The following is a 72,089-nucleotide window of genomic DNA, read 5'->3' as shown; positions in this document are numbered from 1 at the left end:
GCAGTTAGTCTTGTAACCTCCTACTCAGCCATCTCTAGAACATGACTTACCTTTATGGCTAGAAGAGGAGGAAGAAGATGAAGTCTACCCAGCACAACTTTGTACCTTAGAAATAGCCATAGGAGGAGGACAACCGAATGAAGATTATTTGATTGAACATATACTCTGAAGACCAACTCGCAACACCTTGTCCTCAGAGGAAGTGGTAAAGGAAACCCAGAAAAACCATCAGATTGATCTATGCTTAGTTGATTCAAACCCTACCCGTGTCAAAACCATATAATTCGTCCCTAAGAGACCTTTGAAAATCAACCCATCTCTTTCTGTACACCAAGAAGAAAAGTTGTGCAACATGCTAAAGGAACATTTGGATGCCTTTTCTTAGAATTACAAGGAAATGAAGGGAGTGCACCCCTCGGTGTGTACTCACGAAATTTATATCAAAGAAGCTTTCAAACGTGTTTGACAACCCCAAAGGAGAATGAATCTAACTCTCAAGGATATAGTCAAAGAAGAACTGCAAAAGATGCTAGATGCAGGATTCATTTACCCTATCTCAGATAGTGAATGCGTCTCTCCTTTGGTGTTGGTTCCAAATAAAAATGGGAAGTGGAGGATTTGTGTTTATTATAGAGAGTTAAACAAAGAAGCAAAGAAGGAACGTTTCCCTCTACATTTCATTGACCAAGTGCTAGATGACCTGGCAGGGAATTTTTTTTTCCTTTCCTAGATGGGTTTAGCGGGTACAATCAAATCCAGATTAGCCCAGAAGACTAGGATAAAATCACCTTCACTTGTCCTTGGGGTAACATCACCTATAGGGTCCTTCCTTTTGGCCTATGTAATTCACCTGCCACTTTGCAGAGAGCAGTCCTGAGTATATTTGCTGAGCTAGTCCATGATGCAGAAGAAATCTATATGGATGATTTTACACCCTATGGGTGTGATTTCTAAGAGGCTCTATCCAACTTAGGTAATGTATTGAACAAATGCATTGAAATGAACCTATCCATTTGTCCCAAAAAATGTGAGATTTTGATGACTGCAGGGACTATTCTAGGTCATTCTATACCCTAGAAACGACTGCAGGTGGACCCAAATAAGATAGCCATCATCCAAAGGGTCCCACCTCTGCAAAAACAGAGAGATGTTAGAAGTTTCTAGGTTTAGCTAGATACTATCGGAGATTCATAAAAGACTTCAACAAGTTAGCTTCTCCTTTATTTGGGTTATTGGCCAAAGAATCTGAATTTTTATGGTCAAAAAGCTATCAAGAGGCCCTGGACACCTTGAAGGACAAGTTGACCACTGCACCTATTCTCCGAGGCCCAAATTGGGCCCTTCCTTTCCATATACATGCTGATGCCTCTCACAAAGCCATAGGAGCTCTAGGCCAGATAGATGACAAGTTACCTTATGCCATTTACTTCATCAATAAGAATCTGTCAAAGGCCGAACTGAACTATACAATAACTAAGAAGGAGCTCCTAGTTGTTGTGCATTAATTGAACAAATTTAGGCATTACATTACAGGATACCAAACATCTGTGCATACTGACCATGCTGCAATTAAATACTTGATGAATAAACCTGATGTGAATGCCTGAATTATTAGATGGTTACTTTTATTACAACAATTTGATCTAACTATTATTGATAAGCTTGGCAAGGAGAATGTTGTTGCAGATTTTTTATCCAGATTAAATTTGCCTGCAGGGGAGGAAGGAATGGTTGATGATCAGTTACCAAATGAACACTTATTCACCATTTCAATTCTCTCTCCATTTTTGCTAACATAGCAAACTACTTGGTGTCTGCATAGTTCCCACCAAATTTGTCCTCCAAAGAGAAAAGCAAGATTGTGAGGAAGAGTGCCCCATTCACTTGGATTGGGGGCAACCTCTTCAAACTAGGCCCGGATAAAATTATGAGAAGATGTGTCAGGGAGGAGGAAGTCTTTGAAATCCTTATGACCTGTCATGATGGGCCTTGTGGAGGTCACTTTGTAGCCAAAAGGACAACATTCAAGGTACTAGAAGTTGGGTATTATTGTCCCACTCTTCACCAGGATGTGAGGAGGTATACTAGTAAGTGTGATTGATGCCAAAGGATGGGAAAACCTGCTCCAAGGGATGAAATGCCTCTACAACGCCAAGTGACTTTCAAGCCATTTGACAAGTGGGGCATGGATTTCATTGGACCCATTGACCCTCCATCCAGGAAAAATCAGTACATAATTGTGTGCACTAACTATTTAACCAAGTGGGCTGAAACCAAGGCTATCAAAGAAGCAATAGAGGAGAAAATGGTTGATTTCTTAAGGGAAAATATATTTTATAAGTCTGGGTACCCAAGAGAACTGGTCACTAATCAAGGTAGGCAATTTACATCTGACATGATTGAAAATTTCTTAAGCCAACATAAGATCAAGCATAAAACATCCACTCCTTATCACCCACAAGCTAATGGGCAAGTGGAGGTGACCAAAAGAGTGTTGTAGGGCATTCTGACCAAAGTGATTAGCAACAACAGAAAGGACTGGGCATATAGATTAGTTGAGGCCACTTGGGCCTACAATACCACCTGGAAGACCACCACTGGATTCACTCCTTATGAGTTGGTCTATGGGAAGAAGGCCTTGTTGTCCATTGAATTTGAGTACAACACATTAAGAATGGTAGCACAACTAGATCTAGATCTCACCAGTGCACAACAAGAGAGATTGCTCTAGCTGAATGGGTTAGATGAGTTTAGAATGCAGGCCCTCCTACACATAGAGGTGACTCAAGTTCAAAGGAAGATCTGGCATGACAAGAACATAAAGGAAAAACAATTTCAAGAAGGTTATTGGGCTTTGTTGTATGATTCTAGATACAAGGATTTTAAAGGCAATTTAAGGACTAGATGGTTAGGGCCTTATGTCAAAGATAAATGTCATGATAATGGTTCAGTGCTGATAAGAACCATTAATGTAGAGGCTATTCCCTTACTTGTCAATGGGCACAGATTGAAGGTCTACAAGAAGCCCTTGTCAAAGCAATAATTCATTGATGGCATCAACAAGACAGTGATGGGAGTGGAACATGTCTTAGCTTCCACCCCGTCAAGTCATTGAGAAAAGAAAAAAGAGAAAAAAAAAAGAAAAAAGAAAAAGAGAGAGAAAAAAATATCTAGGTGAAAACCTCTTTTGAGGCACCCAGGGAAAGAAACTAGGATGATTGGAGGTAGACTAGTTGTTTTAAATATATATATATATATATATATATATATATATATATATATATATATATATATATATATATATATATATATATATATATATATATATAAAGGAGAGAAAAGAAAATTTTGAAAATGTTGTTTGCAGGTCAGTAGGAGGAGGATCAGAGAAATAAGAGAGGATCAAAAATACCTATACAGTTCATGTTTTCATTCCTCCATTCCATATCCTTCATCATCCCATCATTCCCTCCATTTATGGACTCATCTAGCTCAATTTGCAAGGGTTCTGTGTTTTCTACAGGATTCCTTGTAAACCTACAGGATTCCCTGAAAACCTACAGGATGATCCTATAGGAATTACAGTGGCTTGGGAATCCCAAGGAAAGTGACCCTAAAGGAAGGGGATGACCTGCTTGTGTCAAATTTTTTTTTTTTACTTCACCACCTCATCACCATGCCTCTCTCCACCATGATTACCCCTGCATTCATCCAATAAGTCAGTTTCAAAAAATTACAGTTTTCAGAGAAAAAAAATAAAAAATAAAAGAGGATAAAGACAGAGAACAAGGGGACAACACCTGAAGGCTATACCTCTCATTCACCAATCCTTAGACCCCTTCTCTACCCATGAAAACCATCCTCATGCTCCAGAAGTGAAGGAATGAATACAAATTTAGGGGAGAGGCAACTATAAGACATCCTATAGGAAATCCTGTAGCAGCCTATCCCACAAAACAAAAAAATCATAGGTTGCAGTTAGCTTTAGCATGGAGATCCAAATTTCAAAGAAGCTCCTCTAGAGCTTAGTAGTAGTAGTAGGATCATCAACATCACCATCCAGTACTTTCACATCAAAGAAAAACATCAAAAGAGGACAATATATAATAAAAAAGAAGAAGAGAAAAACATATGCAACAAATACACAACAAGGACTTCACTCTCCAAAAAGCAGCGTCAAGGCATCTTACCACACATACGTTATCTCGCTTAAGCTCTCTCATTAGCATAATATGATCAAACATGTAGATTTGTGAAAGAGATGGTTTTATAAGAAAATGTGGCCAGTTAAATTGGCCACCTTCGGTTAGTAAATGAGGAGAATACAGTTAGTTCATTACACATGTGGCAATAGTCAAATCAGGAGAAAGAAGAGATGAGGTCGAAAGTGGTGAAGTTACGGATGCTCGAAGTGGGAGTTGATTATGAGGTAAGGAGAATGATGATGTGGTAGTGGGATCAATGATCCAAAAATGGGTACTCGTACCTTGGTTGCCAGCACACCATCCCACTCAAATCACCCATATGAGGAAATAAAACACTGACTCCCATGCATAGGAGGCATTCGCAATATCGAGGTTACATCGAAGCAAGCTTGCTCTTGACCCCTGAATTAGTCTATAGGAAAGACAATGAGCATTTTTTTCAGCATAGGACCACCTACAAGATCCTACAAGATACAAAACAATCATTTACTGGATTGGCAGCGAGCATTTTAGAAGGGAAAAACCAAAGGTTGCCTTCATGAGGTAGTGATAAGGAGGTTAGGAGCTATACCTTCCCACATTTTCCAAGTTAAAAAATATAGAAAAAAACCTTCTCTTGTGTTAAGGAGATTGCATTCTAGGGAAGTTGAATACAAAATTTTCATTTAAAATCTCTCACCCATTGGAATTCGGAATTAGACCCCTACAATCTTCTTCAACCATTAGAGAAAAATGACAGGGGGATTTAAAAAGAGGGAACCCACCAACATAGTGAGAATTCATCAGCACCCTCCTGTAGTAGAGATATTCACAAGGCACAATTGGATGGGTTTCTTTGAAAAAATGAGGGGATATGATGATGAAGTGGCTAGAGACTTTTCTCTCTCCCTCATACCACTAACTAGGACCCATGCCACTACTGTGGTGAAAGGCCTCTCTATAGAACTCACCCCTGAAGTCATAGGCATAATCACCACACTTCCTTTATGGTTACCTTGGAGAAAGGAAGATAAGGGTAACAACCAAATTTCAAAGAAGAAATTATTTTTGGAAGGAGAGGAGGCAATGGAAGACAAGAATGGGGTCAGAAGAGAAAGTCTGCCATATCCTTGGAGTGAAATTAGCTACCACCACATTAAGTATATATCATGTGAAGATAGGTACAGTGTGGTATATTGGTACCATTTTAGGCTTCTCCAAGAGCTAATGTTTGGAGTAGACACACCTCCTCAAAATAGACTAAGAATACCCTACTTTCTGCTTCAATCATCAATAGATATGAGCATCAAGGTGTAAGGAGGAAACCATGAATAGCTAGCCCATCATGGGTTAATTAAATTTATCCTAGAAGATGCCCTCCAAAACCTAAAACTCCCTATTACATGGACACCTTTCAGAGACATGCAAACAGAGGGAGACATAAAAGCCCTTGAATATGACAAAAGCCACACTGCTAGTGAAAGGGATGAAGAAGAAACAAAGAGGGATGAAAAGGAAACAGAGGAGGAATAAGAGGAAGAAAAGGATAAGGAAAGTGATGAAGAGACATAAGAAGATGCAAAGGAAGAAACTGATGAACAGAGTGAGGAACTAGACAAGGATGAGAAGGAAAATGGAAAAGAGAAAACAAAATATAGGGAAGAACAAAGGTCTACGATACAAGGCAAAGAAGAGGAGGAATCACCTAGGATATCTCCAAAACCCACTGAGAAAGAGGCAGAAGCTACCCATATTGCCCTAAGTACCCCTATCAAGCAAAAATGGAAGAGACAGAGACAAACTCCATTGTACTTTAGGACAAGAAAAAGTACAAGGATCAGGCAAGGAAAACCTCAAACACCCACCAAAGTTCCTATTATCATTGAAGACTCCCCAAAGAAGTAGGAAAAGGTAGCTCCTCTTGTGAAAAATCAAGGAGGAGAATCATCAAGACAAGCCTCTCCCAAATCTCCCATCACTTATGTTAGGAGGCCTATCACCAGGTCTGCCTCTTCCAAAGGAAAGGGTCCCCTACAAACAACATAGAAGGACCTATAGGAAGCAGAGGCCATCCTACAAGAAACTTTGCTAAACCTACAGGAAACTCAGAAATTGGACAAAGAAGGGATCATGCTGTAAGAAACAAAGAAGGAGGAACCATAACTAAGGGAACCTAGTCCTCAACCCAATCTTGACTCCTATTATAGGTTCATTGAAGGGGGTAGGGTCATTCCACATAAATTTTCCATCCCCTTATTCTTTGAGCTAGAGAAAGAAAAGGCAAGAACACATATGTGGATGCAAATTGCCAAATCTAAAGGACTGGAGGATATAGGCCACATGGAGGAGAAAGTAAAGGAGATGGGAAGAGAACGAGCAACCTATGGGATAGAGAGGCAATGATGAAAGCTTAGTTGGAAGCAGAGAATGCATAGTTAAGGTGAAAACTACAAGAAAGAGAAATTCAATTGGCATCCATGGCTAGACTATCCTTAGAGGAAATCTAGTGCAGGATGCCAACAAAGTCTTATGCATTGTATCTTAAGGAACAGTGGCTACAGTTCCAAATCAAAACTTTGTCACAGAGAGGAACTATGACCTTCCAAGATTATAGACAATCCATTGATCTCTCTGATCAAAGCACCTTGGAGGATAAAGCTAAAATGTCTGAGTTTTACCTACATAACTTAGCCTTGGCAGATATGAATGTGTGGGATCCTAATTCAAAACTAGGGGACTTACAACTAATGGCTTTGGCATCATGGATGAATCACGAGGAGGCATGAGTTGCAGAAATGAAGAAAGTAATGGCAAGAGAAGAGATAGAACCCCTCATGATAAGAGCTGAGCAATCAAATCCAATGGTTGTCATCAGCACCCACAACCTAATTGCAAATGACCCTAAACTTTCACCTAGGTACCTTGCTACCCAAGAGCAAGAAATCACACACTTTGAGGACATGTTCAAGTTGTTAGGGGATGACAACATGCAATATTTCCAAAGGAGATGGAACACTTTGCCCTACATCTTGAAAATCAGAGAGTACCATTCTCCTCAGAGAATGAGAGAAGAACTAAACAGAACACCCATGTACAAGCAAGCTCTCCAAAGACTCAAAGTCAATTGGATTGGCTTGAGACTCAGTCCACCACTACTCTTAGGAATGTTGGAAGGAAGGAAGGAAGAGGAATAAAGAAAGCAGTGGGAGGAGATAGAGAGGAAGGTATGATTTTATGCACAGGAAGATGAAAATACAGCATAAGCATGGGATGTTAGGGAGGCCACTAGAGCAATGAGAGACATGGATATAGATTGAGTTGCTCAGAGGATGAGCAACACTTTCAATAGTGGGTGATGATGAGCCTCATCATTGGGTAACTATATGGGCCTTAATACACCTCCTAGCTTATTTAAATCAACTCTTCTCATAATTTATTACATACTTTGATTTTATTTTTCTTAATGAGATGAGTAAAAGTGGGATATTATGCCTAGTGGACTAATGTGCATTGATTGCAGTTTTTGAGAGCAAATCATGGAAATTTTGGCTAATTAAAGGAAGAAACTCGAATGAGACAAGGAGGAGAGATTGTAGGAGATGAAACCTCCTCATTTACTTCTCACTCATTCGAATATTCCTCCATCAAATCACACTAGCTCAGAGTTACAAGCAGTCAAGTCATGAAGATCAAAATGCAGCCGAGCCAGTGGTAGTTAAAGAGATAGTTCATCTTGAGTTTGATAGCTGAGCCTCCCTAGACTTAAGGAAGTCATTGGAGACTTGAGTGGTATAAATAAGGAGGCCTAGAGCCTCATTAGGATTCGAATTTTTGATGTAAGAGCACTAAGCATTTCTCGAGTTCAAGACTTGTGGAAGACATTGTTATGTAATTTTCTGATTTGATAATGAGAATGAGCATTTCATTGATCCAGCACTGAGTTTACTTAGAGGGCTGAAGCTCTTGGTTTAGGGCCCAATCCTAGGAACAAAGGCTCCTCTTCTTGTATTTGTATGCTTAGTTGATGTCATAGATTAATGTAGAAATTTCACCTGTAGAACAAACCGATATATGCAATGTCCTAAAGCATAATACTTGTTCTACTTCTACAAAACATTAAGCGGAAGCATAATCGAAATCATGAGCAACATCAAGTAGAAACATGCATAACTGATCAAGAGAATTAATCACACATAACACAAGATATATCCAGGGGAAAGCACCAGCATAAAACCCCAACCATGTATTATCAATCAAGTGGAAATCCTCTTCAGAATACAAAAGAATTAGCTCTTAAGCTGTTTAGTTCTCAATGAACTATGAAGATATGAAGATATGTCTCATGAAACACCCAAGCCCTATTTATATAGGCTTTCCCTATGGTCCTTACGTAGTTTTCTTAGGAAATAATAGCAAAAGCATATGCTATTAATTCCAACATACCAAAAACAACCAATGGTCCAACTACGTATTCCTTGAGAACACTAGTTCCTCAACCATGCAAAAACTACTTACTAGAAATAGTTAAGCATCCAATAGTACACTGTCCCACATTTGATCTCAACTAGGTCTCTGACAGAACTGACAAACAACAGCTATCCATGAGTGAATCCTCAGTTATCTAAAATAATAGTTGTCACATGCATGCAAGCATTAACAAACTATATTTTATTATTTTAACAACTTGTTAAAATAATCTAACTGGACTTGACTAGTTAGAACTAAGTCAACTGATTCTCTCATTATAGAACTCATGCTTATTCCCTCAATCAGTGGAGGAAACTCATGTGCATGCTCACAAAGACTTCAAATTCGAATTTCCTTAATTAATTAACTCAACTGAATTAATTAATTAATATTTCAAACTATTGTTAAGACCAAAATTAATTTTACTTCCTATATATAGACTAGGGACTGCTATAAATAGGAAGGGACCTAGACATGATATTTTTAGAACTTTCTATTTTTAGTAATTTCACCTCTCACCCAATGTGGCCAATGACCTCACTGGCCAAACTACTATTTTTAGACATGTTATTTTTTAGACATCTATTTTTAGCACATTTTAAATTTAGTATTTCTTGTTGCACACTTTTCAACACTCCCTCTCAACAAGAAAGGGATTATCAACAACCCCGATCCTATCTTTATGGAACTCAAACTTACCCTTTGACAATGCCTTTATCAAAATATCTGCATCTTGTTGCTTGGTTGAAATATACTGCAACATCATGATCCTCTTGACCACACAATCCTGTAGATGATGATAGTGTATATCTATATGCTTGGACCTGTCATGAAACACTGGATTCTCAGAGAGTTTAATGCAACTCTGATTATCACAATATATCGTCGTCGGATCCATCATCTGACCAAACAATCCCACTAGGATCTTCTACATCCAGATGGCCTCACATGCAACTTGACTTGCTGCCATGTACTCTACCTCCGCTGAGCTAAGTGCAACTGATCTCTGTTTCTGGCTATACCAAGAAAATACAACTGACCCAAGGTTGAAGATCCCTCTAGAAGTGCTCTTCCTGTCTGATGGACTACCTGCCCAATCTGCATCTGTGAAGCCTTGGAGCTTCCCTCCCTCTGTCCGCTTGTACCATAATCCATATTGTGTAGTGCTCTGAGATATCTCAGCACATGCTTTGTCGCCTTCCAAAATAACTTGGTTGGTTGAACCATAGCTTGACTCAGCTGATTCACTGCAAAGCACAAATCTGGTCATGTGTTCACTAGATACATGAGTGAACCCACAAGTTCCTGATAAACTGTGGTAGCTACTACCTCACCTAAAGTAGCATCCTCCTTCCTCCAGTTACCTGCTAGACGATTCTTCATGGGCTTGCACATATCCATGTGGAAGCGCCTCAGTATCTCATTGGCATACTTGCCTTGAGAAACAAATACTTCCCCATCTCTCTACCATACCTCCATGCCTATAAAGTAGTGCATGAGGCCCATGTCCTTCATCTCAAATTTTCTTGTAAGATCCTTCTTGCAAGACTTGATCAACTCATCATCACCTGTCAAAATCAGATCATCGACATAAAGTACAATAATCAATAGCTTACCATCTACAATGATGTGGTAGAGGTTCGCATCCACTTCACTCTTGGTGAAGCCCAACCCGGTGAAATAGTTGTCGATCTTGGTATACCAAGCACGGGGTGCTTGCTTCAGCCCATACAATGCTCGCTTGAGCCGACACACATGTGACTCACGATCGAAGGTCTCAAATCCTTTGGGTTGCTCAATGTATACCTCTTCCTAAATCTCCCCATTGAGGAAAGATGTCTTCACATCCATCTGATGGATCTTCCAACCATCTGTGCTGATAGTGCTAGAATCGATCTGAACGATGAGTACCTTGCAACAGGAGCAAAGGTCTCATCATAGTCAATCCCCTCAACTTGTGAGAAACCACGGGTAACAAATATTGCCTTATGTTTCTCAATATTTCCATCAGTTGCCTGCTTTACCTTGTAAAGCCATTGAGAAGTAACCACTGACTTGTCCCCTGGTCTAGGAACAACATCCCATACACTATTCCTCATGATAGAATCATACTCCTCTACCATCGCATCCATCTAAATTGGCTGCTGCACTGCTTCCTCAAAAGAAGAAGGCTCGGTCACTACACACTCCCCAACCAGGGCCATGTAGCCAATGTATCTATCGGGAGATCTCCTCTGTCTGCGATGAGAGGATGGCTGCCCCACATTCTCTCTCGCATCCTGCATCAATCTGTCAGCTTCCTGAGAGCGTTTCTGCCCCTCTGGAAGACTCTCTAGTAGTGGTGATCTCCACCATTGGAATCTCTGCATGCGGCTGCTCCGCATCATCAGGAGGCTCCTCCTCCTTAGGAACTAATAGTTCCTCATCATCACCATGCAACTTGAGCTCCCTCTCAAGTGACTCTTGCATGGATCATTGCTCATCAAACTTCAGATCCCTACGCACTACTGTCCTCTGACTGGCAGGTAGAAACACCCGATAGTTGTGAGGTGTATCTATGTACCCACAAGTATTCCCAACTCAGCTGTTGGGTCTAGCTTCTTCTGAGCATCTTTGGTTACATGACAGTAAACTGGTGATCCAAAGATATAGAAGTGACTTACATCTAGCCGCTTCCTTGAAAAAGCCTCTATAGGTGTCTTCATCCCTAAAATATGATGACGAATTTTGTTCTAAAGATACACTTTTGTATTCCATGCCTCAGTCCACAGATGAAGTGGTAGGCTTTGGTCATGCAACATCGCTCGAGCTGCTCCCACAATAGATCTGTTCTTCCTTTCGGCCACCCCATTCTGTTGTGGGTTATGAGGTGCCGTGAGTTCTTGTTTAATTCCTTCTAAAGCACAAAAGTCTTTAAACTGCTGGGAAACATACTCTCCACCATTATCACTCCGTAAGGCCTTTATCTTCCTCCCTGATTCTTTCTCTGCCAAAGCTTTGAAATCACAAAACTTCAAGAAGTTTTGATCCTTCTTTTGCATGAAGTAGATCCAACATCTACGAGAAAAATCATCTATAAAAATAACAAAATACCTTTGCTTCGCGGTGGAGGTTGTAGAGAAGGGCCCACACACATCTGAATGAACTCGATCTAGAACTGCTCTTGCTCTACCATCCCGATCATGAAAGGAAGCCTCTGCATACTTACCTAGAGTGCAACCTTTGCATGTGCTTGTCTTCTCTATTTTGCACTTGGGTAATCCGGTAGAAATTTGCTACATGATCTTCAAGGCCCCATGATGCAAGTGGCCCAATCTTCTATGTCATAACTTTCCAATATCTTGGCCATGCACCTCTTTTGCCTTGGAACTGAGAGCAGCACAATCTTCTACCTGTAACTTGTAGAGATTCTTAGTTCAAATCCCAATCTGTTTGGTCTGTCCAGAGCCGATACGCCTTAGGAAAACCTTTCCCAAACTAAAGACTACATCATAGCCTTTATCCTCAAGCATAGCAATAGACACAAGATTCCTTTTTAGCCCTGATACATACATAACATTAGAAAGAGTGAGGGGAGAACCATGCTCCCTTTGATACATAACCGTACCTCTACCCGAGACACAATACTTTCCGTCATCGCCCATCTCGATCCATATCTGGAGATCCTTCTCCTCCAAAGTGCTAAAAAAGATTCTTGTCACCTGACATGTGGAAAGAAGCTCCACTATCCAAATACCAAACACATCCCATGCTGGATGAAACCATGCATGCAATAAGCGAGAAATCCATCTAAAACTGTGAAGCTAGTGCATCACCATCAAATTCCTTGGAGGAACCTTTCTTCTTGGACTTCCTCTTTGGGAAATTATTATCATAATGACCTAACTCATGACAATGAAAGCATCTCACCTTCGACTTGTCAAAATTCTTCCCTCCTTGAGAAGACTTGGAATGGGATGCCTTCCCTTTCCCTTTCTTAGCTTTAGAAGCTAAAGACAAGTTCTCTTCATCATCATGTTTTGATGAAGAAGCTCCATCCCTGGTGCTCCATCTGATCTCCTCCTGCATCAAATCTGACCATAGTTGTTCCAAATCTAGCAGTTTGTCCCTTCCATTCACTGAGTCCTGGTAGCTATGCCAGCTCTTAAGAATGCCAAGGAGTTCTAGACTCACCATATCATCATCAGCTGTAGTGACTCCTACGCTTTCAAGCTCATCTCTGCAGGTGGTGAGCTTGTTCAAGAATGTAGAAATAGAGTCACCCTTCTCACACTTGATCTTTTGAAGATTGTCCTTTAGTGCCAACTTCCTTTGATCACTGCTATTCTGATATAAATATTTCAATGTTTTCCACATTGCAAACGGAGACTCCTTTCCATGGAGGCTTGAGACTATGTGATCTCGAACAACCTCCAAGAGAATTCTCCTAGCTCTAGCCACACACTTACCCCATTCCACCAGCTCAGTCTTGTCAGTAGGCTTAGGGACTTCTTGATCAAAGAAATTCTTAAGACCATTATCTTCCAAAACTGCCTCCATGTGATCCTTACAAGCTATATAGTTTGGGCTGCCATCAAGGGCATACTCAAGCCTCAAACCATTGAATGCCATTGATGAAATAGATGTGATAATAACTTGAGATCTATATCCCGAATAATAAACTTCGAATTTCTCCTGCTAGTATATTGTTCTTGCTTGATCACCTGTGCTCTGATACCATGTAGAAATTTCACCTGTAGAACAAACCAATATATGCAATGTCCTAAAGCATAATACTTGTTCTACTTATACAAAACATTAAGTGGAAGCATAATCCAAATCATGAGCAACATCAAGTAGAAACATGCATAATTGATCAAGAGAATTAATCACACATAACAAAAGATATATCCACGGGAAAGTACCAGCATAAAACCCCAACCATGTATTATCAATCTAGTGGAAATCCTCTTCACAATACAAAAGAATTAGCTCTCAATCTATTCAGTTCTCAATGAACTATGAAGATATGAAGATATGTCTCATGAACCACCCAAGCCCTGTTTATATAGGCTTTCCCTATGGTCCCTACATAGTTTTCTTAGGAAATAATAGCAAAAGCATATGCTATTAGTTCCAACATACCAAAAACAACCAATGTTCCAACTACGTATTCCCTAAGAACACTAGTTCCTCAACCATGCAAAAACTACTTACTAGAAATAAGTATGCATTTGGTAGTACATTATCCCACATCTGATCTCATCTCGGTCTCTGAAAAAACTAACATGCAACAGTTATCCATGAGTGAATCCTTAGTTATCTAAAATAATAGTTGTCACATGCATGCAAGCATTAACAAACTATATTTTATTATTTTAACAACTTGTTAAAATAATCTAACTGGACTTGACTAGTTAGAACTAAGTCAACTGATTCTCTCATTATAGAACTCATGCTTATTCCCTCAATTAGTGGAGGAAACTCATGTGCATGCTCACAAAGACTTCAAATTCGAATTTCCTTAATTAATTAACTCAACTAAATTAACTAATTAATATTTCAAACTACTGTTAAGACCAAAATTAATTTTACTTCCTATAGATAGACTAGGGACTGCTATAAATAGGAAGGGACCCAGAAATGCTATTTTTAGAACTTTCTATTTTTAGCAGTTTCACCTCTCACCCAATGTGGCCAATGACCTCACTGGCCAAATTGCTATTTTTAGACATGCTATTTTTTAGAAATCTATTTTTAGCACATTCTAAATTTAGCATTTCTTGTTGCACACTTTTCAACAATTAATGGTTGAATTGTCTTTAGCATTATTTCATTGCAAGTAGTTGTGGATTTGATTAGTTTGCTTCCATTTGTGCATTGCTTTAGCAATAGCTTAGGAAGATAAAGGAATATCAAAAAGCTATTGGTAAGTGGATTTGGCCTCACTCCTCCCTTCAGGGATCATAGTTTGAGGAAGGAACTCCTATGCAGCCCCAAAAAGACAGAATTATGATTTCTCATGGAATTTAGAGTTTTTTGTTACTTAGGCCAACATTTTACTACTTTTCAAGAATAGGATTTAATTTCCATTTCTGATATCTTCAGCCTTGCATTAGATCTCATAAAGGTTTCACATTATTCTGCAAGTTTTCCCATGCATAGGTAACTAGATAATAAAATTTTGTTTTTCCTTAGTTAATTGAAAAGCTTTCTTATTTAACATGATTCATGGATAAAATGTTATTGATTGATGTAGTGCAGGAGTTTCAGCAATGTAGAGAGATTTCATGACTAGAAACCCCATCCTAACCTCATCCATCCATGGTTATCACTTTCTTTCACTAAATCCCTCACCAAATCCATCATTCCATAAGAATACTTCTTCAAGCTTGTTGAGCAAATCCAACCATCTCACAACTCTATTTTGAGCTCTGAAGGAGTCCTAGGCACTTCGTTGCCTCATTTCACCCACCATTCACCTTCCCTAAGCCTTACATCACCTTCCAAATCCCTCCTCTTTCTCTTGGTTGTATCTTGTAGGAATACAGGGGATCTTGTAGGAGCATTAGGACATCCTGTAGGATGCATTAGGACATCCTGTAGGTTGACCTGTAGTGGCCTGTTTTGAGGCCGAATTGTGGAAAAATCCCCTAGGAAGATAGGAGAAGACCCCTACTTTCCTCCCAAGCCATCTGACCATTCACCATCATCCCTAATCCACCTACCACACCACGAAGAGAAGTTAGCATTCACATTTTCACAAAAAAAAGACAAAAAAGAAAAAATAGTTATTTTGTTCATTTACATGCACAATAGTAGAATGTTTGGATGTTTCAAATTACATGCCTAGGATAGTAGGATTGCACACATGTTAACTTAGCATTCTTTTGAAGCAAAGCCTCTTAGCAGTTAGTTAGATGAATGGTGTGTTTAAGCATTTGATTTTAGTCTTTTCCTTACTACAGTAGACAAGATTTCCTTTAGTTCAAATTTCCTTTTTTCTCATTGGTAATCAAGCTTCTTCTAAATCAATAAAAGTCTGGTTTGAAAAACCATAGTGGTCTATCGCCAGCTTAGTAGTGACAAAGAGCGGACCCGTCACATCTACTTGTGTATACAGCACTGTCACCTCCAAGTTTGTACGAACCCCAGGTTGATAAAGTAAAGTTGGTAGCCCCAGGAGTTGCAGCATTCTTGTTGTAGTACTGGTGCTAATCACATATAGCCTTGAAAGCTACTCTTGCTAGATGGTGGGGTACACACAAGAAGAATATAGGAGGATCGTAAGAATGTATAAGGTTGATGTGGATAAGTTTTGGTATGATAAACTTAAAGATGGAGTTAAAATATGATGGAAAAACTAACCTCAAGGAGCATATCCAGCTATGTACTAGACCATGGAAGGAAATTCCACAACACGAATGGGTACATGGGTTCATTCATACATTGGAGACAATTCCTCAGAATTGGTATCTAGAAACAAATTTTCGACATGGTACTGTGAGATGGGCATATATGGTTGATTGTTTTATATTGAAATTTAGCTTGAGGATCAGCTATTTTACATATATGGTCGACCTTGATATAATGAAGGAAAGAATGACGCTTTGGAGAAAGACAGATTCATAATAGCATTTCATCAGTAGGTACAAAAAGCAAGAGAAAAGGCTTGGCATGACAGACATATTAAGTAGAATAAGTTCCAAGTAGGAGACCTTGTTCTCCTCTATGACAGTAAGTTTGTGAAATTTCTAGGAAAATTCAAGATGCATTAGTTAGGCCCATATATTATTAAGCATATTATTGATGGAGGCACAGTTCATTTAGCTAAGTTAAATGGAGAATTGATTCAGGGAAGAGTAAATGGCAGCAGATTGAAGTTGTATAGGGACAACCATGTCACTATATTTTCATGCTAAGGAAGAAAGAATAAAGAGTATTAGTGCCATGTGCAGTTGAAAGTGGGCACTGGACTATAAACTATGCTGCAGAGAGCTTCGACGCAGGAAGTTACTTTGCTACAGTCTAGAGTATGTTGAAGTTCGTAGGAGCCACGACATAAGAAGGGATGTTCACTACAATATGGGATGTGTCGAATTTTTCCGAAAAACATAAATATGACCGTTAAAAAGGGAAAGTTAACATTAAAATACACAAAAAATGCATTTATGAGGACAGGTTGGCAAGATCTAAGGATAGATATGCAGTTAATGAGAAAAATCATAGCATAATCTAAACAAAATCTAATCTAATGATGGGGTTAGAAACTTGAATTCATTATAAAAAGTCACCTTCCACCCAAATCGAACACTTTGTTGAATTGAGAATTCGAGTCTTGAGAGTGCAAAGAAATTGCAAAAGTTTTAGCTGTCATATGTCATCTGAGCATTCTTGGGAATAAATTGTGCATAATTTTCGTGAGAAAGGCTTATCTGGAATCATGGAAGCCATTAGTATGCCTGCAACATCAGATGAGATGCCTATAGTATCATCAACCGCACTAGCATCAACGTAAAAATAATGAAGATCCCCGAGAAAGAAACCAACGTAGGAACAAAGAACAAATAATAAACAAGATAAGAAACCTGTGAAACCTCAACAACAACCTGAGCAAGTTAGTGAGAGTGAAGAAGAAATGAAGGAGGTGCAAATGGAAACAAGAAGTGCATCATTTTTGCCTCTACCACTATACATTGCACCGAGGAAACCCAATGCAAAACCTGTAAAGTAATCAAAAGACGCGAAGTATGGCACCTTTACACCCTTATTGCTGGATAAAGTAACATTTTCAGGAGATGTTTTAGGGAAAATTTTGTAGCTCAAGTTCGCAGATTATGACTTTAACGATAGAAATAAGTACCCACAGTTCCAACCAGACATGTACTTGAAGTAGGTGCACTACCCAGATAACAGAGTGACAAGATTGGAACCACAACAATGGGCGAATGGGTTGGCACAATCAAGGCTGCTAAATATGATGAATGTGCCACACTTCGATAGGAGTATGGGGAGCACAACGTGTGTATGACAGTTTCTCATGCCCGCGCATGATGGAGGCTTATGTATGGGAAATAAGATCCCCAGACCCAATGTTGATCTGGAGGATCACGAGACTATAATACCAAAGGCGGAACCCCGCAGAAGAATTTGTTGAAAAGGATCAAGACCGTGCCATAGCAGAAAATATGAAGAAGAAGTTTGGGCTAGCCAAAGGAAAACGAGGCCACGACATAAATTCCATTAGTGACTAGGTAGTTTGCTTCATCGTGCACATATTGGCTAGGAATATTATGAGGAAATGTTGGGTGAATGAAGTTCCCACGTCAGTGGTGTCATTTGCTGCATAATGTGCCAATGAGGTTTAGTATAACTAGGTTGGATACCTTTGTAAAGAATTTATGGATGACTGTCGCGAGGTCCAGGAAAAAGGTACAACATTCCATTATGATTGGTTGATATTAATAATTTCCATGTTGGCATGGAGAGAGTCTGAGGAGTCAGTTCCTTCTGGAAGCTTCGAATGTCTATGAACCTGTGCGATATGCCTCGTTGTGGTATACCACCAAAGCATCATGAGCACATGAAAACAAGATATTTATCGCATTTTATCACATGGATTTGCATATGCTAGTTGTTAACTCCCAGGTTGTTCCCTTTGACTCTAAGAGAATACGGCCGGGGTAACCACTAACCAATCTTTGGATTACAGCTTCTAGCCAAACTGTGATCAGAGAGGGCTCTCTCTTTAATATTTATCTCTATTTTGTACTGATTTTAGGCTAGCTATAAGTTCAGGTTTGTTTAAGGTTTTGGTTGGATGATAATTTCAGTCAAGGTGCTTATGCATTCTCCAAGGTGTTCTAGTCCATTGGGCTATGGAGTCAGTGGTCCTTTAGTTATTTTGAGGTGCTGAGTGATTTGCTGTAGTGATGCTGCAGAGCCAGATTAGTGTCTGAGAACAACGTTTATAATAGTGATTAAGTGGAGTGTATCCAGTTAATGCAAGGCAGTGAAGAATCTTGCAGTGAACTGCTAAAGAAACACAAGGGGAATATTGTCCTAGAAGCAATTAAGAATTTCTAGGTAGTATTCATACTTATAGAATCGATATAGACATGAGCAATTAAGAATTCATGTGCATAGTAATCCTGAAGACAAACATTTACAGTAGTAAAAATTGAGTACAAGGTGTAGCGAAACAAGTCCTGCACTATTCTTTCTTTTTACTGCTAGCTTAGTATAAGATGAGTATGATTTTGACAAACATAAATAAAACAAGAACAGAGTTTGGAGAAAACTTGTTATTTCATCAGACAGCACAGGAATTCTGCATCAGCACATGGAGCATCATCCAGACATCAAATATTTTAGGAAATCACTGAGCTCATCCAGCCCTTTGTATTAGATAATTCTGAAAGTGTACAATACATTTGTCTCATAGAGAAAATTACCAACCCCTTATGAGTTACTCAGGGGAGTATATATACAAAATTTACATCAAAAATATCAGCGAATGAGTTAATATCTCATTTATGATATGCTAATCTCTGGAATGCAGTAGTTGAAGGAGTGAATGCTGCAGTAATTCCTTAATGCCTCAGCTGTCAAAATAGTCAGAAGATATATGGACTTTATGGCTGTTAGAGTCGGCTGGAGATGTGTTGTCTGAAACTTGGATAGCTGTCATTGTCTATGTGATGAGTCACTTTTTAGCTGCTTTAACTGCTGACATTTGTCATGTTATTTGTCTTATAGTGACCTGGAGCTGGCAGTAGCCGAATGACTGAAGCTACCGTGGCAAAATCTGAAGCATAAATTGCCACCAATCCTCCTTAGGCATTTGATGTCTGCGCATCTTTATCAATGTTTCCTCGGCCTCTGTATGTCTATAAAGATTGGGAGGGGTTTCAAACAGGTGATTTACTTCATTCTCAATGAAGAACAGGCCTCCAAGTTTGTCATATAAGCTCTGTCCTGTGGGAGGCCCTGCTTGTTCAGATGAACTGCCAGATGCAATAATCTGATTTTCAATAGTGGTTGCCATTCTGTTGGCCATTTGATCTGGAGAGATCAGTTTTCCTGCACCACTTAGTAAGCTGGGCAAGCCTTTTGCTTGCGGCACTCCCATTTTAACTTTGTATTCCTCCACATTTGCTTGCATCTCATAGTACTTCCTCTCCACTGTTTGTATATAGTTCCTGAGAGTTAGTACCTTCTTGGCAGAGAGGACAGCCTCTGTTCTCTTGGGAATGCCTATAGCTGCCAATTCCTCCCTTTCATGCCTGTTCAGGAAGTCTATCATTCTGTTTGCCTGCTCTGCTCTGTTCCCTAGCACTGTCTTGGCCTTCTGAATTTCTGCTTGAGCTTGGCCCATTAAATCCATCTGCTCATGCATTATTTTTATTGACCTCCATTGCTGTTTGATGGATTGGCCAATTTTGGCCCATAGGATTCTCTTTATGTCGGCCATAGCAGTCTCCAGATTCAGCTCTTTCTCTAAGGCCTTTATCTTTTCCTTTTGGGCCTTTATTTCTCTGCCCTGTTCTGCTACAGTCACTTTGGACTTTTCATACTTGGCATCTAGTTCTGCCAACTTCTCCTTGGCCTTCTTTATTTCATCTGCCTAGAGCTCCATTGCTTTGACGACCTTGGTCAATTCCTCTACACTTGGGCTGGCATCTGGAGCTGCTGCTGTTCCTGCTGCTTCTGTTGTGGGGGCCACTGCTGCCCCTGAAGTTGCTGCTGTTGTTGAAGTAGTTGGAGGAGCTTGGGAAGTGGATTCTGCCTGTTTATCTTGTAATGCTCCTTCCAGCTCTCTCTCCAAATCCCTGATCCTCTGGTCTTGCTGCATTAGGAGGTCTAATTGGTCATCGACCTGTTTTTGCTTTTGAAGCTCTGCGGTTTGAGGGTGCTCTGTGGGCTGCAGCTTCAACCTCTTCTTTAATGCATTCAGGTCATCATCTTTCTTCTTCATAAGGGCCTTCACACCCTTTGGATCACTAGGATCATGTCCAAGATCAATGATGATGTCCTCCAAAGATTTTATTCTGTTATCTTTGGCCAGGGAGGACATTCTCTCAAAATCCAACTGAGTGTTGGTATTTTTGAGTGACTCCTTTAGTTCATGGGCCATGGTTGCCCTCTCCACCAAAGTTGCATACACCATTTCTCCAATTTGTTTGTGGAGTTCTATTTGGTCCATGGGATGGATGTCTTTGGCCATGACCTCCACCCTTGTCTTCACAAAATCTGCAGCTGATGTACGCTGAGGTTTTGTAGGCTTGAAATGACTAAATATCATTTTTTCTTCTTTAATGTCATATACAGACATTAATCTCTCTTGCTGGGCTGGTGTAGCATCTATAAATTGCTTGTAGACCTCAGCCCTCAGCAGCTCATTTTGAGCCTTTATTTGTTTGAAAGAAGCCTTGGTGCTCTTGGGATTCTTGCTTTGTTGGGAAGAAGAGGACACCTCCAAACCGAGCTGTAAAGTTTGCTCCTGCTGAAAGGAGCTTGTACCTGTATGCTGACTACCCTCCCTGTCTTTTCTTGCACTGTCCAAGACATCTTCAGTAATGTCTTCTACCTCTGGGGAGTCTGCTCTTTGCCTTTTGGCTTCTGGCTGGTGGGAGGATCCACTGAGAGGAGTGGACTCTTCTCTATCTCTTTTTGTCCCCCTTTCCTCATGTGCTGGGGTCTGTAAAATTGGAGCAGTTACTGGCTCAGTTTGTGGGGGTGGAATTTGCAGTGCTGGAGCTACTGGTAGCTCAGTTTGTGGAAGGACAGTTTGTCCTTGCTGCTGTTCTTGTTGTTGCTCTTGCTGCTGCTCACCTGAAGGGGCAGACTTTTCTTTCATTGTTTGTTCTTCTGCACCCATTATCCCTTTGCCTTTATCTAACACTGGTCCTACTGTGGAAGATGCCTTTATTACTGGTGCAGTCCTTGAGGCTGAGGTCCCTTCTCCCACTGAATAAGGCGGTCTGAAAGGTACCTGCTGCACATAGTCTAGGTCAATAGTTTTTTCAAGCTCCTTCACATTCTTTAGCATTGTCTCTTCCTCAGTTAGATTTTCAACTAGAGTATCCATTTGCCATTCTTGCAGGTTGGCATATTTTTCAATGTGTGGGTATTGGCAATGCTTAATGCCTATAAGCCTATACTTGTTTCTCCTAGCAGTGATGAAACCTTCAGGGTCATAATGGACCCACCGAAAACTATAGGACAGCGTGTATTTATCCTTAAGGATTAGGTCTGCATCTTCCCACCCTTCTTTCTTGTTCATGATGAAGGGGCCCAACTGGTGTTTGAACTTGAGGTGGACCTTCTTTTTGGCGCTGTGGAAATGGGTGAGGTCGGACTGAATCAACTGCTTGTAATACTCCAAGGCAAATAACCTCATAGGTACATATTTTGGGAGCCTGTATGGACAGAGCTCACAGCCATAGATCCTAATGACAGTATGGTTTTCATATAGGTACCAGTCACCTATTTTATATTTTTTGGAAAGCTGCAGAGCTTTCTTTATCTCATTTGATATTCTGGGAGGAGGGGACCTCATCAACAGGCAAGAGACTGGGTATACAAATTGGTCAACAAATTCACAGTAGGTATAGGGTGAATTTGTGACTTTGTGATAGACAGAGGTCCAGAAGATGACATATCTTCTTTCCCCTCTATGATCCAGCTTTTTGATGTAGCATGGGAAGGCTTCAGAATGATAGTACATGAACAGGTGGTAAATATAGGTCGAGTACTTGAAGACCCCCTGTCTGTCCACTCTGCTCAACTGATCATGAATCTTGTTAGCTATGAACTTAGCAAAGTTATATTTGCGGGCAGGGGGTTGGCGTGGGCTGTAAGCAGATAGCAATACCAGCATTGTTTTATCCACATGCTCACTGTTTTTGTATCCCAACACATAGGCAATCATGTCCAGTAAAAGCCTACCTACATCATTGAAATGGACATCCAGGTAGGGAGGTGGCCCTGTAGGCTGGCACTCAGGTCTCATGAATGTCCTGGTGACCTTTTGAATCTCCTCACTGGTCATCTTGGCACCAGCGTCCAACAAATAGTTCATGGAAAATGGGATTAGCAACTCTGTCTGATCAAAATGTAACATTTTGTTGATGGACTCAGCATTAATGTAGAAAAGGATCCTCCCAGATGGAGTGCTAATAGCTCTGTGCTGCACATCATAGTTTTCAGCACATAGGTGAATGATTTCAGGGAAGACATTTACAACTGGGAGACAATAGTATGGTAGGTTTGACTCCCATATCCCATGTGTACCATGACCATCCTTATAGTCCTCTCTTAATTAACAGAAGGTCTGCAAGAAGTCCCTGTTACCCTCAAAGTCTTCAATAAGATAGTCCTTGTCAGCAAATGCCAAGGCCTCCAGCTCTTTATTTGGTGGATTTAATGGAGCTACACTGAGGGATGAGGATGCAGAAGCAGCCATTGTAAAACTTGATTTTGAGATAAGGTGATGGCAATGGTTTGCAAAGTTCTTTAAGAGCTTAAGTAATAGGCCTAATGTAGACCAAGTCTGAAGTGTTTTTCTCAATGGAAAATGCAAGCTGGTTTCTGTAGTTTGTTGCAAATTCACAGGGATGTGAATTGCTAAGGGTAAGTTGCAGAGGGTATGAGGTTTCCTTTGGTAGAAATTGCAGCTGGCCTGTACTCGGCAAAAGGGAACAATGCCGAGCACCTCGAGGAAAATTTTATGGTTCTGGCCCGTGGAACGACTGTTTTAATGTCAATTTTTAGTTCTGGGGGCAATGCAAGTTACTTTAGCTGACTCTTAGTTAGCAGACAGAGCTAGACTGTGGATTTTGACTAGTCTTGAATGGTGAATTTACAGAGAAATGGAATGCATGGGCAAAATGGGGAAATCTGGTGAAATACCTGGAAAAACGTTTGACAGGCCTGCGGGCCGAACTGTGCAGGCTCAATGTAGCTGAATTCTTGACTTGTAGCGGTCTGAATCTTGAATTTGATGGCTGGAAATGAATTTTCGCGGCAGCTGGTTGACAACGGCTACGTCGTTTGTGCGTGAAAATGACCACAAACGGCTAATTTAGTCGTTTATAACGACAAATTTGGACAAAACATGCCATTGGCGCTTTTCCGCCGATGACGTCAGCATGACGTCAGGGTGGGGCCCGGGTACGGAGGTGACGTGGCTACTGAGGTGTAGGCCAGTGTGGCAGGACACGGTGGCGGGTAGATGCGGTGGCAGGGCTACGTGGAGGGCCACGGGACGCGGGGGCGGGCGGAAGCGACATGACGTCAGGCTGACGTGAGGGTGACGTGCGCCGGATGGGTGGTAATGGGGAGGCGGTAAGCGGGTTCCCCGCACCACCTTTGGGCCAAAGGCGGTATCGGGGAGGGGGCTCCGAACAACCCCACCGCCTGCCACGCGTCCCTGTACGGGGTGGAAAACCATTTTCCCCGGACGCTAAAGGTCGGCAGATCCGGGCCCAAGAATACCCGCCCACCGTTAGATCATGGGTGGCGGAAGATCGACGGCTGGCGGGCCCTCCGACGGATCGTGCAAGTTGGGGGGACCCGCTGGCCTATTAAAATATTCATTTAAATATTTTTGGCGGAAAACCTTAGGGTTAGGGGTTTTTTCATGTATTTTTTTGGGATTTTGGGTTTTTCAAGGGTTTTATAAGGACAAAAGAGGTTTAGGAGTGGGTTTAGCAGGGGGAAGGGGTTTTCTGTGGCGTTTTGAGCAGAGGGCAGGTAAGGGTTTAGGGGAAAGGTTGTTGCTCATAACCAGAGGTTAGAACAGCCCCAAGATAGGGTTGACCACAGCCCCTGGTGGACTGAAGTCTCCCTAAACAACTTATTTAGCTATAGTGCCAAAGGGGGGGAATATTTATACCATGTTTGGGGTTTATACACCATGGTGTTATAATAGTAGGGAAAGGGCCATTTAGGGGATTTAGATAATAGAAGTTAGGGGTTAAGGTGAATGAGGAAAGTGAATGAGGAGTGATTTCATCAAGTGTATCTGAAAGTTACTTAGTTTAGGGAGTAGATCAAAATGAAAATATTTTTAGACAAGAAATGTGGCTTTTAAAGGAACAAGAACCACCATAAAACCTCAGATCTTTTCATCAATCTCCATGGATGAAGGGATGTTAGTAATAAGAGTTAAAGGGGGAATTTGGGAAGTTAGACATGCTTCCTTTCTTTGCTGCACCCTGATGGAGAAGAGGAGCTTCTCAACCATTGATTTTTCTTTGTGGACATTTCAGCACACATTTTTTGCAAGGAATGATATTTCTGCAACCCCAACTGCCTACCCATCTACTTGCCTAGCATTTTTTGTTTCTTCTTGGAGGGTGCACTTGGATTTGCAGACCCTTATTTGCCTTTTCTTTTCTTTGGCTTTTTCCTTTTGATTTTCTATCTACTGCTACCCTTATTTCTTCCAAGGTCCCAGATTAAGCAGTTGGGAGCCTTTCTTCTCTACCTAAACTACTTGTCTGCCAAGATTAAACATTTTGGACAGACTTCTTTCTCTAATCTACAACAAAAATTGAGACATGGCATGACCCAGCTTAGGCTGTTGGATCACCCATTGAGAAGTATAACATCACTAATAAAATGCACATGTGTGCCTTTCATCAGAATATGAGATCTTTGCCTTGCCAAAGTAGATCATATTGGCATTTCCCAAGCCAATCATGAAAAATGAAACCTATTGGTATAGGTAGCTAACAGTGGCTCCACTTGGGGATGGTTTTTCTTCTTGAAAGACCAAGAACAGCAGGTCAGAATGCCCATGTCATTGATCTGTTTTTACCAAAACTTGTAAGTTCTCTTCTTGTAGTTTCAAAATTTGGAGGCCACAACCTCTGTGGAATTTCTGAGACACTAAGCCCCCTTCTGCTTATTTACAGCAGCATTCTCAAAATGAACTATTTACATGCTGAAAAGAAAAGATATATACAGCTGTCTTATGTACAGAAGGGAAAACCCTGTTATGTGGATGAAAAGTGATCAAAATAGTGTTGCAACATCCTGCCATTTACAGGACCTTCACCTAGGTCGGTGCCATCCAAATTGTCCAAAAAATAAGTGTTATTTCCTTGTAATGCTTGAATGACAAAAGGTCCTGTCCAAAGGGAATCAAATTTGCCATGTTTTCCTTTATCTTCTCTTCTTGAATCCCACTTGAGCACCTTGTTCCCTATGAAAAAGTCTTCAGCTTTGGTTCTTCTGTCAAAGGCTTTCTTCAGCTTCTCTTGAAGGATTTGGACTCTGTTATACACTTGATCTCTAGTTTGCTGCAGACATATAATTTGATTCACCCTCCTTTGCATATCATTGGGCTCAGCTTGACTCTCTTGCAGTAGTTTCATGACAGGAACCCCTAGTGAAGAAGGAAATTTGGCTTCTAGTCCATAGACTAACTCATATGGGCTGACCCCAATGGACCTCTTGGTTGTTAGCCTATCTGCCCATAAGGCATTCACTAGTTTCTTATGCCAATTCTTCTTGTTTTCTTCCAACACTTTCTTTATGATGTTCACTAGGCTTTTATTTGATGATTCAGCTAGGCCATTCCCTTGAGGGTAGTAAGCAGTGGAGTGGCCCAAAGTAATCTGAAATTTGTGGCAGAAGTTGACCATCTTCTTGGATCTGAAAGCAGCAGCATTGTCTGTTATTATCTTGTTGGGGCAGCCAAATCTAGACAGTATGTTATTCTCCAAGAACTGAATAATTGTTGAATCATTTGCCTGTCTACATGGAATGGCCTCAACCCATTTGGTAAAGTAGGTTGTGGCTGTGAGGATCCATCTATGTTGGCCTGAAGATGAGGGATGAATTTCTCCAATGAAATCCAAGCCCCATTGCTGAAAAGGTCTTTCTGTTGCAATAGGCCTCAAGGGAAGTGGCAGCAACTTACTTTTTCCCTCAAATATTTGACATTTATGGCATGAGGTAGTAAAATTCTTAACATCAGAGAACAAAGTGGGCCAATAGTAACCAGCCCTGAGTATTTTATCCACAGTGGACTTCCAATACAAGTGTCCACCATAGTCACCTGCATGAAATTCTTCCTTGATCTTGTTAGTCTCATTTTCAATCAAGCAGTTCAATAAGATACCCTCATGGTTTTTCCAAAGCAAATTGCCATTCATAACACAAAATCTTGAGGCTTTCATTTTCACAAACCTACACTTAGTTCTGGACAGTCCTGGGGGAGCACACAGGTTTTGTAACACATAACAGATATCAGAATACCAGGGGGATTGTTCAAAGGCTACATTGATCTTTGGAGTCGCCAGCTCCGGTTCACTGTCCAGTTGATTGATGTCCAAGGCTTGGAAATTTGTTTCAGACATTAATTTGGCCAAGCCCTGCCCTTTTATCAGTTTTGTAGGTTTTATTTCAATATCAAATTCCAAAATGTTGGCAATCCATTTTCCTCTTCTACCTTCCAAGTTCTCTTGAGTAAGTATGTCTTTCACAATTGGGCTTGGTACATAGGCTATAACATGGGAGTACAGGATGTAGATCCTAAAGTCTTTAATAGCTTTGACCAAGGCATATGCTTGCTTTTCCATGATCTAGTATTTCAGGGGTGCATCTCTAAGAGCTTTACTAAAGAAAGCAATGGGTTTCTCATTTCCTTGGTCATCTTTCTGTAATAAAACAGCGGCAATTGTGTGTTGGGAGGCAAAGGAAAATATGATAAATTCCCTATCAAATTGTGGATTTGTTAGAACTGGGGTTTGGGTGAGGGCCACCTTTATTCCTTCAAATGCTTGACTTGCTTCTACTGACCATTTTACCTTTGAATCCTTTTTAAGCATATTATTGAGTAACCTACTTAATTCGGCCAGATTTGGGATAAATCTCCTTAGAAAGTTGATTTTCCCCAAGAAGGCTTGTAATTCCTTCACATTTCTTGGATGAGGCATTTGTAAGATGGCCTGGATTCGGTCTGGATCAATCCTAATTCCATCTTTAGAGATGATGTGACCTAACAGTTTACCTTCCTCCAAACCAAACAGGGATTTTTTAGGATTTAAGGAAATCCCATATTTCCTACAAGTTATGAATATCTGTCTCAAATGTTTCAAGTGTTCTTGGTCAGATTTGGAAAAAGGTGTGAGGTCATCTAGATAAATGACAAGGAAGTCATGAATCTCTTTGGCAAAAGCAATATCCATTGCCCTTTGGAATGTGGCCCCTGCATTTTTCAACCCAAAAGGCATTTTAACATATTTGAAGGTTCCCCATGGGGTTGTAAATGCTGTTTTGTCCTGATCATCAGGATGTACTAAGATCTGGTTGAAACCTGAGAATCCATCAAGTAGAGAAATTCTCGAGGCCCCCACTACTCTCTGCAAGATGTGATCCATCTTGGGTAAGGGGTAATTATCTTTCAAGGATACTTGATTTAAGTTCCTTAGATCAACACAAAGCCTTATTTCACCAGTTTTCTTTCTTGTAGGGACTAAGTTTGAAATCCAATCAGAGAATCTGATTGGTGCTATGATACCTGCCTTAAACATTTTCTGTACTTCTTGTTCCATTGCTGGGAGAAGCATAGGATTAATTCTCCTAAGTTTTTGTTTAAAGGGTTTTTGATCTGGTTTGAGAGGGATGGTGTGTTGAATTACAGAGGTGTCATAGGATTTTAAATCCTCATAACTCCAGGAAAAGACATCCTGGAACTCCTTAAAAAGGTCAATATATTTAGGCTTTTGATCAGGGGGTAAAGCAGCAGACAACTTTATGATTTTGGGTTGTTCAGCAGTCCCAATGTTGCACTCTTCTATGGCAGTGTTGAGGGGCTGCATTTTTGGTTTGCTGGGAACATCATTGGAATCAAAAATGTCTTCTAGAGGGGCTAAGCCAGTGGGAAGAAAATTGTCCTTCAATTGTATAACTTCAGCTTCATCATCAGCTGTCTCTTCACAATCAATTTGTTGAATTTCTAGTATGTTGTCTTTGTTAAAAATTGTAGGATGTAGCATTTGGTTAGCTGTTTTAGGTGATATTGCTTTGTTATTCTGTTCGTCCTGTATTTGTGATTGACTTGCTCTTTCAAGTATTTGTGATTGACTTGCTCTATCATTGTCAATACTTAGTCCTGAAAATTCTTGTTGCAAAGTCAAGAAGTTGTTTATTTGCATGTCATCATCAAACACTTGCCAATCCTTAACATTGTTTGGGACAGATGGTCTGTGTTTTATCTCAGCTGTAAAGCAGTGGTGGGGCTCAAAAGGTAGCTTGCAGGTACTTGCAAATGTGGCCAAGCTATGAGCATGAAGGTTCTGAGTCCTAGGAATTTTGGTAATCTGAAATTCAGTAAACGAATTTAATAATTCAGCAGCAGCAGACCTATAGGACCTCAGTCTTTTGTCATTGGTGACAAAATTACCCTTGACTTGTTGGATAACTAGGTCTGAATCTCCTAGGATTGAAACTTTTATAGCTTGTAGGGACTTTACTAGCTTGAGACCTAGTAAAAGAGCCTCATATTCAGCCATGTTGTTAGTGCATCTGAAGTTCAATCTATAAGCTCTACCCTCTGCATGACTGTTTTGTTTATTATGTATCCAGACTCCAGCTCCTGCCCCTAATTTGTTGACTGAGCCATCAAATTCAAGGAACCATAGAATATCTTGTTGTGAAGGAGATTTAATGATTTGTTCATGGACTGGCAATGTAAGTTGAAGTTCTGGTTTTTCATCTGGCTTGTCCTCTAGGACAGACTCATCATTTGATTGGATATGCTTGACATCTAGAGCAGCAGCAGTGTCTAGCAATTGATTGACTGCTGTTTCATTGGTGGTAGTTCTTTCATTAGTGTCTTCCTCTTGTATGAGTATCTTGGTTTCAACATCATTTGTTAGACCTGAACTGTCATTGAAGAGAATGTATGAATCTATATCAGAATGGACAGCATATATGGGAAAGTTTTGAGGTTTCTCTTCACTGCTGACCATATATTTCATGAGGGATTCTCTATATAGTCTCTTGGGTTGACCAAAGACTGTGATTGTGGCATATGACATGTCTAACTGTAAGGAACCTTGGAGTTTAGCCCCCCATGATCTTGATAACAGCATCCCATACTTGGGTGGGATATCAGCAACTACAACATCCATTAGGATTGTTTTGTTTGGGTATTGGACAAGGGATACACACAAGTCTTTTATCAAGCCTAAACATTTGACTTGGCTGGAGTCAAATGAGAATAGGTCCTTATATGGTCTTGTAATGTCTAGGTTGAGCCTCTCCATCACTGATTTAGGCATAAGGTTATGAGAAGCACCTGAATCAAACATTGCATTGTGTAGTATCTTGTCATGCACGTGTAAGCTAACATAGAAAGGTAATATCCCTGTGACAGCTATTTTTCCATCAACCTCTGGACCGAACAGCAATTCTGGGGTGTCATCCAACACATTGACATTATCTTTACTATGAGTGAGTTGAAGGGATTTCTTGATCTGCTGTTTGTAGATGTCCTGTTTGGCTAATTCTGAGAGAGGAATGGCCACTTTCAGTTTGCCAATTTCAGCCTCCAAGTCAAAAGGTTTTTCAGTTTGAACCTTAGTGTGGTGGGCAGCAACCTTTTCTTTGTTCACTGCGTTTTCTTCTTGATCTTTGTCTTGATCTTGGGGCCTATGTTTGTCATTCATTTTTTGAGGATTATCAGTTGGTTTAGGCTGCAAAGAAGGTACAGCCAGTGGATGTTGTGTTGAGGACATTTGTTCAGTAATCTCTTCCACAATTTCCTCTGTTGCAGGTGAATCAGTTATGTTGATTGGTTCAGTGACTATGGCCCTTTTAGGCTGCAGCCTGTCCCTTGGTTTCTCAGGCTGTGTTATATTTACAGTTCTGCTCCTTAATTTGTACTGTTTATGAACTTCATAAACAGCTGTGTCATAGCCTTGTTTGAAGTCAAATGACTCACCTGATTTGGTTTGGAATTGTGGGATATCATCATCTTTGTGATCTTCTTGACTTAGGGAAACTTGATGCCCATCATTCAAACCCATCAGGTTGATGTGGGTGTCATCTTCTTGCTCATTTGAAGTAGATGTTTCAGCATAGTTTTCTTGAAATGGAGGTCTGATTTCTAGATCAGCATTGGCCTTGCCAATGTTTGGGTTTGGATTTCTCCTAAAATTGGGATTCCTGATAGGGTTGTTTTGTGGTGCTTCCCATGATGCTTTTCTCTCAACTGATTCCACCCTATCACCCAACCTCTTCATGCTATTAAGTATTGCATCAAGTTTCTGATCAAAGGTTGTAGGTTCTTCTTTGAAGGCTGTTCTTTTTTCCAACCTTGCTCTATTTCTTTTGGCAATCAGGTTAGCTTCCACTGTGACAGCAACCTTTTGGGCCTCTGCAAGGGTTTGAGGGTCTCTTTCCTTTAACTGATAGGCCATGTCAGGGTCAAAACCATCAGGGAATTTGTACAAAGCTAAATCAGGAGGGGGTCTTAAATTTTGTGGGATTGCGTTATATACATTGTTGAATCTTGCACAATACTCCAAAACAGTCTCTTGGGGACCTCTTTTGATAGTGTCATATTCACCAAGTATGTGCAGAGGATCCTTCTTCTTCTCCCATCTGCTAGTAAAGGCTTGATAAAGCTCATCAGGAGTTGTGATGGAATTTGCATTCAGGGATCTAAAACAAGTTCTTACATCCCCAGTTAAGCTTTGAACAAACATCCTCATTCTCATACTGTCATCATCTATTTCATAGGTCTCAAAATGGTCTTGCATCCTTTTGGCATGCTGAACAGCTGTCAAAGGGCCAGTGGAGTCAAAATATGAGATTTTGGTTTGGTAGTCTTGGGGTAGAGCTGCAGCATTAGCTGGTATTTGCAGGGGTGCATATCTGTTTGCCATATTTACAGGGTTTAGAGGATTAACAGGGGCAGCTGGGATAATAGGAACAGTGGGTACCACAGGGGTAATAGGTAAGGGTGAACCTAGAGTGTTGGTCAAGGGGATATGTGCAGTGGATGAAGATGTGAGAGGAGGACTTTGAGATGTAGATGGTGAACTAGGGGAACTAGGGGTAGACCGGAAAAGGACCTTGCATGGAGTAGAGATGAGGCTGGGATGATCTGAATCTGAGGTTAAATCAGCAGGCTGCTCCTGCCTTTGCTGCCTCCTAATGTTTCTAGGGATAGTATTTGGATTATCAACAATGATGGGTGGATTAGGGTCAGGATTTGCCCTAGTATGTCGTGGATTTTTCTTGGGAGCCAGCTTCTAACTGTTTTTAGGATTTTATAGGAAGTCTTTATATCTGCAAGGACTGAATAAAATTTTGGAATGGCTATATATATTTCAAAGCTGAGATGAAGATTCACTGAAAAAGCTCTTCCCTAAAGCTGTCAATGTGACACAGAAACAGTTTTGAAGGCCTCCTGACTGATTTCAGGCTTGATTTGTAGCTTTGAGAGATGTATAGAAATTGGAAAATCCTAAGAAGTCCCCAGTGGAGTCGCCATTTATGTTAACTCCCAGGTTGTTCCCTTTGAATCTAAGGGAATACGGCCGGGGTAACCACTAACCAATTGTTGGATTACAGCTTCTAGCCAAACTGTGATCAGAGAGGGCTCTCTCTTTAATATTTATCTCTGTTTTGTACTGATTTTAGGCTAGCTATAAGTTCAGGTTTGTTTAAGGTTTTGGTTGGATGATAATTTCAGTCAAGGTGCTTATGCATTCTCCAAGGTGTTCTAGTCCATTGGGCTATGGAGTCAGTGGTCCTTTAGTTATTTTGAGGTGCTGAGTGATTTGATGTAGTGATGCTGCAGAGCCAGATTAGTGTCTGAGAACAACGTTTATAATAGTGATTAAGTGGAGTGTATCCAGTTAATGCAAGGCAGTGAAGAATCTTGCAGTGAACTGCTAAAGAAACACAAGGGGAATATTGTCCTAGAAGCAATTAAGAATTTCTAGGTAGTATTCATACTTATAGAATCAATATAGACATGAGCAATTAAGAATTCATGTGCATAGTAATCCTGAAGACAAACATTTACAGTAGTAAAAATTGAGTACAAGGTGTAGCGAAACAAGTCCTGCACTATTCTTTCTTTTTACTGCTAGCTTAGTATAAGATGAGTATGATTTTGACAAACATAAATAAAACAAGAACAGAGTTTGGAGAAAACTTGTTATTTCATCAGACAGCACAGGAATTCTACATCAGCACATGGAGCATCATCCAGACATCAAATATTTCAGGAAATCACTGAGCTCATCCAGCCCTTTGTATTAGATAATTCTGAAAGTGTACAATACATTTGTCTCATAGAGAAAATTACCAACCCCTTATGAGTTACTCAGGGGAGTATATATACAAAATTTACATCAAAAATATCAGCGAATGAGTTAATATCTCATTTATGATATGCTAATCTTTGGAATGCAGTAGCTGAAGGAGTGAATGCTGCAGTAATTCCTTAATGCCTCAGCTGTCAAAATAGTCAGAAGATATATGGACTTTATGGTTGTTAGAGTCGGCTGGAGATGTGCTGTCTGAAACTTGGATAGCTGTCATTGTCTATGTGATGAGTCACTTTTTAGCTGCTTTAACTGCTGACATTTGTCATGTTATTTGTCTTATAGTGACCTGGAGCTAGCAGTAGCCGAATGACTGAAGCTACCGTGGCAAAATCTGAAGCATAAATTGCCACCAATCCTCCTTAGGCATTTGATGTCTGCGCATCTTTATCAATGTTTCCTCGGCCTCTGTATGTCTATAAAGATTGGGAGGGGTTTCAAACAGGTGATTTACTTCATTCTCAATGAAGAACAGGCCTCCAAGTTTGTCATATAAGCTCTGTCCTGTGGGAGGCCCTGCTTGTTTAGATGAACTGCCAGATGCAATAATCTGATTTTCAATAGTGGTTGCCATTCTGTTGGCCATTTGATCTGGAGAGATCAGTTTTCCTACACCACTTAGTAAGCTGGGCAGGCCTTTTGCTTGCAGCACTCCCATTTTAACTTTGTATTCCTCCACATCTGCTTGCATCTCATAGTACTTCCTCTCCACTGTTTGTATATAGTTCCTGAGAGTTAGTACCTTCTTGGCAGAGAGGACAGCCTCTGTTCTGTTGGGAATGCCTATAGCTGCCAATTCCTCCCTTTCATGCCTGTTCAGGAAGTCTATCATTCTATTTGCCTGCTCTGCTTTGTTCCCTAGCACTGTCTTGGCCTTCTGAATTTCTGCTTGAGCTTGGCCCATTAAATCCATCTGCTCATGCATTATTTTTATTGACCTCCATTGCTGTTTGATGGATTGGCCAATTTTGGCCCATAGGATTCTCTTTATGTCGGCCATAGCAGTCTCCAGATTCAGCTCTTTCTCTAAGGCCTTTATCTTTTCCTTTTGGGCCTTTATTTCTCTGCCCTGTTCTGCTACAGTCACTTTGGACTTGTCATACTTGGCATCCAGTTCTGCCAACTTCTCCTTGGCCTTCTTTATTTCATCTGCCTGGAGCTCCATTGCTTTGCCGGCCTTGGTCAATTCCTCTACACTTGGGCTGGCATCTGGAGCTGCTGTTGTTCCTGCTGCTTCTGTTGTGGGGGCCACTGCTGCCCCTAAAGTTGCTGCTGTTGTTGAAGTAGTTGGAGGAGCTTGGGAAGTGGATTCTGCCTGTTTATCTTGTAATGCTCCTTCCAGCTCTCTCTCCAAATCCCTGATCCTCTGGTCTTGCTGCATTAGGAGGTCTAATTGGTCATCGACCTGTTTTTGCTTTTGAAGCTCTGCGGTTTGAGGGTGCTCTGTGGGCTGTAGCTTCAACCTTTTCTTTAATGCATTCAGGTCATCATCTTTCTTCTTCATAAGGGCCTTCACACCCTTTGGATCACTAGGATCATGTCCAAGATCAATGATGATGTCCTCCAAAGATTTTATTCTGTTATCTTTGGCCAGGGAGGACATTCTCTCAAAATCCAACTGAGTTTTGGTATTTTTGAGTGACTCCTTTAGTTCATGGGCCATGGTTGCCCTCTCCACCAAAGTTGCATACACCATTTCTCCAGTTTGTTTGTGGAGTTCTATTTGGTCCATGGGATGGATGTCTTTGGCCATGACCTCCACCCTTGTCTTCACAAAATCTGCAGCTGATGTAGGCTGAGGTTTTGTAGGCTTGAAATGACTAAATATCATTTTTTCTTCTTTAATGTCATATACAGACATTAATCTCTCTTGCTGGGCTGGTGTAGCATCTATAAATTGCTTGTAGACCTCAGCCCTCAGCAGCGCATTTTTTTATTTGTTTGAAAGAAGCCTTGGTGCTCTTGGGCTTCTTGCTTTGTTGGGAAGAAGAGGACACCTCCAAACCGAGCTGTAAAGTTTGCTCCTGCTGAAAGGAGCTTGTACCTGTATGCTGACTGCCCTCCCTGTCTTTTCTTGCACTGTCCAAGACATCTTCAGTAATGTCTTCTACCTCTGGGGAGTCTGCTCTTTGCCTTTTGGCTTCTGGCTGGTGGGAGGATCCACTGAGAGGAGTGGACTCTTCTCTATCTCTTTTTGTCCCCCTTTCCTCATGTGCTGGGGTCTGTAAAATTGGAGCAGTTACTAGCTCAGTTTGTGGGGGTGGAATTTGCAGTGCTGGAGCTGCTGGTAGCTCAGTTTGTGGAAGGACAGTTTGCCCTTGCTGCTGTTCTTGTTGCTGCTCTTGCTGCTGCTCACCTGAAGGGGCAGACTTTTCTTTCATTGTTTGTTCTTCTGCACCCATTATCCCTTTGCCTTTATCTAACACTGGTGCTGCTGTGGAAGATGCCTTTATTACTGGTGCAGTCCTTGAGGCTGAGGTCCCTTCTCCCACTGAATAAGGCGGTCTGAAAGGTACCTGCTGCACATAGTCTAGGTCAATAGTTTTTTCAAGCTCCTTCACATTCTTTAGCATTGTCTCTTCCTCAGTTAGATTTTCAACTAGAGTATCCATCTGCCATTCTTGCAGGTTGGCATATTTTTCAATGTGTGGGTACTGGCAATGCTTAATGCCTATAAGCCTATACTTGTTTCTCCTAGCATTGATGAAACCTTCAGGGTCATAATGGAACCACCGAAAACTATAGGACAGCTTGTATTTATCCTTAAGGATTAGGTCTGCATCTTCCCACCCTTCTTTCTTGTTCATGATGAAGGGGCCCAACTGGTGTTTGAACTTGAGGTGGGCCTTCTTTTTGGCGCTGTGGAAATGGGTGAGGTCGGACTGAATCAACTGCCTGTAATACTCCAAGGCAAATAACCTCATAGGTACATATTTTGGGAGCCTGTATGGACAGAGCTCACAGCCATAGATCCTAATGACAGTATGGTTTTCATATAGGTACCAGTCACCTATTTTATATTTTTTGGAAAGCTGCAGAGCTTTCTTTATCTCATTTGATATTCTGGGAGGAGGGGACCTCATCAACAGGCAAGAGACTGGGTATACAAATTGGTCAACAAATTCACAGTAGGTATAGGGTGAATTTGTGACTTTGTGATAGACAGAGGTCCAGAAGATGACAGATCTTCTTTCCCCTCTGTGATCCAGCTTTTTGATGTAGCATGGGAAGGCTTCAGAATGATAGTACATGAACAAGTGGTAAATATAGGCCGAGTACTTGAAGACCCCCTGTCTGTCCACTCTGCTCAACTGATCATGAATCTTGTTAGCTATGAACTTAGCAAAGTTATATTTGCGGGCAGGGGGTTGGCGTGGGCTATAAGCAGATAGCAATACCAACATTGTTTTATCCACATGCTCACTATTTTTGTATCCCAACACATAGGCAATCATGTCCAGTAAAAGCCTGCCTACATCATTGAAATGGACATCCAAGTAGGGAGGTGGCCCTGTAGGCTGGCACTCAGGTCTCATGAATGTCCTGGTGACCTTTTGAATCTCCTCACTGGTCATCTTGGCACCAGCGTCTAGCAAATAGTTCATGGAAAATGGGATTAGCAACTCTGTCTGATCAAAATGTAACATTTTGTTGATGGACTCAGCATTAATGTAGAAAAGGATCCTCCCAGATGGAGTGCTAATAGCTCTGTGCTGCACATCATAGTTTTCAGCACATAGGTGAATGATTTCAGGGAAGACATTTACAGCTGGGAGATAATAGTATGGTAGGTTTGACTCCCATATCCCATGTGTACCATGACCATCCTTATAGTCCTCTCTTAATTGACATAAGGTCTGCAAGAAGTCCCTGTTACCCTCAAAGTCTTCAATAAGATAGTCCTTGTCAGCAAATGCTAAGGCCTCCAGCTCTTTATTTGGTGGATTTAATGGAGCTACACTGAGGGATGAGGATGCAGAAGCAGCCATTGTAAAACTTGATTTTGAGATAAGGTGATGGCAATGGTTTGCAAAGTTCTTTAAGAGCTTAAGTAATAGGCCTAATGTAGACCAAGTCTGAAGTGTTTTTCTCAATGGAAAATGCAAGCTGGTTTCTGTAGTTTGTTGCAAATTCACAGGGATGTGAATTGCTAAGGGTAAGTTGCAGAGGGTATGAGGTTTCCTTTGGTAGAAATTGCAGCTGGCCTGTACTCAGCAAAAGGGAACAATGCCGAGCACCTCGAGGAAAATTTTATGGTTCTGGCCCGCGGAACGACTGTTTTAATGTCAATTTTTAGTTCTGGGGGCAATGCAAGTTACTTTAGCTGACTCTTAGTTAGCAGACAGAGCTAGACTGTGGATTTTGACCAGTCTTCAATGGTGAATTTACAGAGAAATGGAATGCATGGGCAAAATGGGGAAATCTGGTGAATTACCTGGAAAAACGTTTGACAGGCCTGCGGGCTGAACTGTGCAGGCTCAATGTAGCTGAATTCTTGACTTGTAGCGGTCTGAATCTTGAATTTGATGGCTGGAAACGAATTTTCACAGCAGCTGGTTGACAACGGCTACGTCGTTTGTGCGTGAAAATGACCACAAACGGCTAATTTAGTCGTTTATAACGACAAATTTGGACAAAACATGCCATTGGCGCTTTTCCGCCGATGACGTCAGCATGACGTCATGGTGGGGCCCGGGTACGGAGGTGACGTGGCTGCTGAGGTGTAGGCCAGGGTGGCAGGACACGGTGGCGGGTAGATGCGGTGGCAGGGCTACGTGGAGGGCCACGGGACGCGGGGGCGGGCGGAAGCGACATGACGTCAGGCTGACGTGAGGGTGACGTGCTCCGGATGGGTGGTAATGGGGAGGCGGTAAGCGGGTTCCCCGCACCACCTTTGGGCCAAAGGCGGTATCGGGGAGGGGGCTCCGAACAACCCCACCGCCTGCCACGCGTCCCTGTACGGGGCGGAAAACCATTTTCCCCGGACGCAAAAGGTCGGCAGATCCGAGCCCAAGAATACCCGCCCACCGTTAGATCATGGGTGGCGGAAGATCGACGGCTGGCGGGCCCTCCGACAGATCGTGCAAGTTGGGGGGACCAGCTGGCCTATTAAAATATTCATTTAAATATTTTTGGCGGAAAACCTTAGGGTTAGGGGTTTTTTCATGTATTTTTTCGGGATTTTGGGTTTTTCAAGGGTTTTATAAGGACAAAAGAGGTTTAGGAGTGGGTTTAGCAGGGGGAAGGGGTTTTCTGTGGCGTTTTGAGCAGAGGGAAGGTAAGGGTTTAGGGGAAAGGTTGTTGCTCATAACCAGAGGTTAGAACAGCCCCAAGACAGGGTTGACCACAGCCCCTGGTGGACTGAAGTCTCCCTAAACAACTTATTTAGCTATAGTGCCAAAGGGGGGGACTATTTATACCATGTTTGGGGTTTATACACCATGGTGTTATAATAGTAGGGAAAGGGCCATTTAGGGGATTTAGATAATAGAAGTTAGGGGTTAAGGTGAATGAGGAAAGTGAATGAGGAGTGATTTTATCAAGTGTATCTGAAAGTTACTTAGTTTAGGGAGTAGATCAAAATGAAAAGATTTTTAGACAAGAAATGTGGCTTTTAAAGGAACAAGAACCACCATAAAACCTCAGATCTTTTCATCAATCTCCATGGGTGAAGGGATGTTAGTAATAAGAGTTAAAGGGGGAATTTGGGAAGTTAGACATGCTTCCTTTCTTTGTTGCACCCTGATGGAGAAGAGGAGCTTCTCAACCATTGATTTTTCTTTGTGGACATTTCAGCACACATTTTTTGCAAGGAATGATATTTCTGCAACCCCAACTGCCTACCCATCTACTTGCCTAGCATTTTTTGTTTCTTCTTGGAGGGTGCACTTGGATTTGCAGACCCTTATTTGCCTTTTCTTTTCTTTGGCTTTTTCCTTTTGATTTTCTATCTACTGCTACCCTTATTTCTTCCAAGGTCCCAGATTAAGCAGTTGGGAGCCTTTCTTCTCTACCTAAACTACTTGTCTGCCAAGATTAAACATTTTGGACAGACTTCTTTCTCTAATCTACAACAAAAATTGAGACATGGCATGACCCATCTTAGGCTGTTGGATCACCCATTGAGAAGTATAACATCACTAATAAAATGCACATGTGTGCCTTTCATCAGAATATGAGATCTTTGCCTTGCCAAAGTAGATCATATTGGCATTTCCCAAGCCAATCATGAAAAATGAAACCTATTGGTATATGTAGCTAACACTAGTGAACCAACATCTTCGCCTTTCGGCGAGCTTATATGAGCAGTATAGCTCTGTCGCAAAGTTCAAGGCAAGTTTTCATAAAGTATATATACAGGCACGTAGGGATACAAAGAATAAATGGCATGCCCTGCCATACTTAGTCACAGAAGATGATCTGTTAGCACTAGTACAAAAATGGACCGTAGAATGGATGACTACGCTGGAGGCAGAAGAAGGAGATAGCGCGACAGAAGAAGAAGACACTTTGCAGCATGGAGAAGCAAGTGGGAAAGAGAAGGAGAAAGATCAGGATGAGCATGACTCAAAGGAAGAGGAACAACATGATGAGGGTCACCAGGATCCTCATGAAGGAGATGAGTAGACTAAGGAGCCTGAAAAGGTAGAAACAAAACAAACTGCCACATAAAAGAGGAAAGCACAGGGTGAAGCTTCCACAAAGATCAAGAAAAATAAGAAGGTAGATAATATAAAGGATATCACACCAATGGTCCTTATTGATGGGAACCTAGAGAAGATCGGATATAGGATTTAGGAGGCGACAACTGAATCTTGGAAGAAAGTAGAATATCACTATGGCGCACTTTTGACCAGTTTCAGAGAGCAGATTGCAGAATTGAAGATATTGGTGCAGACGGTCATACAACTAACCTAGATAGAGGATAGGGTTGGAGTAGAAAGGCAGATAGAGCCTACACTTGCAACGAGGTTAACACCAATACTTGCAGGACCCCTACAATTTGACTCCACTGAGCTACAACAACAGGCTAAGGAATGGAAGGATGTCAATATGAACATCGCAGTAGTGACATTGCAAATATTACACAATTTTCACTTGGAAATTATAGAAGAGATGAGGTTTCGCAAACAACACACCTCGCAGTTAAATATTCAAGTAGAAAATGAGCGCGCTACACTTTGGCAGAAGCTCGAACAGGTGATCCAAGAAAGGGATCAAGTAAAACAACAACACCAAAAGATCAAGGATGCAGTGGAAGCAACACACAGAGAAATTTTGAACCTTGATGTCCGAGAATAAGAGCCGGTAGACGACAGGGTCACAATTCTTGGCCTTGGAGTGAAAGATTATAAGTAGAAAATTTACATAGTGCAATTCAAGTACGAAATACAGATCAATGAGCTACAAATGAAGCTGCAACCAACTATACCACAAGAAGTGAGAGATCTAAGGGAGACTGACCTAAAGACCGAAATGGGAAGTATTTCTGCAACATTGGTAGAATGTTGAAAACTTTTAGACAAGAGTCTACTATTGGAAAATATTGAGCGGGGTGTGAATGAGTATTTCTTACAATTAGAACTTTTAAATCTTTTCAGAGCATTAGTTAATCTTCAATTTTTATTAACGTTTATGTTGTAATAATAGTAAATAAAAGAACATGGGAGGCACAAAGATTTTAGGTGGAAAACCCCCTCCGGGTCAAAAACCACCGAAAACTTTTCTAATAAATTATTTAACATCAACCCCAACTGAAATGAAATCAACAACTTCCTAGAATTCTAGAAAAGCATTCTTCTCCAGCTCCCACTGGATGGATGCTCCAATGCCCGAGATTCTCCAGTAGTCAACTAAACGGATGCCCCAACACCCAATGAGCTACAACTCACCCTACCACAACCTACCACCTTGAAGTTTCACAGGCTTGAATCTATTGGTGACTTCATGCACCAGCCTCGCACCACCCAAGCACCCTATAGAATAATAAAAGAATAATGGACTCCAGTACCAGGGAAAATGGTCCACTTTACAATGATATAGAATGATGTAGAAGAAGAATACGCGCTGGACCATAACCCCAACTATGACACAACCACCTAATGATGATCCTAGAACTCTCAACACTACCTCTTCAACTCTTGGTAGATAGACACTTGTACAACTTTTACAATGATGCTTTAACAATGACTCTGTACAATGATACTTTTACAATGTTTGTATGCAGTGGTTCCCACTTGAAGACTTCATGTGGTGAACTTCTTACTGTTGTTCTGCACCTTGATTGCTTCTCTTGTCATGCTACCCTTTCTCACTCTTCAAAACATTACATTATGCATTGAGCCTTCTCTTGATAAATATATAATACCTGCAAAAAGTCTTCAAGGAAATACCCATGACATGATTATAGGAAAACTTACCTCATCCTGAAGAGCATATGTCAGTGCTAAATAAAAACAACAAATTAGAATACAAAGAACCTAATGCAATTAAGAGATGAACATGCATATACAAAAGATACTTACCTGTATCTTACCTTTGCTACATCTTTTTTTTGCAACTTGCTCTTTGCTGCCCTAGAAAGTTTGGTCCTTTGCACCCCTTGACAACATTTGATCTAGTTTATTCTTGCCTTCTAGGAGCATGATATTTAATCTGATGTATCTCTATTGTTTTAGATCCCCAATACGTGATCTTCAATCATGTAGTAACCCGCTGAGTCTTCTTTCCAATGCCATAGGTCTGACCTGATTTGGACTTTTCAAGACAAAGTTATGCCCAATCTCTCACAATGACCTAATTATGGTCTAGGTCACTAGAGCGAACTTGTATGACGTCCAACATGTGACTGTTTCTTCCTTCAGCTCTGCAATTGATACACATAGAACCACATTCCATGCACTATCTGCCACTTTTTACAGAATTCCAATCCTCTTCTCAGAGAGAGAGTTATGACGATTTTCCCACGGTTGCTTCTTTGAGGTGAAATTCGAGAGCCTGCAAAAGCCCTAACTTCCACAGATCATATCTCTGAAAATATACCGAACCAAGATCTTAATTTTGGTCACGAAGTTCATCAGGATTGTGAATCAAATGGGTTTTAATTTCAGAATCTATGACTTTGCAGAAATTAAGTTATAGTGAAAATGCCTCGATCACACATTTTGGAGGATATATGAGATTTCTTTTTATAGAGTTGAGAGGGGATTCTAGAGAGAATGTTGGAGGGATTTTAGGAGCTTAAAAATTATTAATCATTGGATATTCAATGACCAAAACCAATTATGAGTGCCATGCCACAACCCCATAGGGTTTTAGCCCACTAACTGGGGTTACTAACTTCAAACATGAATATCTCTCAAACCGTGAAGAATTACTTGGCATGCCATATATCAAGGGAAAAATCTCGACGATTAGAATCCATCTAGAAGATCCTTGACTCAAAATAGAGTAATTTTTCAAGTAAAAATTCCCTTGAAATATTAGGGTAGCCCCTGGTGCTGCTTGGTTTGACATCAATGACAACCTCAGATCATATTTAGATCAACAATCTCCCCCTTTCACATTGATGGCAACACAAGTACTCCCCCTATCATCAGGGCACCTCTTCCTACTACCTTCTCTCCCCCTTTGAAATCAATGGCAAAGGGTAACTCCCCCTGACACGCAACCATCATGTGGACCTGTACACACTTCCAGTCCCCCTTTATTTTTTGAATAAGGAAAATCTAATGAGAACTTGGGAGAATCCCAAGCTTCTGGTGAAGATATTCAAATGCTTCACGAGGTAAAGGTTTAGTGAAGATATCAATGATTTTTTCTTTTGTACCAACATATTCAAGCTTGATATTGTTTTCGGTGACCTAATCTCTAACGAAATGATATTTAATCAGAATGTGCTTCGTTTTGGAATGTCGCAGGATTCTTGGAGATACTGATGGCGCTAGTGTTATCACAAAATATGGGAATAGGCTCATCAAACTTGACCTGAAGATCTTGAAAAGTTTTCTTCATCCAGAGAACTTGAGTACAACAAGCTGCTGCCGCGATATATTCTACTTCTACTATGGATAACGAGATTGAGGTTTTCTTTTTTCTCAACCATGATACGAGACAACCACCTAGATAGAATGCTTCTCCACTAGTACTCTTACGATCATCAACGGTTCCTGACCAATCTTCATTTGTAAATGCTTGAATAATGAGATTGTTGCCCTTGGGATACCACAAGCCATATTCTATTGTGCCCTTTAGATATCGAAGAATTCTTTTGACGAAAATAATATTTGATTCTTTTGGTGCTTCTTGGAATCTTGCTACTTGTCCAACTTCTTGCATAACATTTGGCCGGTAAGCTGTTACATATAGAAGACTACCAATCATGGATCTGTACAGCTTCTGATCCACATCCTTAGATGCATCGTTTATGCCCAATTTGCAACCTATTACCATTGGAGTAAGGATGAGTTTGCAATATTCCATTTTGAATATCTCGAGCATTTCCTTGATGTACTTGGCTTGACATATAAATATTCCTTTCTCTTCCTGAGATACTTGAAGCCCTAAGAAGTATGTTGACTCACCAAGTAAAGACATCTCAAACTCACTTTGCATCTTTGTAGCAAAGTTTTAACTTAGTTGATCATCATTGCTACTAAATATTATATCATCCACATATACCTCAACGATTGTTAAATTATCTTAATCTATTTGTATGTAAATATTGCTATCAACAATACCTTTCTTGAACCCTTATTGACGTAGATATCCGTCAAGACGAGCATACCATGCTCTAGGATCCTGTTTGAGACCATACAGATCCTTCTTTAACCTGCAAACGTAGTCATCTTTTTCTGATAGTAGAAAACCTTCAGGTTGTTCGATGTAAACTTATTCTTCTAATTCTCCATTCAGAAATGTTGACTTAACATCCATTTGGTAGGCCTTTATTTTTCTTGAACATGCATAGGCGAGAAACATCCGGATGGCTTCCATTCTAGTAATTGGTGCAAATGTTTCATCGAAATCAATTCCTTCCACTTGTGCATATCCTTTGTAGACTAATCTTGTCTTCTTCTTGGTAACCTATAATCCTTCAACTGTTTTTCTCCCCATAAACATTTAATGAAACTACCATCTTGTTCAAACTACCTTCCTGTCAATCATAGACTTGTGCCATACACTGTTGCATAGACTCCTCTTGTACAAACATTAAGGATTCAACAAGCCAAATTTTTTAAAATAGCGAGTCACCTAATGGGACATCTTGACTTGAGTCATTATTTGAAGCAACTACTAATTCCTCATGACCTTTTGCTTTTACAAATCCTGAAAGCATAAATGTTGAAACCTTTTTATCTGCTTTGTCTTCCTGTACTAGTTTCCTTTTCCATACCTTCTTATTCTTGCGATCTCAAGCCATGTGCCCATAGTTATGACACTTGAAGCATTCAATGTTTTCAATAGGCGGTTCCATCTGATATCTACAACCACGAGCGTTATGGCCATAGTTATGGCATTTGAAACATTCAATATTTGGCCCATCTAGCATGTATTCTCTTTTGACAAAATCATCGTGGAACCTGTCTCGTGATCCTGCAAACTTGCTTCTAGGGTTTTGTAGATAATGATTGTACCTGTCAAAAACTTCACAATCCCTATCCATATGTCCATAGTTAATACATAAAAAGCAATAACCATTAAATAAACGAATATACCTAGAAGATTTTTCATTCTTCTTTGGAGGTGGTGTTGTAGTTTCTTATGGTCCTTTGTTCTTAATTGCTTTGGTCTTGTTATTTGAACAATTTAAACTTTGAAACGGGAACTATAAAATCAAAATGGAAACTCTGGCAAAAAACCCTGAAAAAACATAAAAAACAGTGCTAAAAACGAAAAGTGTGTATACTAGAACGATGGTTTTTTTTTAGGGTCAATTTTGAACATGTTTTAAAAATGACAGTGAAAATGAAATTTTCGTGCAAAAAACACCCTGAAAACGAAAAGTGTTGATACTGGAATGATGATTTTTTTTTTAGGGCCAATTTTCAACATTTTAAAAAAAATGCTAGTAAAACTGATTTTTTTTGTCCAAAAAAACAACTGTTTATGAGGAAAAAAACACACTAATGTTTTTGGTAGAATAACATTTTTCTTTCCTAAGTATAAATTCAACATGTTTTAGTAATGACCATAAAGATAAAATAATGGGATCTGAAATACATTAAAATTCTATTAGTTTTCATCCATGTTGTTAAACATATAATAACATCACACTAAAGATTGCTAAAATTCTAATTGTTTTCAACCATAACATTAAAGATACAAAAAAATGGAATTTTTTCAACCATAAAATTAAAAAACCATGACATTATGAACAAATTACATGACTAAATTAATCAAAATGTCATTATTTGTATATTGAATGAAACATACATTATATCTCTAATTTAATGTTGCATTGTAGATATTCTAAACAATAAAAATCATCATAATTAAGACATATAATCCAACAACATGAAAATGACTCATAACTTTTGATTTAACACCATACGGAAATCAAAATTTTTATTTCAAGATACGATACAAACATTAACTATATAAACTATCTTAGACAATTATTCAAAATCACTCATATTTTCTTGCACACCATCAGAATTCACATCTTCAGATGAATGACTGGATGCAAACGAAGATGTTCCATATTCTTCTCTTTTATCAGCTAGTGCCCCATATGAGTCCACATGCATGCCCACCATTTCACGTTTCAAAATTCTTCTGGATCTACGATTGGTTTCAGCAGACTCCCATCTCAACACTATTCCTTCTAGTAATAACCTTTTCAGAATCTCTATCGTCTTGAAGTGAAGAGTTCCTCTCTTTGTTAAATTGAATTCGTAAACAAGTATGTCAACATCCTACAATTTTAAGAGGTTTGTGTGGCGGCAATTTATATTTGTACCCTTTCTTTTTCTCTTTCCGCCATTTTTTTATCAACTACCATCTCTAGCTTATACACACCATTGAATGGGTGTGTATTTGTGGCATACCAATGTACTTCAACACCTGTAACATCCTCGTTTTCTATAAATACCTTTATAACCTTAGCAACCCAGAATGGATATCCATTGGGAACTCCATCTGTTAGCACTGCGATCATGCAACCCTCCTTAATATCTTGTACTGAACCCCTCTAAAGGTCTTCCATGGCTTCACATTGTGCACGAGATCTTCTGGAACCGATATACATCTCTCTTTCCTCTGCCTGTGAAGAATTAATAATACCTTGAGATTTTTGTTGTTCAACAATGTTTATTTCCTCATGTTCATTTGACACATTTGTGGCCAAATAAATGGATTTTTCAAAGGTATATCTTCATTTGTTGTTGTTGAAATGACATCACTTTGATTATTGAAAAATGACTCCCACCAACTGAATCAGCAATGTCAAAGTACTCATATGTATATCTAATACATTTTTTAATTTCTTCTAGGCAATCAGAATAATTTATATCTCTATTATATCTGTGTGCATTATGAACTTCACCAACTAATTGTAATAACAATATTTTTTATGCAAGTATTGGATGATCTGGAATGAACTTCAAAAATTTCAAACCTAATGACGCTGCCCATTCTGCAGTAGTTGATTACTTCTTGCCCCATATTAGTGTTTTGCCGTCAATTTTTTTGATACGAAATTGATGTTGGAAGCTAATGTCATTAAGTTGTTCAATGAATTTCTCCTCATCATGCAATCCCAGAATAACCTTCGCATGTTAACAATTTCTTCCAACAGATCAAAAGTAGGATTTGACATGTATGATTTCTTAATACATTCATTTAATGATGGAAAGCTCCCAAATTCCTTCCTCCTCAATGTGACTGAAAAACGACAAAACATCTGATCAATATGGTCATGAGTGTGCCCAACAAGAAGGAAACCAACCTTTACCTTCTGAAAAATTCTCAATTCAACAAGCATGTTTAGATATCCAAAAACAACCTAATTTTTGTTTTCACAGCAAGTGTTGTCCAATTGTAGATACAAAACTTTAGGAAGATTACGAGACTAATGAGAAAGCACATCATGAATTATGGTTATTGTCAGATTTGCATCATTCTGAATATCTGGAGCTGTGAAGTACACCCTTGGCAACATTTTCCCATTGAAGACCATACAACCGACCAAGTGATACTGAATAAAATTTTACTCATGTAAACTTTTGGGTGTGCAAAAAAAAAGTGGTAAAAGTGTTTTCTTCTAGTCCATACCATCAATTATCAAATCCAAATATTTATTCGAATTATCATAGCACTTTATTCCATGCTTGTACAACTTTTTCCTTTCACTTGTTTGTTGTTCGCGATGCTCGTGAAGTTCTTTGACAATTGAATCTACACAACATAAAAGAAAGGCATTAATAAATATGTTTTCATAGTTGATGACTATACAATTTTAAAAGTTAAAGTTATGAGTTATTATCTCTTTCTGACCCTTCACATTTGTCCTTTTTTTATTTAAGAGAAGCACATGCACTGCAAATCCCCATCCTTGTCTTCTTAGGAATACAGACATTGTTGAATTCTTTCTTCCATACCTTCACAAAATATTGATATGTAATAAACCAACCATGTCCCTTAGAACCTTTTTCATATTATTTGTATAAGTTATAGATTTCTTGTCTTGAAAATTTATTTGGAATATGTATTCTCTCTCTATTTGGCATACACTCTCCATGCTTTGAAAAGAAATCTTTCATCCATGACATTGCAGTATTTGATAATGGCCCAAACAGTTGTTTATGACGTACTTCTGAATAAAATGTGGGATCCTTTTCCAAATTTTCTTGGATTCTCGAGAGACAAAAATTACCCATCGAATGAAACATTTTGAAAGTCTTTCTAAAGATAAATAAATACCAAATATGATAATCGTAACCTGACAATGTAGATTGCATGCACCCAACTAAATATGAATTTTGCATGCTTTTATTCATTGACAAATATCTCTTCCTTTTCTCTAATGAAAATTTGAAATCCATATGTTTCAAGCAATATTTTTGACAACATTCACTTGAAATGAGAGCGCTGATAGAACTTCTTCTCGTCAGATATTCTACTCTACCCCTTGTATAACTAGAACATCTTGCATTGATACGAAAAGGTCTGCTCCTACTCCTCGATACAATATTTCTTGGCAACATATCCATCATTGGATCATCATTTGTATAAGCATTTTCATCATCATTCTAAGGAATGTTATCCACACTATGATCAGCTATGCTTTTCAAATACTGACTTGGAGGATATTCTTCATCTTCCCCTTCTTCAGTGCTACTGTCATAGTCCTTAGAATTGGGACTAAATGGAAAATTTGACTCGATGTTTATTGGATATTCTTCCTCATGTGCATTGTCAATGCTACTCTCATAGTCCATAGAATTAGGACTACGTAGAAAATGTATCTATTTACTTATTAAAAATGCTACATATTGTCCTTTGTCACTACTACTCTCATATAACTTAGGATTAGGACTAAGTTCTTCATCTTGTCCTTCATCACTATTGCTCTCATAGTCCATAGGATTAGGACTAAGAGGACACCGTGACACTTCATTCTTTTTAAATTTTTCATCATGCTCTTCATCACTGCTGCTCTCATGGAAAATAATGGGGGGGGGGAGGTGAATCAATATTTCTTACAATTAGCACTTTTAAATATTTTCAAAGCATTGGTTAATCTTCAATTATTATTAACGTTTATGCAGTAATAACAGTAAATAAAAGAACAAAGGAGGCACAAAGATTTTAGGTGTAAAACCCCCTCTCGGTCAAAAACCACCGAACACTTTTCTAATAAATTCTTCAATCTTTAGCCCCAACTGAAATGAAAGCAACAACTTCCTATAATTCTAGAAAATCATTCTTCTCTAGCTCCCACTGGATGGATGCTCCAACACCCGTGATTCTTCAGTAGTCAACTGAACGGATGCCTCAACACCTAATGAGCTACAACTCACCCCTAGAACCACCCTAGCACCCTGAAGTTTTCATAGGCTTGAATCTATTGGTGACTTCATGCACCAGCATAGCACCACCCTACCACCCTATAGAAGAATAAAAGAATAATGGACTCCCGTACCAGGGAAAATGTCCACTTTACAATGATATAGAATGATGTAGAAGAAGAAGACACACTAGACCATAACCCCAACTATGACACAACCATCTAATGATTATCCTAGACCTCCCGACACTCCCTCTTCAACTCTTGGCAAATAGACACTTGTACAACTTTTACAATGATGGTTTTACAATGACTCCGTACAATGATACTTTTACAATGTCTGTATGTAGTGGTTCCCAGTTGAAGACTTCATGTGGTGAACTTCTTGCTGCTATTCTACACCATGATTGTTGCTCTTGTCATGCTACCCTTTCTAATTCTTCATAATATTATATTATGCATTGAGTCATCTCTTGATGAATATATAATACCTGCAAAAATTCTTCAAGGAAATACCCATGACATGATAATAGGAAAACTTACCTCATCCTGGAGAGCATATGTCAATGCTAAATAAAAACAACAAATTAGAATAAAAATAACCTAATGCAATTAAGAGCTGAACATGCATATATAGAAGATACTTACTTGTAGCTTACCTCTGCTGCATCATTTTGTTGCACCTTGCTCTTCGCTACCCTAGAAAGTCTGGTCCTTTGCACCCCTTCACAACACTTGATCTAGTTTATTCTTGCCTTCTAGGAGAACGATATTTAATATGATGTATCTCTATGATTGTAGATCCAAAATATGTGATCTTCGGTCTTGTAGTAGCCCTTTGAGTCTTCTTTCCAATTCCATAGGTCTGACACGATTTGGACTCTTCAAGACAAAGTTATGCCAAATCTCTCACAATGACCTAAATATGGACTAGTTCAGTAGAGTGAACTTGTATGACGTACCACGTGTGACTGTTTCCTCCTTCGACTCTAAAATTGATATACAGAAAAATATAGCTCGTGCATTATCCTCCACTTTTTACAGAATTCCAATCCTCTTCTCAGAGAGAGAATTATGACGATTTTCCCACGGTCACTTCTTTGAGATGAAATTCAGGAGCCTGCAAAAACTCTAACTTCCACAGATCATATCTCCGAAAATATAGCGAACCAAGATCTGAATTTCGGTCACGAAGTTCATCAGGATTGTGAATCAAATGGATTTTAATTTTAGAATCTACGACTTCGTAGAAATGAAGTTATTGCAGAAATTCCACGATCACACATTTTGGAGGATATATGAGGTTTCTTTTTATAAAGTTGAAAGGGGCTTCTATAGAGAATGTTGGAGGGATTTTAGGAGCTTAAAAATTTATTAATTATTGACTATTCAATGACCAAAACCAATTATGAGTTCCATGTCACAACCCCATAGGGTTTTAGCCCACTAACTGGGGTTACTAACTTCACAAAAAGATAGAAAAGAAAGATAAACGCCTTAGAAATAAGCCTCTTCGAGGGGGAAACCTCCTTTACATTACACAAATGAACAATTCTTGGATGATTCAAATGACAAGGCCTCCTTTCTATATATAGGAGTCTAAGGGGTCATAATATAATCAGAGCCATCATAACAATAATAATGTAAGGGCACAATAATAATAATAGTGGGCTTCTATGGGGCATAATAATAACAATATGGGGACTACATGGGTACAACAATATAATAAGGGGGTTGTACTAATAACAATAAGGGGTTACACTAGTACTATAGGGGCCTAGCATGCCCCTCTCCTTCAAAAAGTGTTGTCCTCAACGCTTGAGTAGTTCTTGATGATTATGTATAAAGTTCTTGTCCTCCCATGTGGAATCTTCAGCGGGTAAGTTATTCCACTTGATGAGATACTCTGAAATTGATCGATTTCGTAGCTGTCGAGTTCTTGTTTCTGTGACTGCTCCAGGTTCCAATATTATTTTTCCTCCCTCTTCAAGTTCTGGCAATATTGTTTGAATTTGGATATTCTGCAACTTTTGAATGAGTGGCACACTTCTTTGTCCTTCTTCCATTCATCCCTTGCTTCATTTATCCAATCTGGTTGGATAATAGAAATAGCACAAAATAATGCTTCCACATCCTCATCCTTTCTTGAGAGTGCATCTACAACAAAAAAATTTCTTCCCTTTTCTGTAGATGATGTCAAAGTCATAACCCAACATATTTGTCACCCATTTTTTTTGTTCTTATAAGGATAATATTTGTTCTAAAAAGTATTTAAGACTATCATGATCCATTTTTACCTTGAAGTGTCTTCCCATTGGGTAAGGTCGCCATTTCTTAAGTGCATGTAGTATTGCCAACATTTCCTTCTCATAAATAGCTTACTTGAGATGTAGCGATAAAATAACCCAATCACCTATATCAAAACTTTTTTCACTGCAATGTTGATCTACCTGTTGTTTCATTCGATTCTGCACCAAAGTGGCGTTATCCTTTAAGAGTTGGAGAACTTGTTGTTGATGCTCAATGTGATCTTTCACTGCTTGAACCTTTTTCTTCTTGATATGTCCTTCTATCTTGAGAGTTTGAGGAATGGTAATTTCTTCCAATGCTGTACATGATATGGTCGGATTCATTTCTTGATGCTCGATGTGATATTTCACTTCTTGAACATTTTTCTTCTTGATATGTCCTTCTATATTGATAGTTATAGGAGTGGTAATTCTAGACAATGCATTACAAGATATGGTTGGATTCATTTCTTCTTTCTCGATGTGATATTTCACTACTTGAACCTTTTTCTTCTTGATATGTTCTTCTATCTTGAGAGTTTGAGGAGTGGTAATTCTTGCCAATGCTTTACAGGATATGGTCGGATTCATTTTTTCTTTATCTGGGGTCAGGTCCTGGTGTATATCCTCTTCTTTTGTTGTTTCTTGATCCTTTTCTTTCTCCTCTTCATACTCTATGTAAAATAATTTCTTCTCAGCACACTTATGACCTTTAGTGCATTTGTTGTCATAATTGTAATAAAGCCCTTTTTCTCTTTTTTCTTCCAATTGTTGTGGTGTAAACCTTGTAGGTTGTGGAAGGCTAGGAGAAGAAACACTTACATAATTATAGTCGTGAGTGGTGGGATTCCTTGTTTCCATAATTTCGCTTTCAATTTTTCTTGCCCACCTGCCCACCTGAATGCCTTCTCCAATGAATCAGGTTCCCAAAGACGAACCTCTGTTGAATGTTATCCTTTAAAGTACCTATGAAGACATCAATCCTTTGCTTATTTGGAATATCATTTACGTTTATATCCAATTTTTGAAAGTCCTCAATGTGCTTTGCCATTGAACACTTTTGTTTGAGATTTATCAATTAGCTAAAGAAGGTGTTTCACTTTGTATCCTCATAATGTGCTATCATTTCCTCTGTGAAAATTGACCACGTAACAAGTGGTTTACGACAAAAAAGCCCTTTATACCATAAAAATTGATCTGATTCTAAATATGAAGATGCAATATGTACCTTTTGTAATAGTTGCACCTCATGTAGATCAAAATATTGCTCCACCTTTAGTATCTGATTTACCGGATCCTTGCCATCAAACTTCCTCATATCGCCTTTTCTTGATTTTAGAAGCTCAATCTTGAAACGACTATAACTATGTAATTTTGGCTCTTCTAGTTTAGGAATTGCAACTTACAGTAACCCTCTGTGTCCTCTTTCCAATGCCACCAGTCTGATCAAAATTGGATTCTCCAAGAAATAGTTATGCACAATCTCCCAATATGACCTGATTATATACCTTTTCAAAAGAGTGAACTTGTATGAAGTACCACGTGTCACTGTTTTGACCTTTGGATTTGAAAAATATACACATAAAACTACAGTCTGTCTTCTTTCTGTAACTTCTTATGAAATTTCAATCTGATGCTCAGAGAGACAGTTATGATTATTTTCCCAAGGTGACCTATTTGGAATGTAATTCGGGGGTCTACAAAAACCCTAACTTCCTTAAACTATATCTCTGAAACTATAGTGAGACAGGATTTGAAATTTGGAGCCGAGGTTCAGAACGATTTCTTCTCAAATGCATTTCTGTTTTAGCTTTTGAAACTTTGTAGTGAAAGAGTTATAGTGAAAATCCCATGATGACCTATTTTAGTTGAAATTCTGGAACTTGCAAAAACCCTAAATTCCTCAGATCATATCTTCGAAAATATAGAGAGACAAGCTCTGAAATTCGGACCCGAGGTTCATCACGCGTTCATCTCAAATGGTTTTTTTTTTCGCTTTTGAAAGGTCACAGAAAAAAAAAATTATAGCCAAAATTCCTCGATGACCTATAGCAGCAAAACCCTAGAATCCAAAGCTTTGATACCAAATGTTATGAAACCAGCTCACAAAAAGATAGAAAAGAAAGATAAACACCTTATAAATAAGCCTCTTAAAGGGGGAAACCTTCTTTACATTACACAAATGAACAATTATTGGATTATTCAAATGAAAAGATCTCCTTTCTATATATAGGAGTCTAAGGGGTCATAATATAATCAGAGCTGACATAACAATAATAATGTAAGGGCACAATAATAACACTAGTGGGCTTCTATGGAGCACAATAATAACAATATGGGGACTACATGGGTACAAAAATATAATAAGGGGGTTGTAATAATAACAATAAGGGGTTACACTAGTAGTATAGGGGCCTAACATCTTCATTCCTGTAGTAGTCCCCTGATTCTTCTTTCCAATGCCACGGGTCTGACTCGATTTGGACTCTTAAAGGAAAGGTTATGCCCAATCTCTCAGAATGACCTAATTATGGACTAGTTCAGTAGAGAAAACTTGTACGACATGCCACGTGTGACTATTTCCTCCTTCGGCTCTAAAATTGATATACAAAAAACTAAAATCTGTGCACTATCCTCTACTTTTTACAGAATTCCAATCCTCTTCTCAGAGAGAGAGTTATGACGATTTTCCCATGGTCACTTCTTTGAAATGAAATTTGGGAGCTTGCAAAAACCCTAACTTCCATAGATCATATCTCTGAAAATATAGCGAACCAAGATCTGAATTTCAATCACGAAGTTCATCAAGATTGCAAATCAAATGGGTCTTAATTTTAGAATCTATGACTTCACAGAAATGAAGTTATAGCGAAAATGCCACGATCGCACATTTTGGAGGATATATGAGATTTCTTTTTATAGAGTTGAGAGGGGCTTCTATAGAGAATGTTGAAGGGATTTTAGGAGCTTAAAAAATTATTAATTATTGACTATTCAATGACCAAAACCAATTATGAGTGCCATGCCACAACCCCATAGCGTTTTAGCCCACTAACTGGGGTTACTAACTTCAAACATGAATATCTCTCAAACCGTGAAGAATTACTTGGCATGCCATGTATCGATGGAAACATCTCGAAGAGTAGAATCCATCTAGAAGATCCTTGACTCAAAATAGAGTAATTTGTCAAGTCAAAATTTCCTTGCAAGATTGGGTTATCCCTTGGTGCTGCTTGGGTTGACATCAATGACAACCTCAGATCATCTTTAGATCAACATCTACAAATTTGGACTTCGCTGCAGGAAGATCCAAATGTATATAAACTATAGGAAGAAATGCAGTAGAAGCAGCAACAATTAAAAGAGATTTGAGCATCTGTGAAGACCATACCAATCTCACAGAAGCTCGTGAATATTAATGTCAAATGCCCTCCAGAAGAATATTGAGGAGCTGAAGAAAGAAGAACAAATTTTAATAGAGAGGACTCAGCCTTGGTAGGATGAGGCCCTCCAATTATTGTAGGAAGTAGATGAGAAACTTCAACAAGTTCGTCAGAGGGAGACAATGTTAGTACAAGAGGCTGTAGAACATGCCACAAAAGCACTATTAGAAGAAGTGTGCAATGAAGAAAAGAAGGTCGCACAAATTTTGCAACTATTCAATAGCGCATACAATAGAATCACAACAAAAATAAGAAGCAAATAAGTTGATTGACTTGGGACGCGTCACATGTGAGTGTTGGGGGCCTATTGGGAGCAACCCAACTTAGGCTAGTTTTTGGCAAGAACTTCGCATTTTGCAGAGTGAAGCACGTAATGGAACACACAACAGAGTGCGAAGTGGACCGTGCAACGAAGCATTTTTGGATATACCATGCAGTATAAGGGCTTAGAGATAAGGTGAAGCACATTCCTTTTGTAATATTGTAAAAGATGAATTGTTTTCAAACCATAGTAGCTTTTATTAGGGGAGTCCATGGTATGTGGACCATGGTATTTTGGAGATATATCCTTCGATCTAATAGTATATATAGGGATCAATAATAAAGAAGAGAGAATCAACTTAGAATCACACCTGTGTTATGGTTGTATCTTTGTGATCTGTGGTTTGGGTGAAAAGGTGAGGCTCTGTAGCTAAGTGCACAAAGGCCTGAGTCCACAACTGAGTGCGTGGACAACTTGCAACTGAGTGCACAGGCCAAGAACTATTTGTTGTACACATTCATTATTATAAGAAACAATTCTTGTGGGCGTATCCCCACATTAGGGTGAACCAGGGTAAAATTGGTGTCTTCATGTGTTTATTTGCTTATTATATGTTGTAGCGTAGTAGTTTATTATAATTACATTTTAATTCATAGTAGTAGTGATTTATGGCTTTATATGATATGTTTAATTGATGAATGTAATATGGCGAAGTAATGTATGAACGTTAAGTATAAGAAAACAAAAAAATACCACATCTATGCATCCCTTAAGGCCACAAAAAACTGGTTCTATATCCTCCCATAGTCACTTCTGGTGTGACTACGATCTGCTTGCAGGTTGTTGCCGAAAGGTCTAGTGATTGAGGATTTTGTTGGTGCGCAGTATATATCGAACCTGGGTCAGCCAAAAACACACAAACAATGTGACAAATGGTTGGATAAAGAAACAACGATGTGATACAAAATGATACAAACAAGATTTTTTATCACACAAAATATTCGAAATGCCTGGAATATAAAGAAATTCACATGGACAATATATAACTAGTACATAAGTAATTGAGTTAAAAATATGATGATGTGAGTACAATTGGGGTCTCATATATATATAAGTGGGATTTCCCATTCTTAAAGGTCCATGTCTCGTGGGATATTTCCTATCATAATTATTAATTATATTATATTTGTAGAAATTGCAACTGCTCAAGATTAGACACTGAAAACATCAGACACAATTCTACTCTACTGATATGCAAAATGAAATTCACAATTTATAACAACATGCACTGACATGCAATAAGAAAAACCACAAATACACAGTGATTTCTAGGGGAACCTGTTGTGCTATTCAACAACCCCCCATTTGTTAATAGTAGTAGTCAATATTACATTAATAAATGGCGACCCTTTAAAAATTTGTTCTAAAAATAAGTTTAGCATTTAGGCATTTTCCTTATTAAATTTTGGAATAAAACAATATATCAATCAAACACCTTTGCAAAAAACTATTAAATGTCTCCCTTTCCCACATATCGCATGATCAAGCATGATTGAAAGCCTTGTTAATCCACAAAATCTAGCGAAAAGTGATCAAAAGAGGACTCCACGCTTTAATACTTCGAAACTAGTATGTTTCTTATATACACTAAGTCCTAAGGCATTTCTTATTAAAACTAAGGCCTTCATCGTATATTGTTATTTTTAGAAAGTGCACCTTAATGAGTTACCTTAAAATGTGCGAGATGCAAAATTGTGATGACAACATTTCCCTTACCACATCACATTTCGGACATTTAAAAGAACACCGCAAACTTACCATCCATCGAGATTGCGAAATGCGATTGAGACCCGGACCCACTCCTGAGATACGTCACAAACAAGTATTTAGGTTCATTGCTTAATAAAAAGTGCTTTACACAAAAAAACCTGGCAAATGAGCTATGTCTTGGAAACAACGATAAGCAGCCTGCATCTCGCATCTCGCAGAAACAATAAGGAAATCATACAAACATAACGCGATAATGCGATCTACGATATTGCTTCTCTAATCACAAATCGACATTTTTTCAATTTAATGGCTTGCCACCCTAGAAGATTTCCTCCTGACTTACGATGCAGACATTAATGAGCATTAAAGCTAAGATATAACAAACCATTAGTGGGCATTTAGTAAAGGTTAATGGCATTTATGTGTGAAAAGCCATCCAACAGGATATGATATCTTCTCACTTGCGTTCAAATAAAACTCCTTTCTTATCACCTTTTCAAGTTGTCTGTATTATTCCATCTTACGTTCATTCTTATCTCTGTATATCCGATAGTTATTGTTTTTCTCTATTTTAAAATCCACAGAAGGAGTCTTTGGGAGCAATAGAAAAGAAGGGCAACGCAGTTGTGTCTAAGAAATAAAAAATGACTCCTCTATTCACAAATACTACATGCAGCAGAGAAGGAGGGACCTCTACGTGGGAAACCATGTATGATTTATTAGAAGAAGAGGAACCAAGACCTCTGGAAACAAAGGTCACAGTTGACGGTCGTGTTTCCTCAAATGCCACCATTTTTGAGATGGCATGCTCATTTCTGCATCGCATAGCCACGTGCCCAAAGATAATACCTTACACAGATATGGTCAAGTGGAATATTTATTAGGCTGATATCTCAGACAAAGAATCTAAGAATAGGAGCCAAGAGGTTATGGGATATTTTTCGCCAGACAACCTACGACTTATGTACCACCTACCAGAGCCACAAACCATCTACAACAAACATTTCCTTGAGAAGTTATCCAAAGAGAACGAGGACCCAACAAATGTCACCTGGACCTGGTCGAATAATGAGGGCAATATCAAAAGGGACAAAGTGGGTATGTACTCTACTGATCTATTTCCCCTCCCAGCAGCCATGCTATGTAGGATGTTTGGCCAGCTCGATAGCACTAAATTTTCCCCAGAATTGCTGCCATTAATAGATGCAGTTGTAAATGCAACCATAATGAACTGGGCCCAAATTTTGTCTGATAATTAAGCAAAGGCAATAATCGATTATAGGAAGAAAAGGAGTGTCTCTACGAGGGTTTACCCTCCATTTTTTATGAGTTCCTATGTGATGGATGCAATTTGTTTTGGTTCAAAATTTCCTATCATGGGATGGAAGTGGACTATGAAAGATCCACTTCTCATTCATATATATCATAAGGACATGTGGGAGTCTCAGTTTCACCCGCATTTTTACAAAATTTGTCATGGAATCACACTGTCTATCCACAAATAGGTTTACAACCAAGATGCCCCTATGTTTTCTAAGGAAGATGAGGTAGATATCCTCCCAGTGGCCAGATGGTTTGGGGAGGAAACATTCACATATATAATGGTTTTTGGGAGAATCACTTTACCTCATGTCCTCACATACTATGTTCCAGACAAATTGATGGCTAGAGAGATCGCTTATCAAAAAGCTGGTGAGGATGGGCTGAGCAAAGGATTAAAGGAAGCGAAAAGGCCATTTGGTCTACATTTCCATTACAGTTTGGAGCATTTTCACTGCACGATATGGGGCATGCATTCAAAGAAGTAGAGATCATGCAATCTGTAAAATTACCTAAATTCCTAGGAAGGCAGTATGACCCAAATGGCACTGCGAAATACTTCACTACCATGGTAAAAGTGAAGGTATTCAATCATGAGGAAGACACATTTGATGACATCTTCCTATAGAAAGAGACATTCATAGAGGTGAAGCACATGTAATCACTACTTTTTGACCCAAAAGAGCTTGAAGCCTTTCATGAATACAGAGAAATGAAATTGTTAAAGGTCCCATTGGACCAATTATTGACTGAACCAATAAGGGAACCAACTCCCAACGTAAGCCTAGAAGGAAGCTCCAGAGAAAATTCTAAAGATGATTCCCAAGCAAATTCCCAAGAGAAGTATGCTAAGGAGTTAGAGAAATCAGAGCAACAATCACAGAATGGGGGAAGGAAAAGTAAGGAGTTAGAAAAGGATACAACCCAATCTACAGAGAAGATAGCTGAGAAAACCTCAGCTAAAAAATAGGCTGAAATTCGTCCCACCTCCACCTAGTCAAAAAAACACCTGGTGATTGATTTAGAGAAAGAATGGGAGCATTTTAATAAAAATCTCCATATAGAGAAACAAGCACCTGAGCCACAAACTTCGCAACACAAAACAACTCAAGAAATTACAGTAGAGAAAACTGTAAGTACTCAAGAAATAGAGCACATTCCTGCCACTCCTACCTCTAAAATTGTTTTGAGAATTGAGGAGATTCTTCCTTTAGATGTGTTTTATAGCCCAACCCACAAATCTATTGTCAAAAGGAAGAGAAAGAAGAGGAAGTTGGATGCTACAGCTGCTACTACTCCCGATAATGAACTGATGGATATTGCCTGGAAAGACTCACCCCTCGACCCATCTGGAAACCTTACTAGATTGTCTTAGTTTGCAGAAGCCTACGCTACAACGACTATTGAAAAAGAAACAAAAGTAAAAATATTGCTCAAAGAAAAAGAAAATAAATGTTGGAACAACAGTTAGAGCAATAACAATCTAACCAACAAGGGAATTGCAAATAGCCAAGCTCCAACAAGAATTAGAGAAGATACAAATAAAACATGAAGCCAGCTTAGCAGAAAAGGAAGCGCATATACAAGCATTAATAGATAAGTATAATATTGATCAGTTTATAATTGAAGCACTCAGTTTGAACTCAAAGCTAATGCACGAAAAAGAAATTCTATGCTAGAAGGTCTCGTAGTTGAGTCCTTATTGCGAGACAAGTAACAAGTTAACAAGTCAATTCATTGACATGAGACTCGAATATGATGAAGTCTTGAAAAGAGTTTTCGACTTCATCACCTGGAAGAATTCAGAGGATGGGTGGAAGGCCGATTTTCCTATACTAGAGTCACATAAATAAATTTTATTTGTAGATTGGGATTCTCGGCCTAAACAAGTAGAAAAGGCAATGGCGGTCACAGCAGCAACAACAAATTTTGTTATTGAAAACATCAACGAAAATCTACACAACCCAAACATGGTGGCAGAATTTGTACCAGGTTTTCTTCCGAATGTCAAACATCTCAAACAACAGTGGAGGCATGCAACAAGAGAAAAAGAGGAAGCAATTAGGCAAATGACTATACGTACTAAAAATATTTAGTTAAACCTTACAGCCAGTAGATGACCCTACGATGCCTAACCTATTCCACGCAGAACATGGTGCCAGCACTAACCGATGTCGTGTTCACTAGGCAGTTGAAATCTGCGATCAACCGACCGACATAGCTCAAACTCATGACGAACATCTGGGATCTCAAAGATCAAACGAAAAGGAGTTAGTCACCATGTTTTAATTTCTATTTTTGTTTTGATTTGAACAATTTGAGGAAGGTCGTTTAAATCTCCTCAACTATTTTTGTAATAATCTATTATTAGGATTTATAGTTGATTATTTAAACCCCTCTCATGCATTTAGAGAGGGGTCTAGAAATTTTATCAGAAACAATCTTCAAAACATGCACTTTTGTCCCTTTGAGGAAGTTCCAGTGAAATGAATGCAACATGATTTATTTTTATCTTATCTGGCATCTTCTACTGAAATTGCACTTTTGTACTCTTATATGGTGTTGGATTGATTGGAAGTAGGACGATATTGCTGAAATACATGAGTATAACTTATTACAAATGGTACTTTTATCTTGTGATTTTGTTTTGTTTATGTATTAAGCAATAATTTTTCTTCAAATTGTTTATGTATAAAAGTTTAGCTTGGTTAGCATTATTGCACTTTTGTATGGTGATGGCCTCAATTTTATGCCAAATATATGAATAATTTCTTATGTGATATATCTTTCACAATCGTTTCGACTAACTATTTATCTGAAAAATATTATTTTTAAAACGATTTTACTTCCTATTGCAGTTGAATGATCTTTATTACCAATTTCCTTAGGACATTATTGTAGATCGAATGTTTCAATATTATTCCCGGGTATAGTCATAGCTAGATAGTGTTTAAATTAGGAAATATGAATGTTATTATTAGTTTAGATTAGATTATTTTTAGCTTAAACATTCCTCCGAACTATCATACATCACCCCATCAGCACTATCATAATTTACATTGGGAAACTGGTCTCATTACCCCCAGTTGGAGCCACCACACTAAACGGAAAAAGAGTTACCAACCAAGGTCTAGACCGGGTGGTTTTCCCCCAATGTTGTAAGCAATGATTTTTGAGGCTTCAATAGAATCCAACAAGGAAAAACCCCTCAAGCCTCTTTGCATTAATCAATTGAATAAAGAAATTATTACAATTGATAGATCTAGCTCTGAGCTCAACTTGAAAAAGAATAATTCTTCTCTCTGCTCAATTACAAAATATGGCCAACACTTAACCAATTATTTTCTCATCATGCCTCCTATTTCCTTGTGCAATTCTCGAGGAAATTGGCCCCTATTATTTAGGAATTTCCTCCAAATTGATTGCGCAATTCCCAAGGATTTATCACTGATTGCATGCAACACATGTACACTCAAGACTAGTCTACAACTAATGTTACATTTCCTTCTGATCTCCACGCCAGCTGAGGAACTCGAATTCTCTACATGCACAATCTATTTTGGGTTGATTGGTCAGTTAACTCACAAATCATTGAGGTAGGATGTTTTCCCACTGCACAACTAACCTTCAACTCACTCTATGAATAGTAAGATGTCAGTTAACTGAATACAACTGAAACTAATTGAACTAGATTACTAAAATTTAGCAATAACACATTCATAACTAAACTCCAAGCCCTTTAACTCAAATTTACTAAGTTAATTGAGTGACAAGAGCCATGTCACACTAGTTCACTGCCTCCAAGTTGTCCTGCTGATGTGGATTTTCGATTTACTCTTTTTTATTAAGGCTAAAGTCAAATTGAGCCTTTCTTGCTACATTTTTTCAACACTCCCTCTTAGCAAGAAAGGGATTTTCCACCACTCCTATCCTACACTAGTGGAATTCAAATTAACATGTTGACAATGCCTTTATCAAGATGCCAACATCTTTATCCTCAGTTGGATTGTACTATAGCAACATAATTCTCCTCTGCACACAATCTCACAAATGATGATATTAGATATGAATGTGCTTGGACCTATCATGAAATACAAGATTCTCAGAGAGATTAATGCAACTATGATTATCATAATATATCACTGTTAGATCCATCTCCTGACTGAATAGCCCCACAAGCATTTTCCTCATCCATATTGCTTCACATGTTTCTTGACTTGCAACCATGTATTAATCCACTGTTGGATTGAGCGCCACAAACCTCTACTTCCTAGTGTACCAGGAAATATATGTGGACCCAACGTTGAAGATAACACTTGATGTACTTTTCCTACCAAATGGAATCCCTGCCCAATATGCATCGGTGAAGCCTTGCAACTTCACTACCCATGTCCATTTGTACCATAATACATATTGGGTAGTGCCTCTAAGGTACCATAACACATGCTTTGTTTTCTTCCAATATAATTTGGTAGGCCTCATCATAGCTTGGTTAAGATGGTTGTTTTCATAGCACATGTTGGGTCATGTGTTCACAAGATATATCAATGAACCCACAAACTACCTATAAATGGTATCATCAACTTCCTCACCTGAAGAAGCATACTCCTTCCTCCAGTTTGTATCTAGAGGTGTCTCCATGGGATTACAATTCTCCATGTGAAATCTCTGAAGTATCTCGATAACATACTTTCCTTGAGACACAAACAATTCACCATTACCTTGCCATACTTCCAGCTTGAGGAATTAATGCATGAGGCCCATGTCTTTCATCTCAAATTCCCTTAAAATATCCTCTTTTCAAGAGTGGATAAGATACTCATCCCCTGTTAATATTAAATCATAAACATATAAAACAATAATAAGCAACCTACTATTTTCCACCATGTGATAGAGGTTTCCATCTACTTCACTTTTGGTGAAACCTAGTCCTCTGAGGTAATTGTTGATCCGAGTGTACCATGCTTGGGGTATCTGTTTGAGACCATACAATTCTCTCTTGAGTCTGCACACATGCAACTCTTGATCATATGTCTCAAATCCTTCTGTCTGCTCTATGTAAATTTCCTCCTCGATAACACCGTTGAGAAAGGTGGTCTTCACATCCATCTCGTGGATTTTCTACCCCATATGCACAACCAATTATAGAATGGACTTGATTGAGTAATATATTGCAATTGGAACAAAATTTTCCTCATAGTCCACCCCTCTATCTGAGAAAATCCTTTTGCCACAAATTTGGCCTTGTACTTCTCGATCCTCCCATCCACTCCATGCTTCAATTTGTAGATCCATCTCAAACCAACCATTGATATCCCTTCTGGTCTAAGCACCAACTCTCGTATATTTTTCATCATGATGGATTCATATTCTTCCACCATGGAATTAACTGAAACAGGTTGAGAAACTGCTTCCTCAAATGAATAAGGTTCTGTCTCTATGATCTTTGTCATGAGAGCCATGTACCTAGTGTACCTATTAGGTGACCTCCTCTCCATGCACGAGAATGTGGGGGCTCCCACATTCTCCCTTGCACCCTGCAAAATTATATCAGCTTCTCTAGTTCTCTTTCTCCCCTCTCTGGAAGATTCTGGTTGAGTGGGTTCCTCCACTCCAAAACCTCTTGAAACTCATCCTTAGGACCCTCCTTTGGAGCTAGAATTTCCTGCTCTGGTGGGATACTTATCTCTCATTCCGGAGAGAATCTTATCACCTTGTCCTCATCGAACTTGACATCTCTCCTTACAACTATCATCCTCAGTGAAGGAAGATATGCTTGGTAATTGTGTGGAGTTTCATTGTATTTTACAAAAGCTCCCAACTTTGTTGTAGGCTCAAGTTTCTTCCTTGAATCCTTGGAGACATGAAAATAAACTGAAGCTCCAAAAATTCCGAAATGAAACACATCAGGCTTTCTCCCAGAGAAATCTTCCTCTGGTGTGATCATGCCAAGTATTCTATGCAGACTACGATTCTGCAAGTAGATTGCGGTGTTGCATCCTTCCACCCATAGATGTAAGGGTATCCCCCGATAATTCAACTTGTCCCTTGATACTACCACTATGCTCCTGTTCTTCCTCTTAACTACCATATTTTGTTATAGGTTATGGGGTGTTGTCAACTCTCTTCGAACACCTTTTTTCACATATAAATACTTAAGGGCATGCGAAACAAATTCACCTCCATTGTCGCTCTTGAGAGCCTTCACCTTCTCCCTAGTCTCCTTCTTAACTAATGCCTTGAACTCAACAAATTTTGAGAAAACTTCATCCTTCTTCTTCATGAAGAAGATCCAACATTTTCTAGAGAAATCATCAATAAAAATAATATAGTACTTATGTTTTTCTGTGGAGGGTGTAGAAAAGGGTCCACAAACATCAGAGTGGACTTGCTCCAAGGTTGAATCTTCTTTGATATCTCGGCCATGGAATGTGGATTTGACATATTTCCCTAATGTGAAACCCTTGCAGACATCCTGCTGGTCAAGGGAGCCTTTAGGGAGGCCGATGGTAATTCTGTACATGATTTTTAAGGCACCTTGGTGTAAATGACCCAGTCTCCTATGCCAGAGTTCTCCAAATTCTTTGCTCTACACTTTATCAGCGTTTGTTAGGAAACCAGCTCACAAAAAGATAAAAAGCTAGATCAATGCTTTAGAATTCAGCCTCTTCAAGGGGACAACCTCCTTTACATTACACAAATGAACAATTCTTGGGTGATACAAATGACAAAACCTCCTTTCTATATATAGGAGTCTAAGGGGTTACAATATAACCAAGCCGACCTAACAATAATAATATAAAGGCACAAAAATAACAATAGTGGGATTCTATGGGACATAATAATAACAATATGGGGACAATAGGGGCACAACAATAACAGTAAGGGATACAATGACAATAGTAATGGGGGAATCGCTAGTATTATAGCGACCTAACATGCCCCTTTCCTTCAAAAAAAGTGTTGTCCTCAATGCTTGAGTAGTTCTGGGTGCTTTTGTATAAAATTCTCATCCTCCCATGCGGAATCTTCAACGGGTAAGTTCTTCCACTTGATAAGATACTCTGAAATTGATCGATTTCGTAGCTGTCAAGTTCTTGTTTCTTTGACTGCTTCAAGTTACAATATGATTTTTCCTTCTCATCAAGTTCTGGCAATATTGTTTGAACTGGAATCTTGTCACCTATAACCTTCTTTAAGCATGAGACATGGAAAACTGGGTGCACTCGGGAAGCTGCAGGAAGTTCGAATTTGTATGTCATAGTACCTATCTTTTGCAGCACCTTTTACAGACCATAATAATTTGGTGATAATTTATTATCCTTCTTAGCTTGCTTGAGGGACATTTGTTTATATGGTTGTAGCCGTAGGAATACCCAATCACCTACATCAAAACTTCTTTCGCTACGATGTTGATCTGCCTACTATTTCATTCTATTCTGCGCCAAGGTAAGGTTATCTTTTAAGAGTTGGATAACTTGTTGCTGATGCTCGATGTGATCTTCCAGTGCTTGAACCTTAGAATTTTCTCTTACATATGATGTTATAGATGGTGGATGATATCCATAAAGTGCCATAAATGGGGTCATTTTTGTTGCAGTATGGAAGAAAGTGTTATACCACCATTAAGCCAGAGGCAACCATTTGACCCATTGTGTTTGTTTATCAGATACAAAGAAACAAAGATATCCTTCCAAACATTTATTTACTATCTCAGTTTGACCATCAGATTGAGGATGATAAGATGAGCTATGAGCTAACTGAGTCCCAAGACAAGAAAATAATTCTGTAGCTTTTGAATTGTTTCCATAAATGCAGAAGAAACTGTACTCGCTTTAAATGGATGAGATAATGCATAAAAGTGTGCATACTTGGTAAGTCTGTCAACTACCACCATGATAACACTTTTTCCTTCGGACTTGGGTAAACCTGTGATAAAATCCATTGAAACCTCCTCCCAACATTGGCTTGGATTAGATAAGGGTTGTAATAGTCCAGGGGTCTTAATTGTTTCAACTTTATTTTGTTGGCAAACAAAAAATTCCACCACAAACTTTTGAATATCCGATTTAAGGCCATCCCAAAAAAAATCCTTCTTAACCCTATGGTAGGTTTTAGAAATCCTGAGTGCCCTCCTAAGGGAGGGTTGTGCAATTCCGTAAGAATCTTTTGTTTGAGTTGGGAATTCTTACATAGGTATAACCAATCTTTGTACCATAATAAATCATTTTTCCAGCTAAATGTATCAGATGTATTGGGATCTTATTGTATCTTTTGAATGAGTGCCCATATTTCCTCGTCATTCTTCCATTCATTCCTTGCTTCGTTTATCCAATATGGTTGGATAATAGAAATGGTGCAAAGAAATGCTTCCACATCCTCATCTTTTCTTGAGAGTGCATCTGCCACAACATTTTGCTTCCCTTTTTTGTAGATGATTTCAAAGTCATAGCCCAACATCTTTGTCACCCATTTTTGCTGCTCTTTTGAAGATAATCTTTGTTCCAAAAATTATTTAAGACTATCATGATCTGTTTTTACCTTGAAGTGTCTTCCAATTAAGCAGGGTCATCATTTCTTAAGTTCATCTAGTATTGCCAACATTTCCTTTTGTTAGGCCCCTATACCAATAGGTGTCATATGTCATGATTGTTTTGATGAACTCTGTAATATGTTCATACCTTTTCTTGTTGCAAAGATTTCCATATTTTCAAAAAAAAAAATTAAAAAATGTAAAGAGGGTATACCCTAAAAAAAAAATCAAAGGGTAAGAAGAATAAAAATGGTTGAAAAAATGAAAGAAAATGAACCCCAACCAAAAGAAAGACCAGGAAAGTGTGCAAGTCTAAATGCCACTACTTTTTCACTTTGTGTAATAAACAATTGTGTGCAGCTTGTCACTTATGCCACAATTCATGAATAGTCAAACTGTTTAAACTTGGCTAATTCATTTTTCAATTTTATGCTGTAGAAATAGAGAATAAATATCTGACCAAACAGTGTAATCTTGGTAGATAAGTAGATAGGTAGAGTAAATAAAAAGGAGCTCAACAGTTTAATCTGAGCCCTTGGATGTAATAAGTGCAGATTTAGATAGGTTTTGCCATGTAAAAGAAAAGGAAGATTTGATAAGGGTTTTCCAGTCTAAGTGCACCCAAATAAAGAAGTAAAAATGCTAGGATAAAGTAGGTAGGGTAGGTAGTTGATGTTGCAGAATCATATGTGATGAATGATGTCTCTAAATGTGTTTATTTATCACTTTCATCACAAGGCCAAGGCATATAGTACATTGAAAGCATTTCAAGCAAAGCAAAGTCAGAATAATTAACTCCCCTTCTCATTTTCCCTAATTATTCAGTAATTTCCCTAACTACTAAGGTATTTGTTGAATTGGAGGGGCTCAGAGCATTTCTCTGACTTCTGGAGGGACCAGACCCTCGGCCCAATAATTTAAAAAGTCTAAGTACTTTAAATCATCCATAAATCATTCATTCGCTTTCATAAGTCTTTTCCTAAGTAAAATCTTATTTTACGTAGGAAAAATACACAATATCTGTTATGAAACTAGCTCACAAAAAGATAGAAAAGATAGTTGAACGCCTTAGAATTCAGCCTCTTTGAGGAGGCAACCTCCTTTACATTACACAAATGAACAATTCTTGGATGATACAAATGAAAAGACCTCCTTTCTATATATAGGAGTCTAAGGGGTCATAATATAATCAGAGCCGACATAACAATAATAATGTAAGGGCACAATAATAACAATAGTGGGCTTCTATGGGGCACAATAGTAACAATATGGGCACTACATGGATACATCAATATAATGAGGGGGTTGTACTAATAACAATAAGGGGTTACACTAGTATTATAGGGGCCTAACATGCCCCTCTCCTTCAAAAACTATTGTCCTCAATGCTTGAGTAGTTCTTGATGCTTCTGTATAAAATTCTTGTCCTCCCATGTGGAATCTTCAGTGGGTAAGTTCTTCCACTTGATAAGATACTTCGAAATTGATCGATTTCGTAGTTGTCGGGTTCTTGTTTCTGTGACTTCTCCAGGTTCCAATATGATTTTTCCTTCCTCTTCAATTTTTGGCAATATTGTTTGAATTGGAACCTTTGGCAACTTTTGAATAAGTGGCCATACTTCTTTGTCCTTCTTCCATTCATCCATTGCTTCGTTTATACAATCTAGTTGGATAATAGAAATAGCACAAAACAATGCTTCCACATCCTCATCCTTTATTGAGAGTGCATCTACAACAAAATTTTGCTTCCATTTTCTATAGATGATGTCAAAGTCATAACCCAACATATTTGTGACACATTTTTTCTGTTCTTCTAAAGATAATAGTTGTTCTAAAAAGTATTTAAGACTGTCATGATCCATTTTTACCTTGAAGTGTCTTCCCATTCAGTAAGGTCGCCATTTCTTAAGTGCATGTAGTATTGCCAACATTTCCTTCTCATAAATAGTTTACTTGAGATGCAACAGTAAAAATACCCAATCACCTACATCAAAACATTTTTCACTACGATGTTGATATACCTGTTGTTTCATTCGATTTTGCACCAAAGTGGCATTATCCTTTAAAAGTTGGAGAACTTGTTGTTGATGTTCGATGTGATCTTTCACTGCTTGAACCTTTTTATTTTTGATATGTCCTTCTATCTTTAGATTTTGAGGAGTGGTAATTTCTTCCAATCCTTTACAAGATATGGTCGGATTCATTTCATGATGCTCGATGTGATCTTTCACTTCTTGAACATTTTTCTTCTTGATATGTCTTTCTATCTTGATAGTTTGAGGGGTGGTAATTCCGACCAATGAATTACAAGATATGGTTGGATTCATTTCTTCTTTCTCGATGTGATTTTTCACTTCTTGCACCTTTTTCTTCTTGATATGTCCTTCTATCTTGAGATTTTGGGGAGTGGTAATTCTTGCCAATGCTTTACAAGATATGGTCTGATTCATTTCTTGTTTCTCTGGGGTTGGGTCCTGGCGTATATCCTCTTCTTTTGATATTTTTTGTTCCTTTTCTTGCTCCTCTTCATACTCTATGTAAAATAATTTCTTCTTAGCACACCTATGACCTTTAGTGCATTTGCTATCACAATTGTAACAAAGCCATTTTTCACTTTTTTCTTCCAATTGTTGTGGTATAACCCTTGTAGGTTGTGGAAGGCTAGGAGAAAAAACACTTCCATCTTTATGGTTGTGAGGGGTAGACTTCCTTATTTCCATAATTTTACTTTCCACTATGCAACAAAGCCCTTTTACTATTTCCAATTGTTGTGGTGTTGCTCTAAAGGTGTTGCTCTTTGTATCCTCATAATGTGCTATCATTTCCTCGGTGAAAATTGACCATGTAACAAGTTGTTTACGAGAACAAAACCCTTTATACCATAAAAATTGATCCGGTTCTAAATATGAAGATGTAATACATACCTTTTGTAACAATGGTACACCATGTAGATCAAAATATTGCTCCATCTGAAGTATCCAATTTACCGGATCCTTGCCATCAAACTTCCTCATCTTGCTCTTTCTTGATTTAAGGAGCTCGATATTGAAATGACTGTAACTCTGTACTTCAAATCTTTAAGTTTTGAAATTGTGATCTACAGTAGCCCTCTGTGTCCTCTTTCCAATGCCACCATTCTGATCCAAATTATATTCTCCAATGAAGAGTTATGCCAAATCTCCCACAGTGACCTGATTATAGACTAGTTCAGTAGAGTGAAGTTGTACGACGTGCCACGTATCACTATTTCGGCCTTTGGCTTTGAAATATATATACAAGAAACTACGGTCTGTCCTCTTTCTGTACCTTCTTATGAAATTTCAATTTGATCCTCAAAGAGAAAGTTATGTCAATTTTCCCCAGGTCACCTATTTGGAATGTACTTCAGGAGTCTGCAAAAAGACCAACTTCCTCAGATCATATCTCCGCAAATATAGCGTGAAAAGCTCTGAAATTCGGATCCAATGTTTAGTGCGATTTCATCTCAAATGGGTTTTTGTTTTTGCTTCTGAAATTTCGCAGAAAAAAAGTTATAGCGAAAATTCCACGATGACCTATTTGGAGCAGCGAAACCCTAGAATCCAAAGCTCTGATACCAAATGTTATGAAACCAGCTCATAAAAAGATAGAAAAGATAGTTGAACGCCTTAGAATTTAGCCTCTTTGAGGGGGCAACCTCCTTTACATTACACAAATGAACAATTCTTGGATGATACAAATGAAAAGGCCTCCTTTCTATATATAGGAGTCTAAGGGGTCATAATATAATCAGAGCCGACATAAAAATAATAATGTAAGGGCACAATAATAACAATAGTGGGTTTCTATGGGGCACAATAGTAATAATATGGGCACTACATGCGTACATCAATATAATAAGGGGGTTGTACTAATAACAATAAGGGGTTACACTAGTATTATAGGGGCCTAAAAATATCACATAAAAACCCTTTTCCACTTAAGCCTAAGTTAAATGCACAATTCTAATGTTTTTTACTTGGCGCTTTTTCATTACATTACCATATTAATTTCTAACTTATATTATATAATTCCCGCACAAATTCACCTTTTCCTGTATTATTTAAACTATTAAAAGTCCTAAAAATCTATATATCCCGCCCCTTTGGTTAATTTATATCCATAAATACATGTTAAACAGGATTAACTAGTTAACCCGTAACTAGTTAACAACCTAATTCCCCGCTGCATTAATCGGGATTAATTAACCCTCTGGTTAATTAAGAACCCCCCAACCAACCACAACATCCCTGATATGATTAATTAATTCCTAATTATGTCGGGCCCGCTCACTTTAAATCCCATCGTATTACGCCTCCCGTCCACCATCCGATCACGTCCTCCACATCAGATGGTTATTAACAATATCGCACGACCCTTAGTGACTGCGCGTTAACACGCGATCACCAAGTGGTTTTCACACAGTGCCTTCGCCACATGTCGAGCAATCTGTGGAATCGCTGGTACGGGACTAATTACCGTCCATCCCCAAAATCGGTGCGATATGAAACCGCTTATCACCCTTCCGCATATGACAAAACATCATTTCATTACCTGCGCACGTCATCTGCCTGAAAACCAAAAACCCCCGCCAACCTTGACTTTGTTAATAAAACTAACAAACGTCATTTTCATTGTTTTCTACTGCAAACCTGTGCTCCCATGCAAAGAAATTCCAAGTCAACTATTCGAGGTTTCCAACCACCACCTTGCTAAGAAACTTGCAGTTGACGCATCCCTGACCCTGTTAGCACTACCAGTACCTGCTATTGCACTGTTTGCTCCCCAAACACAGGTATTTATCCAATTTCCGCTGAAACCCTACAAGTTCACGTTTTACACTGTAATTCCACATAAAAGGACCCAAATTCAGTACAAATTCAGTCTTTGTGTCACCATATAAGTTCCCACACCTGCTATTTTTCCCATTTCTTATAGAAAACTTGAAATTCCATTTCTAAATCCACAAGAACTAGAAATGGAAACCCCTGTGGCTTTGAATGTTGCACCCATGAATGCTCCTCATAAAGGATTAGACTATTTGCCTCTTACGGATAAAGACTTCCAGATAAAAGACTTATCTACTGATAAAAACCACCTTAAAATATTTTGCAAAAGTAGAGACAACTATCTGAATGGCTCTGACATCTTAGGACTATGGGAATCTAACCTTCCTATGTATTTTCTCCCCTTAGTCCATGTTTTCCCTAATATAATTCATAAATGCCAGGCCAATTACGACCCTAACCTCAGAGCAGTCATGTCCCCAAGCAAAACAATCCTCTTCCCAATAATTGCTCAGTCCACCAACGAAATGTTGCAATTCCACTCCAGTCAAGCTCTGGCTACCATTTCCATGGGATATTTACTTGAGAAATCCACCCAATTATCTCAGTCAGAACTGAATTGCATATGTCAGAATTTCATGCAAGAGAAACATCAGCCCAAGGGCCCAAC

The sequence above is a fragment of the Pinus tabuliformis genome, chromosome X (genome assembly GCF_031772625.1).
Source record: "Pinus tabuliformis cultivar Carrire ecotype Pingquan chromosome X, CPIR1, whole genome shotgun sequence".
NCBI classification, from domain to species: Eukaryota; Viridiplantae; Streptophyta; class Pinopsida; order Pinales; family Pinaceae; genus Pinus; species Pinus tabuliformis.
Note: the sequence above shows the minus strand (reverse complement) of the source record.